At 34.8% G+C, this 72089-nt stretch overlaps 1 long non-coding RNA gene across 1 annotated transcript; it reads left to right on the forward strand.

Annotated features, from left to right (window-relative positions):
- The first annotated feature begins 233 nt into the window (after positions 1-233).
- Positions 234-54811, forward strand: LOC148947865 (uncharacterized). Its single transcript, XR_016142267.1, has 3 exons — positions 234-355; positions 49361-49434; positions 54719-54811. It is a non-coding gene; the product is annotated as an uncharacterized LOC148947865 (long non-coding RNA).
- The last annotated feature ends 17278 nt before the right edge of the window (positions 54812-72089 follow it).

Here is a 72089-nt window from a genome sequence, read left to right on the forward strand (position 1 = left end):
TACTCTCCCATATCCACCACCAGCACAGATGAATGCGTTGGGTACTCTAAGGAAATCTAATTTCTCACTGTCATTACAATACACACATACATTCCCAATAGTGTTACCACTAGACCTTGTTTCTTAGTTCAAATATTTTTAGTTGTCAGCATTCATTGCTACGACAGCTCTATTATGTTTACACACTTTCTTGAAATAATTCATTTTCACTTTATTCTAAATGTGATGCAAGTGTTTATTCTTCCAATGTAAGCGCCAATGACGCAGTAGGTTTTAGGCTTTTGCAGTGAGACGATACTCAAACTCTTGTTTGTAGTTATTTTTATTCGATTCAAACAAGATTTGCATATTCAATGTAAGTTTCACTCGTTTTAAGATTTATTTATTCATTTACATTAATATCTATTGTATGTTTGTTCGCATTGATTGTTATTTAATTTCTGTTCGTTTTAAGTTTCATTTATACTTTAATAGCAAGATATTTGTTTTCGTTTAAAGCTTGATTTTCATATTCAATCTAAGCATTATTCGTTTTAAGATCTATTTATTTATTTATATTATTACTTGTTGTAAGTTTTTTGCTATTATTGTTTATTTAATTTGTGTTCGTTTTGGTTTCATTTATTCTTTAATAGTAATTTCTGGTCGTTTTGAGTTTGAATTTTAAATGGTATTTGTATATCATGAGCTTAAGTTTAAAATGGCCTTTACTTTTCTTTGGAAAACATAATTTTTCGGAAAGTTTTTTTTAATTAATTTTTGTTCGTTTTGATTGCAAAAATTTTCAAGTTTTTATGGCATGGGGGGATGCTTACTGTCCGATTATTCTTGAATTTAAAAAAACGGATCTAGAACTTTCAATTTAAATCGAATGAGACTTTCTTCAAAGTCTATACGATTACCTCTTTGATAAAAACCTTATATATGAACAATAGACAGCTTGCATAACTTGTGAACAGCGATTGAGAACAATGAATGGATTGAAAAAATAGCTCCAATAAGGGGGTTTAGACCATTTCACTTGCTGACACAAAGGGATCACGACTTTTTGGAATTGACCTTAATAGAAATTTGTATGCCAAAGCAATTTTGCATCTATCACAGAGTATGTATTTTAACCTTATAATTGGGTAATTATGATAAATTTCCTATGTGTTCTTCCCATACAAAACCCCTTTCCAAAGTTATAAACTCCCCTTAATAAGTTATACCGCAGGGCATTACTTACAACGCCTACCCCTGGGCCCTGGCGGGCTGAGTCAACAGCAGAGTTTTTTGTTATCAGAACTTTGCACTATTTAATAAAAACGTCCGTCCCAATATTTTATCTGACGCATTGAAGGCGTAGAGGAGGGAGAGGGGAAAGTTGCCCTTCAATTTCTTTTGACTCTTAAAACGTGAACAAGAATTTTCAATTTTCAATCAAATGAGACCTCTCTAAAGTTTATACGAGCATCCATTCCATAAGAAATAATATGAAGGATTCGGAGACTCCTTAAATTGCAACTGGTGCCATGAGGGCTGTGGGGAAGTTGTAATTCTCGAAAACCAAATTCCCAGAACTTAAAACTACACTTTATAACCTGGCTGTGTTAAAATTTTGATTGGATGAGGTTTGGGGAAAAGGTGGGTGTGAGATGGCGGTTAGTTGTCCTCAAATCAATATCTACTAATGAAAAGGGCACTATCCCTCGGAATTTCCAATCGAATGAGTTTTTTTGAGGTTTCTATGACACCGCCTTCTATAAAAACCTTATGTGCCCCCAGGGCATAACTTAAACCCTTGCCCTAAGGGTTGGGGGGATTGTCCTCCTCAAAAACATATTTTCTATCTGGTAATCAACTACATTAACAAAATGGCTATCTCAAAATTTTGATTGGATATGTTTGGGGGAATGATGGGCGTGGGGGGGGGGCTAGTTGCCCTCCAATCACTTTCGACTATTAAAAATGACACTAGCCCCTTGAATTTCCAATTGAATGTGTCTGTTTTGAAGTTACTACGACAACGCCTTCTATAAGAACCTTATATGCCCCCAGGGCATATCTTAAAACCCTTGCCCTGTGGTTTGTGGGGGCGTGTCCTCCTCAAAAACATATTTTCTATCTGGAAATCAACTACACTGAGCATAATGGCTATCTCAAAAGCTTGATTGGATGTGTTTGGGGAAATTATGGACATGGGGGGGGCTAGTTGCCCTCCAATCACTTTCGACTATTAAAAAGAGCACTAGCCCTTTAATTTACAATCGAATGAGCCAGTTTGGAAGTTTCTACGACAACACCTTCTATAAAAACCTTATATGCCCCCAGGGCATAACTTAAAACCCTTGCCCTGAGGGTTGTTGGGAAGTGTCCTCCTCAAAAATATATTTTCAATCTGGAAATCAACTAAGCTGAACAAAAATTGCTATCTCAAAATTTTGATTGGATGTGTTTGGGGGAAGGATGGGCGTAGGGGGGGGGATTAGTTGCCCTCCAATCACTTTTGACTATTAAAACGGGCACTATCTCTTTGAATTTCCAATCGAATGAGCCTTTTTTGAAGTTTCTATGACAACGCCTTCAATAAAAACCTTATATACCCCCAGGGCATAACTTAAAACCCTTTCCCTGAGGGTTGTGGGGGATTGTGCTCCTCAAAAAAAATGTTTTCTATCTGAAAATGAACTACGCTGAACAAAATGGCTAACATTTTGATTGGATGTGTTTGGGGGAATGATGGGCGTGGGGGGGGCTAGTTGCCCTCCAATCACTTTCGACTATTAAAAAGGGCACTAGCCCTTTGAATTTCTAATCGAATGAGCCTTTTTTGAAGTTTATACGACAACGCATTCTATAAAAACCTTATATGCCCCCATGGCATATTTTAAAAGCCTTGCCCTGAAGGTTCTGGGGAAGTGTCCTCCTAAAAAACATATTTTCTATCTGCATATCAACTACGCTGAACGAAATGGCTATCTCAAAATTTTGATTGGATGTGTTTGGGGAATTGATGGGAGTGCGGGGGGCTAGTTGCTCTCCGATCATTTTCGACTATTAAAAAGGGTACTAGCCCTTTAATTTCCAATCGAATGAGCCTGTTTTGAAGTTTCTACGACAACGCCTTCTATAATAACCTTATATGCCCCCAGGGCATAACTTAAAACCCTTGCCCTGAGGGTTGGGGGGGGGAGTGTCCTCCTCAAAAATATATTTTATATCTGGAAATCAATTAAGCTGAACAAAATGGCTATCTGAAAATTTTGATTGGATGTGTTTGGGGAAATGATGGGCGGGGGGAGGAAGGGGGCTATATACACTCCAATCACTTTCGACTATTAAAAAGGGCACTGCGCCTTTAATTTCCAATCGAAGGAGCATGTTTTGAAGTTTCTACGACAACGCGTTCTATAAAAACCTTATATACCCCCAGGGCATAACTTAAAACAATTGCCATGAGGGTTGTGGTGGAGTATCCTCGTCAAAAATGTATTTTCTATCTGGAAATCAATTACGCTGAACAAAATGGCTATCTCAAAATTTTGATTGGATGTGTTTGGGGGAATGATGGGCGTGGGGGGGGGGGTTAGCCGCCCTCCAATCATTTTTGACTTAAAACCCTTGCCCTGAATGTTGTGGGGGAGTGTCCTCCTCAAAAATATATTTTCTATCTGGAAATTAACTACGGTGAACAAAATGGCAATCTCAAAATTTTGATTGGATGTGTTTGGAGAAATGATGGGCGTGGGGGGGGGGGGGGCTAGTTGCCCTCCAAACAATTTCGACTATAAAAAAGGGCACTAGCCCTTTAATTTCCAATCGAATGAGCCTGTTTTGAAGTTTCTACGACAACGTCTTCTATAAAACCTTATATGCTCCCAGGGCATAACTTAAAACCCTTGCCCTGAGGGTTGTGGGGGAGTTTCCTCCTCAAAAATATATTTTCTATCTGGAAATCAACTGCGCTGAACAAAATGGCTACCTGAAAATTTTGATTGGATTTGTTTGGGGAAATGATGAGCGTGGGGGGGGGGAGGGGGAAAGTTACACTCCAATCACTTTTGACTATTAAAAAGGGCATTGCCACTTTAATTTCCAATCGAATGAGCATGTTTTGAAGCTTCTACGACAACGCCTTCTATAAAAACCGTATATGCCCCCAGGGCATAACTTAAAACCCTTGCCCTGAGGGTTGTGGGGGAGTGTCCTCCTTAAAAATATATTGTATATCTGGAAATCAATTACGCTGAACAAAATGGCTATGTCAAATTTTTGATTGGATGTATTTGGGGGAATAATGGGCGTGGGGGGGGGGGGGCTAGGTGCCCTCCAATCACTTTTGACTATTAAAAAGAGCACTAGCTCTTTGAATTTCAAACCGAATGATGCTTTTTTGAAGTTTTTACGACAGCGCCTTCTATAAAAACCTTATGTGTCCCCAGGGCATAACTTAAAACCCTTGCCTTGAGGGTTGTGCGGGAGTATCCTCCTCAAAAACATATTTTCTATCTGGAAATCATCTACACTGAACAAAATGGCTATCTCAAAATTTGTATTGGATGTGTTTGAGGAAATGATGGGCGTGGGGGGAGGGGGGCTAGTTACACTCCAATCACTTTTGACAATTAAAAAGGGCACTGGCCCTTTAATTTCCAATCGATTGAGCCTGTTTTGAAGTTTCTACGACAACGCCATCTATAAAAACCTTATATGCCCCCAGGGCATAACTTAAAACCCTTGCCCTGAGGGTTGTGGGGGAGTATCCTCCTCAAAAATATATTTTATATCCGAAAATCTACTACGCTGAACAAAATGGCTATCTCAAAATTTTGATTGGATGTGTGTGGGGGAATGATGGGCGTGGGGGGCTAGCTGCCCTCCAATCAATTTCGACTATTAAAAAGGGCACTAGCCCTTTAATTTCCAATCGAATGAGCCTGTTTTGAAATTTCTACGACAACGCCTTCTATAAAAACCTTATATGCCCCCAGGGCATAACTTAAAACCCTTGCCCTGATGGTTGTGGGGGAGTTTCCTCCTCAAAAATATATTTTCTATCTGGAAATGAACTACGCTGAACAAAATGGTTATCTGAAAATTTTGATAGGATGTGTTTGGGGAAAAGATGGGCGTGGGGGGAGAGGGGCTAGTTACACTCCAATCACTTTCGAATATTGAAAAGGGCACTAGCTCTTTAATTTACAATCGAATGAGCCTGTTTTGAAGTTTCTACGACAATGCCTTCTATAAAAATCTCGTATGCCCCCAGGGTATAACTTAACATCCTTGCCCTGAGGGTTGTGGGGGAGTGTCCTCCTCAGAAATATAATTTCAATCTGGAAATCAACTACAATGAACAAAATGGCTGTCTCACAATTTCGATGGGATTTGTTTAGAGGAATGATGGGGGTGGGGGGGGGGTGCCTATTTGCCCTCCAATCACTGTCGACTATTAAAAAGGGCACTAGCCCTTTAATTTCCAATCGAATGAGCCTTTTTTGAAGTTTCTACGACAATGCCTTCTATAAAAGTATTATATGCCCCCAGGGCATAACTTAAAACCCTTGCCCTGAAGGTTGTGGGGGAGTTTCCTCCTCAAAAATATACTTTCTATCTGGAAATCAACTACGCTGAACAAAATGGCTATCTGAAAATTTGGATTGGATGTGTTTGGGGAAATGATGAGCGTGGGGGGGGGAGGGGGCTAGTTACACTCCAATCACTTTCGACAATTAAAAAGAGCACTGCCCCTTCAATTTCCAATCTAATGAGCATGTTTTGAAGTTTCTACGACAACGCCTTCTATAAAAACTTTATATGCCCCCAGGGCAAAACTTAAAACCCTTGCCCTGAGGGCGGTGAGGGAGTGTTCTCCTACAAAACATATTTTCTGTCTGGAAATCCACTATGATGAACAAATTAGCTATATCACAATGTCTTTGGTAGGGTTCTGGGGTAATGATGGGCGTGGGGCTAGTTGTCCTCAAATAACTTTCTACTATTAAACACGGTAATAGCCCTTTAATTTCAAATCGAATAAGCCTGTTTTGAAGTTTTTATGACAACACCTTCTATAAAAAGCTGATATGTCCCCAGGCCATAACTTAAAAATCTTGCCTTGAAGGTTGTGGGGGAGTGTCCTCGTCAAAAAAATATTTTCTATCAGGAAATCATCTACGCTGAACAAAATGGCTATCTGAAAATTTTGATTGGATGTGTTTGGGGAAATGATGGGCGTGGTGGGAGGTGGGCTAGTTACACTCCAATCACTTTCGACTATTAAAAAGGAAACTAGCTCTTAAATTTACAATCGAATGAGCCTGTTTTGAAGTTTCTACGACAATGCCTTCTATAAAAACCTTATATGCCCCCAGGGTATAACTTAAAACCCTTGCCCTGAGGGTTGGGGGGAGTATCCTCCTCAAAAATATATTTTCTACCTGGAAATCAACTACGCTGAACAAAATGGCTATCTCAAAATTTTGATTGGATGTGTTGGGGGAGAGGATGGGCGTGGGGGGGGGGCTAGTTGCACACCAATCACTTTCAACTATTAAAAAGAGCACTAGCCTTTTAATTTCCAACCAAATGAGCATGTTTTGAAGTTTCTACCACAACGCCTTCTATAAAAACCTTATTTGCCCCCAGGGCATAACTTACAACCCTTGACCTGAGGGTTGTGGGGAGTTTCCTCCTCATAAATATATTTTCTATCTGGAAATCAACTACACTGAACAAAATGGCTATCTCAAAATTTTGATTGGATATGTTTGGGGGAATAATGGGCGTGGGGGGGGGGGGCTAGTTGCCCTCCAATCACTTTCGACTATTTAAAAGGGCACTAGTTGTTTGAATTTCCAATCGCATGAGCCTTTTTCGAAGTTTCTAAGACAACGCCTTCTATAAAGACCTTATATGCCCCCAGGATATAACTTAAAACCCTGGCCCTGAGGGTTGTGGGGGAGTGTCCTCCTCAAAAATATATTTTATATCTGGAAATCAACTACACTGAACAAAATAGCTATCTCAAAATTTTTAATTGGATGTTTTTGGGGAAATGATGGGCGTGGGGTGGGGCGGGGGCTAGTTACACTCCAATCACTTTCGACTATTAAAAAGGGCACTGGCCCTTTAATTTCCAATCGATTGAGCGTGTTTTGAAGTTTCTACGATAACGCCTTCCATAAAAACCTTATATGCCCCCAGGGCATAACTTAAAATCCTTGCCCTGAGGGTTTTGGGGGAGTATCCTCCTCAAAAATATGTTTTCTATCTGGAAGTCAACTACGCTGAACAAAATGACTATCTCAAAATTTTGATTGGATGTGTTTGGGGGAATGATGAGCGTGTGGGGGGGCTATTTGCCCTCCAATCATTTTCGAATATTAAAAAGGGCACTAGATCTCTCGATTTCCAATCGAATGAACCCCCTTTGAAGTTTCTACGATGACCCCTTCCGTATGAAGTGCCTCTGGGGAAAAAAAATAATAATAAAACATTGGTGCCGTATGGCCTTTACTATAGGCAACGCTACAGCGTTGCCTCTGATAGTTACTCTCTCCTCTTAGTTCTTCACCAGTAGAATAATCATTATTATATTTTGAGTCATGCACTATTTTCACTGAGGTGTCATCTATAGGTTCAATATGCATTCCATCATTGGTATTATTTGGCTCATTAACTATAGGATCAATAGTACTAATAAAGTTCACAGGCGCTTTATTCTCCTTCGATTCATTTTTATATTCATTAGTAATAATATCTACCAATGACATTTTTATTTTGCTTTCGATTTCATTGTCTATTACCGCATTATTTTTACATAGCTGATAATTTTGTCATATAGATAAGATATGATTTATGATATTGGTGCAGCAGTATTCCTTTCTTTTCTCCTTGCTTTCATTTGAATGCTGACACCAGAACGGTGGTGATAGGGTCTATCAACAGGTAACATGTTACCCGCACTATGAGCAAGAAGTTGCTCCTCTTCATCAACTGTTAATATCAAGCTTGCATTCTCTTTGAACACTATCATCTCCGGGAATGATACTCTCGCATATCCACCGCGAGTGATGTTGAATGGTTTCGGAACTCCAAACAAATCTAATCTCTCACTGTCATTACAATACACACATACATTCCAATAAGTGTTACCATGAGAGCTTGTATCGTAGTTCAAATATAGATCTTTGTCAGAATTCATTGCTACGACTACTCTATTATGTTTACACACTTTCTTGGAATAATTAATTTTCACTTTTTTTTTAAATATGATTCAAGTGTTTATCCTTTCAATGTAAGGAAATTACTGATTTAATATGCATAATAAACTAGGTAGTATCGATAAGTACCCATAGAGTACCACTGGGAAAGTCACGTCGTGTCTAAGAACAAGCATGGAGTACGATTGGTACAACCACAAGAATATTTCATGTCATATTGAGATTCGTAAAAAAAAGTTGAATAGTTTTCTGTCCAAAAAAATTCAGTCCAAAAAAAGTGCTTCTACAAACATTATTTTTCTAATAGTACAAGTCACGACTAAACTATCTATATCATTCTCATTTTGAATTCGGAAAATATTAAATGTTAATTTTTCATTTTTTAAGTATGTTTCATGTCATTCTAAGACATGTAAAAAAAAGTTGAAAAAAAATAATAATGTTAAAAAAACTCCAAAAAAAAACTTAAAAAAAAGTTTAAATAATAGGAGGGGATGGGCCCGAAAAGTTGGAGGGAGGCGGGGCCTTGGAGGTTGGGGATAGAGGACCCTTGGAGGTTGAGGTCCTTGGTGGTTAGGGTTATTGGTGGTTGCGCATCTTGATGGTTCAAACCCATAATCATCTCACTAGGTAATTTCTAAAGATTTCGATGGATTGTTTCGGACTTCTTTATTTAAATGCTCTTCTTGGCGTCAAAATCTTTAACAGTATTACCTTTTTAGTATGCTAAATTTCTAAAGCATATTTTATGTTGATAATACTGCTCAAATGTTACTTGTATATTTTACAGAACAAAGTCGAGAAGTAAAGCTAGGCCAAGTCATAATGTCAACTTGACACCGATGACTCTATTACTTTCAACTTTTTTGCATGCTCCATTGCTAAAGAATATTATACATTGCCCCCATCCATCGCTATGTACTTGTGTATTATTAAGAACACAGGGAAGGAGTATGGCCAGGTTAAGTCGCAAGATCTTCTTCTCATTGCTAACCGTTTCCATAGACTGATACCAATGATGCTATTCCAAATTTATATTAAATTGCGTAAGAGTTACCAACCTTTTGGACTTACCTTAACTGGTAAGCAGTTTAACCCTTTTTACTACTTTCATACAATCCAATTAAAAATATTATCGAGCTCTTTTTCACCCCTATTATTCAATCACCAATTAAGATCACTCAGAGCAGAGTTATGCCAATGGAATACCTTTTTAACAGATTGAATCCTTTTTACCACTTTCATAGAATCCAGTTAAAATAATTCTCGTAGTATTCTCATCTTGGCTACAAATATATATATTCGTCGTAATGTTACAAGTTGAAACAATTCTGACTGCATTCCTTTCCTCGCTCTGTAATTAGCCACGACGCATTCCTAAGCAAGCCTGAAAGGATGCAAGATACCTTTTAGGCTAGAGGTTATTAATCTATTTGTCAAGTTTTGACTCAGAAACATGACCGACTTGGCTGTATCATTAGTAAAAACAGTATTGCTTGCTATATCATCATAGCTATGATAATCGAGTTACCGTATATGGAGTACCCTCCGTATTCATTTTCTCTGATTGGTCCAAAACATGGGTGTTGACTCAGAAACCTGTCTGGTCGCTTTATGCCATCTCGTCCCTGAATATCTACGTCCAAAATATAACGTGTTTGGTCATTTTATAGGTCCATAATATAGAGTGTTTGCTCGCTTTATGCAATCTCGTCCTGGACCTTATGATAGGTTACTACTCCTCTCTTCATTATGGCTTTTTCAGCTTTTTTGCTAATCGAAAAACAAACGTTCCTGAAAAACATGTATTTTTTTGTGAAGTATGGATAATGAACTTAATGTTATAGACTAAAATTTATCTTAGCTGTTAAGGCTGTTTGCAGTATTTTTTAGAGCTGTCTTATCTCCTCTAAATCAGTGATAATTAGCAATTATACTAAAAATAGGTTTTCAACTGAAACTAAGAAGTGGCATTAAAACTTAAAGCGAACATGCATTATTCTGTATTAATAAAAAAGATCATGGCAGCGTTGTTTTTGCATAAAATTTTAATCAAAAATGAACAAAGATTAATTTTAAAAAAACAAAGTTTTTCCGAGGGAAGTAAAGAGCGAAATAAAAACTTAAAACGGACAAAAATTATTACTTCACACCCTATTTAATATATATAAATATTAATATAACTAGTACAAATAAAACAAACAATCATGTTTCACTATGCTTTTATGATTATAAAAAAACTAGCGCTTTACTGAAAACACAAATTAATATAGGAGTTTTGGTGCAGTTAAAGCAAACCAATTAAGGACACTTTTTATAGAATCAAAATATTATCCATCCCTTTTAGGATCAATCCCTTTTAAGACAAAGCAACAATCCATTTTAGGATTGTTTTTATTTTTTTACGATCAGTTTGATATCATTTCTGCACAATGGCTTAGTTAAATGACCGGCTCTCGTTTTAGTTCTGAAAAGGCCATGTCGCGATTAGTTTATAAACAAGTTCGAAGTAAGGCCATTTTGATAGTATTAGGACTATAGACTAGCTTTTGAATTTGTATCATAGCTTGAAATTCACTCTTGTATAGAGAGGAATAATCGGATTTCCAGAGTTCATATTATTTCTTATTTGATCTTCATTTCAAGTGATACTAAAGTATATTTCTCACAATTTAAGACTGTATATTACTCACTATTGGTATTATAGCTGGTGAGAGCAACATGCTGCTTGATAAATCAATCCAATATTTCTGTATGCTGTTCAATTGCTTCGTGGTTATTAAGAAATATTTAGTTTTACGCTTATGTTTTTAAGATAATTTTAATTGTATACTGAAAGTTACTAATGTCACAACTGGTGGAACACTATGAAAAGCTTTATAGATTCATTTAGTGTTGTCAGTTAGTGTTGTTTTAGTGTTGTCATACTCACTTTTGACTCTTCAATCAATAATCCTGTTTTTAATACTTGACTTTTGTGTTTTCACCAAAGCGCTAGTTTTGAATAATCATAAAAGCATAGGGAAACAAAATTAGTTGGTTTATTTGTACTTGTTATATTAATATATATTAAATAGGCTGTGAAGTAATAATTTTTGTCCGTTTTAAGTTTCAACCTCGCTCTTTACTTCCCTCGGAAAAACTTTATTTTTTTCAGATTAATTTTAAACTCAAGATCAGCAGATACAAATACCTGTTAAACTTCAAACTCAAAACGACCAGAAATTACTATTAAGGAATAAATGAAACCCAAAACGAACAAAAATTAAATAGACAATCAATGCAAACAAACATACAAAGATACTAATGTAAATGAATAAATAAATCTTAAAACGAGTGAAACTTAAATTGAATATGTAAACAAATAGCCGTTCTTACTTCCATTAGTGACAAACAATATGTGTCCACAAATCCCAAACCAATACACGTTTATTATGTAGGGAACTATTCTGAAATTTACTCTGAACGAAAAACTCTCTGAAATTTTCCCACAAACAAAAATGTGTGAAATCTAATGAAAAACCATGGATTTTTTCAAGATATTAAGGATCTGATAAAATTGAGGAATGAATTGCATTTAAATGGACCTGAGGAAGATTTTAATAGGTTAAGAGATACCATTGTGTACAAAATAAGATGTTCACGTAAGTAGTAGGACTTATAAATAATAAGCAAAATATATCAATCGAACCCATGGAAGTTCCATCATACAATTTTTATCATCGGTAAAACAGTGACCAAAGTTGAAGTTAGAGGTAATGATGGTAAACATCTGCAACCTAATGAGATTAGTGAATTTTTTGCATTAATTTGTATAATTCATCCGTAACTAACAATGTTACCACCTAATGACTCAGTTTCAAATATCCCTATCCTAAAGATTAGTTCAGTTGTTAAGAAATTAAAGGCTTGTGATCCTCGTAAATCTAGTTACCCAAGTGAGATACCAATTAAATTGATTATTAATTGTCTTAATATTTTATTTACTTCTTTAAACGCAATTTTTAACCAATGTTTTATTGACTGAAAATGTCTGTATACTTCCCAATAGCCAATAAATAATGCTGGCAAGCCCGGCATCCCCTTCATGGCAATTTTCCTTCCCCCATGAAAACTTCCTTCATGGAGAGACCCTCCAACATAACCCCCGACCCCCCCCCCACTACCAGAAAAAAACCCTCCTGAAAACTTCTGTATACTTCCCAATAACCAATACTATATGTTAACATTGGGTAAAGTTCATAACTTTTAGCCCTCCCCCCGGGGATTTTAGGGGATTAAGTCATCCTAAAAGACATATTTATCATATTTTCGACCATACCGGACAGAATAGCTATCTCAAAATTTTGAACGGGTGACTTTGGGAAAAAAATGAGTGTCGGAGGGGGCCTTATTGACCTCCATTTTTTGGTCACTTAAAAAGGGCACTAGAACTTTTAATTTGCGTTCCAATGAGCCCTCCCACAATGTTTTAGGATCACTGGGTCGATACGATCACCCCTGGGGAAAAAAAAAACAAATAAACACGCATCCGTGATCTTTCTTCTGGCAAAAAATGTAAAATTCCACATTTTTGTAGATAGGAGCTTGAAACCTCTACAGTAGGGTTCTCTGATACGCTGAATATGATGGTGTGATTTTCATTAAGGTTCTATAACTCTTAGGGGGTCTTTCCCCCTTTTTTTGAAAATCAGCCAAATTTTCTCAGGCATGTTACTTTTGATGGGTACCACTAAACGTGATGACAGCTATATATTTGAAATCAGCATTGAAATATGATTCTTTTGATGTATCTATTGGTATCAAAAACCCGTTTTCTAGAGTTTCGGTTACCATTGAGCCGGGTCGCTCCTTACTTACAGTTCGTTACCACGAACTGTTTGATATGATGCCGATTTCAAAAACTCCGGCTCTTTCAAAAGTGTTTGAAAGTTTTACTTTGGCGTCGCCATTACCTCATACGTTGGTACATCTATTAACGAAAGCTTCTCCGGTTTTGCAATACAAAGACGGGGTCAAGACACCACAATTCCTCCGAAAAACAAACGTTTCCACAACTATCCAGTCCCTCTCCATGGCCGACTCCGCCAGTTTCTGTTTTGTGGTACAAGGGGTTAAACGGATAGACACTATCCAAGGTAGTTTCTTGGTTTTAATTCGACATATAAAACATTTTTTATTGGTAAAAGAGAAAATGAGTTTTTACTCAAAATACTTGCGTAATAGTAGGGGAACTTCCTATTCTCCCAGCATGCATATTGCAGAATTATTCACAACATCTTTTTGGGAATAAGCGTAATGTTTGCTAATGATTATACCTTCTTCAATAGAGATATCCAGGACATAATTGCGATATTGTATATAAAAATTCAATTTTGATTTGATTTTTAGTGCCTTAAAAGACAGTTCCACGAGTATTTCTTTTGTTCATTTTTGTGCCACTAAATGGTTAAACCAATTGTTGAAAAGAAGAAAAACCGTATTATGTAAAATTTGCAACCGTTCTCGTTTTAAACTCTGTTGTTAGTCTAAACTTTGATAACAAAGACTCTTACGCGTTTTTAAAATGCATAGATGCATTTCAAAAATGTTTCTCCTGTGTTTCCTAGATAGGAAACATATACACATAATGCCTTGGACGTACAGACCGGCATTACATAAGGTAATAACACCTTGGGTGCACAGGCCACCATTACATAAGGTCAGAAAGCCTTGGGAGTACAGACCCTCATTACATAAGGTCATAATGCTTTGGAAATACAGACCGCCATTATATAAGCTCACGACGCCTTGGACGTACGTACCGTCATTGCATAGTATTGAAACGACTACAGCGCTGGCCTATAGGTCTGTTCTGGCATGAGGTAAGTTTTTCTGGTCATTAGAGTTGAATTTACTTTCAGCGTCCAATTACAAATATGCTATGCTAGCTGGATAACAGTATATAGGCTACTTATATTATTGAAGAAAATATCGTTTCAAAACGTAGTACTTCTTTCACCCTTTCGGCATCCCGGTCGCAGCGAGAGCTTACAAATGTCAAGACGCATTTTCAGCTTCACAGGCACCACGCATAAACCCAAAGTTCATTGTTACCATCAACTGGATAAGTAGAGGACATAAAGTTCATATCAGTTGACAGAAAGTCATTCTTGGCCTTAGATTCTTCCACACGAGTGAATCTGATCATGCTAACATACAGTGACCTCAAGTTAGGTACTGTCATAAAGATGTTAAAGGCAGAGAACGTCTCTCCCGACATTATATCCCAAAAACTGATAAAGTTCTTGGATTCTGTTAATAGATGTCAGCAGCATCTTTCAAATATTCTTTATAGAGCGTACTCAAAATTATTATCTCCGGAAAGTATTTCATGTTTTCCGCCGACTTTAAAAACCTAACTCACAGAATGAGGTTAGGGTTCACTTTCAAAAACAAGATCTATCAGTTTAAAGCGCCATCGTGAGCTATAGCCATCTTCAAACCATCCAATTGCATGCTTAAATGAACAAATAGATTCTGCGCAATTACCAAAAGTCATCAGTACAGAACAATGTAAAGACCATTATGATTCTCCAGCTCAGACTTGGGTTCATGCTGAGCGAGAAACCAAATGATTCTCCTGCACAGATTTGGGTTCATGCTGAGCGAGAAATCAGAATTGCAACCTATGTGACGGATCATATTTCTCGGGTTTCTGGTATACCTGGAGGTAAAGAGGGTGTACCTTACCGTGGAAAAGATTCAGACTTGATACATGAAATCAAGGCAGCTCTGGAAAAATCGCATACCTCAATAAGGCAACTGCTGAAGCTGATTGAACTCATCAGTGCGGGCTCAAGAGCAATTCCTTTCAACAGACTACATCTCAGGAAATGTCAGTTACTAATGCTCAGATTGTGGGACAAGTCTTGGAACAACATAGATTTAAACACTCTAATTACGACAGAGATGAAAGAGGCATTTTCACCGTGGCTGAACAAAGATTGGCTGAGTAAAGGCCTTCCTCTCAAGCCTCCTATTGTTTCCAAAACAATATTCACCAACAGCTCAACCTATGGCTGGGGTGGCTATCTAGAGGACCCACATCAAGACACTGCGGGGACTTGGTCTCCAGATGATAAATCTCTTCACATAAATTGCCTCGAGATGAGAGCCGTAGCCAACACAATCAAAGCCTTTGCGGAGGAGCTAAGAAATGAGGTAGTCATGTTAATGACGGACAACTCGACTGTAGTCAATTACATAATTAAATAGGGCGGAACCCGTTCTTTCTCCCTAGAGGAGGAACCCATAAAGCTCTTGGAGATTACGATGGCCCTGAACGTTCACTTGAGGGCAAGATACATCTTCGGGTCACTCAATCTAGTAGCCGACACACTGTCATAAGAAGGAAAAGGTCTGCCCACGGAATGGAGTCTCAACGAGAGCGTCTTCTGAGTCCTGTCAAAAGAGTTGGACTGCCAGAAGTCGATCTATTCGCGACTCAATTGAACCGGAAGATCGACGTATATTTCTCACCAGTTCCAGATTCTCTTGCGATCGGCGCAGATGCCCTTGCCCACGATTGGTCAAACAAACACAACTATGCCTTCCCTCCATTTGCCTGATCCCAAAGGTTCTGAAGAAGCTTCAAAAGTCTGTGATCTGCCGCATAACGCTAATTGCTCCGCGATGGCCTCGCCAAGCTTGGTACACGAATCTTCTCAACCTGCTAGTAGACTTGCCTATACCCCTCGGAGATTAGTCAGATCTCTTCCAGCAGGGTCGACTTCGCCACCCAGCACTTAGGAATCTAAATTTACACGAATGGAAGATATCGAGCGTGGACTCGAAAAGAGAGATTTTTCTAAAGAATCAGCCCGTGCAATTGCCCGGTCCAGCGACGATCTACCGTTGAATTGTTCAATGGAAAACGGCAAGTGTTCGTAGGTTGGTGTAGTGAAAGGAAGATTAATCCTCTCGCAACCAGAACTCAGACAGTTGCAGAATTCATGATATATCTAAAGACTGGTCGAAACCTCGCACCATCAACGATAGAAGGTTATAAAGCAGCAAAATGCGAAACGCTAGCTCTAGCTATAGGAACAGATTACGTTCTACCGTTGAATTGTTCAATGGAAAGCGGCGAATGTTCGCAGGCTGGTGTAGCGAAAGGAAGATTAATCCTCTGGCAACTAGAACTCAGACTGTTTCAAACTTCACGCTACATCTAAAGACTAGTCAAAACCTCGCACTATTAACGATAGAAGGTTGTAAAGCAGCAATATGCGAAACGCTAGCTCTAGCTATAGGAACAGATATCAGCAAAGATACTTGTTTGACGAAAATGATACAGAATTTTGGGTCGAGTCAACGCGGACACAACATGATATTCCTGCCTGGGATCTTGGCCTTGTTCTAAGGTATTTTAGAACTTCACGATTTCTTGACTTGTGCAATATTGATATGAAAAATCTTACTTTTAAGACGGTATTCATTACTGCCATTGCATCTGGTCCTCGAAGGAGTGAAATTCATGCCCTGTCCTTCAGTACAACACAATTTTCGGATAATTTAGTAACTCACAGGTTTCTCCCTTCGTTTAGGCCCAAAACTGTGAAACCTCATGAGATACCTTCTCCAATTCTTCTTCCCGCGCTAGATGTAGATCCAGCTTTGTGTCCAGTGAGAATACTATTGGCCTACGCACAGCGAACAGCTAATGTGGCGGTCAGAAAAGGGAGAAAAAGGTTCTTCATTCCTTTTCCTAAAACAGCACCACGAGAGGTTGCGTCTGGAACCATTTCTTCTTGGATAAAACAGGCCAAAACTATGGCATGTAGATCCAGCTTTGTGTCCAGTGAGAATACTATTGGCCTACGCACAGCGAACAGCTAATGTGGCGGTCAGAAAAGGGAGAAAAAGGTTCTTCATTCCTTTTCCTAAAACAGCACCACGAGAGGTTGCGTCTGGAACCATTTCTTCTTGGATAAAACAGGCCAAAACTATGGCATATGAGGCATCAAAAGAAGAGTGTAGAAAAGGGAAAGCACACGACACAAGATCCATGGTGGCGTCATGGGCGCTATCAAAATCAGTACCACTTGCTGACATAATGAGTACTGCTGGCTGGTCTTCGGAGTCTACTTCCAGACAACACTATCTAAATGAAATAGAAGATCGAACCCATGCTCTACATTTCGTTGCGGTTCAGACAGTTTTATAGTTTATACATTTGAATATTTGAGTTTGAAACTAATTTTTATATTAGTTGATTTATGAACCCACCACCAAATCGGTTGGAATCTAAGCTTTTGTTAATAGATGTACCAACGTATGAGGTAATGGCAACGCCAAAACCGAACTTTTGAATGAAAGCTCAGTTTGGCTAGCCGATACTTACCTCATACGTTGGTACATAGAGTCTCTCCCTCCTCCCTGCTTATAGAGAGTTAAGGAATTATAAGGGATTTAGTTCAAAACAGAAACTGGTCTGAATTGGCCATGGAGAGGGACTGGATAGTTGTGGAAACGTTAGTTTTTCGGAGGAATTGCGGTGTCTTGACCCCGTCTTTGTAGTGCAAAACCGGAGAAGCTTTCGTTAATAGATTTACCAACGTATGAGGTGTGTATCGGCTAGCCAAACTGAACTTTCATTCGGAAGTTCGGTTTTTGATTGTTTATTCAAGGACATAAAAGATAATATAGATTAACAACAATATAGATTTAGACCCGGGCATAGTGCTGTGTGATGCATTATTTGCTGATATTCTTTAAGCCTTTTGATAATCTCGACCATAAAGTAGTAGTGGAAGAAGCTAAGGTTATGGGTGCCCGTCCATTTGTTCTATGTATGCCATCTAGTTTTCTTTTTAAAAGATCTTAGTGTGTCCAACCCCCATATCATGAGCCATCTGGATTTCTATATATTTTTTTGCGGTTCTCCACAAGGGACTAAATTAGGTCCACTTTCTCTTCTAACTGTTTTTAATCATATTTTAGCAACAGTTCGAGAGTGTTTTAAATTTGATGATGATTTGACTGTTTTATCACTGCAACTAAGATTTCCGACTACAGAACTGTCAGACTTGACAAGAATATTCAATTACCTAAAAGCTGAATTAGGAAAGGTAGAACTGACGGTCAGCGAAACTACAAGCTCTTATATGACTTCTTCCTTCCTAAAGGTAGACAGCCACCTTTCTCTTATTTGTCTACTGCCGACAAAGAAAACTGTTAAAATACATAGAATACTTTTGGACAAAGATTTAAGATGGACCTCGCACGTTGACTTTCTGACTAAAAAAAAGGTGCCTTACTTTTACATTCATTTTCCAACCTGAATAGATTTGGTATGCCAACTGAGATTTTAGAGTCTGACACTGTATGCTGCAGCTACGTTAGACCCTCTCTTGAGTATGCATGTCCGGCTTGGCATCCGGGTTTGACGAAAGATTAGTTATATAGAATTGAGATGATACAAGAACGAGCTGTAAAAATCATACTTGGACATAACTGCTCGACATATGATGATGCACTAAAACAACAACTTGAGTTCACTTGATAGTCGTAGAGACATATCGATTTGGACTAAATTGTTTGATTTCGCGTTCACCGTGGTCTACTGCCTGACCTCGAGAGCCCCCCTATTGAAGCACCGGTCACTAGACTCAGACAAACAAGAAATGATTGTCTACAGTTAATGACTTACACCAAGCCTCTAGTACCGAGAGATATTGCAAATCATTTGTCCCTTATTTTACTCGGTATTTCAATAACATTATCTTGACAAATATTTAATGTTTGATGCAGTTTATTTCAGGTATTTGCCTTTGAGTGTTTTTGAACATATCAACTATTTATATATTTAATATTCGAATATATTCTGTATAACCGGTCACTATTTTAACCGAGAAAATTGATTCTTGACTCATATTAATTGTATATTAATTTTGTTGTGACTCATTTTAATTTATTGACCTTGAAGCAACACTTGCTGCCTTATTTTTTTGTGTGTTGTGTTTTATTTTGTTTTTTTCCTTGTTTTGGGTCTTTTTTTGTGTCACGGGATGCTCATGTTAGCTCTAGCTATTGCAGTGAACAAAATATATTCTATTCTATAATAACAAAAAGCAAATTGGTCATTTTTTGAAGATATACTTGCATCTGAAGATTACTCAGGGGCAGGGGCGGATCCATGATTTTTTTTAGAGGAGGGCAAAAAAGGTTGATCCGATAAACTTGCGTTAGGAGCAGGTTTAATTAACGCAAACTTGCGTTAATTAAGTAAATTATACTACTTTAGACTACGCTAGGGGGAGGGGCGTGCGCCCCCTCGCCCCCTGGATCCACCACCGCTCAGAGGTGTATAGCCTACTGTACATAAATGAATAATTATCTTCATGTTTGCATACTACGGCGGATTGTACTATTCTCACACATCATAAGAAGAAAAGTTTGAATCTTAAGAAATTTCCCAAAACATGGTAGGATGAAGACTTTGAATTGAAAAAAGCAATTTAGGAAAAGAAAATCCAGAATGTATTTCCAGAAACACCCCTCTCCTACCAAACATCTTGAGTATAAAGATCCAATAGTAAAGCCTAAAAGAATATACAGAAAGTAAAAAAAAATATACCATGGGAAAGGTTTTGCTCCTAGGTTGACTCCCAAACTAATGCAACTAAAGTTGACCAATAAATTAGCAAAGTCAATGGCCAGAATAAACCTATTAACGATGGGAAATTGATATATGTATCAATAACAGGTACATTCTTAGTGACTAAAAAAGCTTAAATGCTTCTGAACCCATGCTCATGAGACGAAAACTAGTCAAGCAACTTCGGTACTGTTCTAATATCCATAAAAAACGCGAGGCATTCACTCGAAAAAAAGCAAAGTTCTGAAGCTATCTGATGCTATATAAACAAGTATTCAGGGGTTTCTCACTCTGGGAACTATATTTAAACTTAAGTTTTTTTGGGGGTTTAGGGGGGGATGCCTACGTTACGTTGGGTTACGTATTTAATATATGCTATGCTTTACCCCCCCCCCGCCCTTCCCTAATATGCAAATATATAGCCCAATTTGGTTCATAAACCATTATATTTTTATAATATTTTGTTTTATTTCATTAGAGTTAACCAAACTTCACTTATCGCGTGTTTTACATATATTAGAACAGTACCGCAACTTCTTTAACAAAACTATTCTTTGGCTCGCTTCGCAAACGGGGTTTCCCACTCCGTGAACAATATTTCTGAATAGGTTTTTGGTCTAGAAGAACAAAAAAGATACCTAGGTTAGGTTAGGTTACGTAATTAATATACTGCACTCTGGGCGGCCCCCTTCCATAATTCTTTGTTGTAGTTTTCATAATTTGGTTACTAAAGTACTATATTTTCATTACATTTTGTTTTATTTCATTAGCATTAACCAAACTTCACTTTTTGAGTGTTTATATATAACCAACAAGAACCCTAGAAAGTTTTTTCCACCTTAATAGTTTTCCACCGTTTAGACCGGGCACCTGCTGAGGAATCTATATGTCCCAGGATGGGGGAAGGCGAATTATTTGAAAATAGTATTTTTTGTAAGGGAGAGCGGGGGGTGAGTCCAACGTTTCCTGATATGAACCTACGGCCATTAATCTAACATGCTTATTCCATGTACCATTTTATGGTTGATTGAAAACATTATGCATATTTGTTATCATCGAGGACACTGACTTCCCTGAAATCCTCTTATTGCCTAATATGTTACATCACAGTTTTAACAATATATCTCAAATAAGTAGAGTTATTACGAGAAGAACTTCCCTTATTTAAATGTAATGAAAGCGAAATAGTAGGCTAAAACTTTTATAAGGATAATGCCCTTCTACTTGGGTTACCGAATGAAATTTGACCAATTAATGTTTATTTTTTCGGGTTTCTTTAATTGCTATGCTTAACAATGTTTTGGGCTCAAATCCAAACAAATTTTTCGCTTAATCATGAGTGCATACTCAGCGATGGCTATTTAATGTCAGTGCCAAAGTTTTTCAAGGCTAAGAAAGCCTTTTAGCTTATTTCTTTAATTTCTGAAAGCCAAAATCCTTCCATGTTTAGAACTTAGATTTATCTAGAATATATAAACAATTATGTATTAATATTATAAGTATTTAAAATAATTGATTAAAATTGTTAAAATTATTTTTAGTGTATAACGAAACTTGGATTACTTATGCAGAGATGTTTCTCTGACGCTCAATCCTAATAAATATCACAAAATATGATGAGAATATAATACTTTATAAACAAATTTGGGCTATATATTTGCACATTGCGGGGGGGGACTGAGGGTTTTGGGTTTGATTTATGCTTCAATAGCAAAATATTTTTTTTTTCGTTTTAAGCTTGATTTGCATATTAAATTTAAGCATTGCTCGCTTTAAGATTTATTTATTCATTTATATTATTATTTGTTGTATATTTTTTTGCTATGATTTTTTATTTAATTTCTGTTCGTTTTGGGTTTTATTTATTCTTTAATGGTAATTTCTGGTCGTTTTGAGTTTAAATTTTAAAAGGTATTTGTATCCGCTGATCTTAAGTTTAAAATGGCCTTTACTTTTCTTTAGAAAATTCCTTTTTCGGAACGTTTTTTTCTAATTAATTTCTGTTTGTTTTTGGTTGCAAAAAGTTTCAAGTTTTAAAAAATTTCTTATTTCAAATTCAAACTTTTTTTTTCAAAATCAAATGTTCATTAAAGTATCAAAACTAGTATCAAAGTAAAGAAATGGGTTTGTGTCAATCTCGGAGTTTTTATTATCTGAAGTTTGAACTATTTTTAACAAAACGGCCATCTCAAAAGTTTTATTGGATGGGTTTGGGGAAAAAAGGGCTTGGCGGGGTGGGCTAATTGCCCTTTAATCTCTTCTGAATTTTTAAATGTGAACTAGGACTTTCCATTCTCAATCAAATAAGCCCTCTCTGAAGTTTATACGAGCTTCTTTTCTATAATAACCATGTGTGCCACCAGAGCATAACTTGTAACACCTGTCCCCGGGTCTTGGGGGTTGTGTCGACCATGGAGTTTTAATATCTGATGTTTGACATATTTTTAACAAAATGGTCACCTCAAAATTTTTATGGGATGGGTTTGGTGGCGTGGAGGGAGAGGGGCTAGTTGCCATCCGATCTCTTCTGACTTTGAGAAAGTGAACTGGAACTTTTAATTTCCAATCAAATGAGCCCTCTCTGAAGTTTATGCGAACATCCCTTTCATAAGAACAATATACGGACCCAGGACATAACTTACAGCGCCTGGCCCCGGGACCTGGGGGGTGTGTCGACCCCCGAGTTTTCGTTATATGATCTTTGAACCATTTTGAAAAAATGAGTTCTTTCAAAGTTTTTATCGGATGGGTTTGATGATAATAGGGCGTGAAAGGGGGGGGGCTAATTGCCCTCCAATCTCTTTTGACTCTTAAAAAGTGAGCAAGAACTTTCAATTTTAAATCAAATGAGCCCTCTCCAAAGTTTATATGAGCATCCCTTCCATAAGAACCATATATGCTATCAGAGTATTACTTACAACGCCTGCTCCCGGGCCCTGAGGGTTTTGTCGACACAGGAGTTTTTCTTATCTGACCTTTGAACTATTTTAAACGAAATGGCTATCTCCAAATTTTTATTTGATGGGTTTGGGGGAAAAAGGGTGCGGGGGGGCTAGTTGCCAGCTGATATCTTTTGACTCTTAAAAAGTGAACTAGAGCTTTTAATTTCCAATCAAATCCGCCCTCTCTGACGTTTATGCGAGTATCCCTTTCATAAGAACCATTTACGCCCCCAGGACAACACTTACAACGCCTACCCCCCAGGCTATGGGGGTTGTATCGACACAGGAGTTTTTTTAATCTAATTTTTAAACTATTTTAAAAAAAATGGCTATCTCACAATTTGTAGCAAAATGGTCTGGGGTTTAAAGAGGGTTAAGGGGAGGGGGTAGTTACCCACCGATCTCTTGAATCTTAAAAAGTAAACTAAAACTTTCAATTTCAAATCAAATGAGCCCTCCATGAAGTTAATACGAGCATCCCTTTCATAAGAACCATACATGCCCTCAGGACATAACTTAGAACGCCTGCCCCCGGGCCCTTGGGAGTTGTATCAACACCAGAGTTTTTCTTATCCAACTTTTGAACTATTTTTAAGAAAATGGCTATCTCAAAATTTTCATCGGATTGGTTTGGAAAAAAAGGCGTTGGGGGCTAGTTGTTCTCGGATCTCTTTTGACTCTTGAAAAGTGAACTCGAACTTTCAATTTCCAATCAAATGAGCCCTCTGAAGTTTATACGAGCATTTCTTTCGCAAGAACCATATATGCTCCCAGGGCTTAACTTACAACTCCTTTCTCCGGGCCCTGGGGAGTTGTGTCGACCCTGGAGTTTTCGTTATTTGATCTTTGAACTATTTTAAAAAAATAGATATCTAAAGTTCTTTTCTGAGGGGTAACTCTGAAAAGAAGGGTAATTACCTCCTGGGAAATTATGTTGTTGGTAGACTTCAGGATGAAAATTTGAGAGAAACTTTCCAGGAACTGTTGAATACTAAACTTGAGAGTTTAAAAGTTGATAGTGTGGAAGATGGTTGGAATAATTTTAGAAAAATAATTTGTGAAGTTGCTGAAGGTGTATTAGGGAAGAAATCTTGAAATGCAGCTCAGAATATTAGTGAAAAAGCTTTACGTTTAGTAGAAAGGAGAAAGGACTTGCACAAGAATTATCTGGGTGATAGATCGTATGAAAACAAAAGAAATGTAAAGAAAGTGGAGAAAGCATTAAAATATGAACTAAGGAGGTTTGAAGTGGCGGCCATGGGTAAAATTGCCGAGGATCTGGAAGATACAGCTAGACGGCATAATCGTAAAGTATTGTACTGGCATGTTAACAAATTGAGAGTGAGTAGTCAATGCGGACTTGGCCCAGTTAAAGATAGGAATGGGGCCGCAATCAGCGATAAAGAAAAAATTAAAGAAAAATGGGCCGGATATTTTGAGAATTTAATTAACCGAGATAGAGTTGTAGCAAAAAATATAGAGGAAAATGAATATGTTCGTGATACCTTGGATGTGAAGGAAGATTTGTTTTGTGAGGAGGAATTAGCAACAGTACTAAAAGGATTAAAGAATAATAAGGCTCCAGGTGCTGATAGGGTGGCAAATGAGTTTCTTAAATATGGTGGCATTGAGGTTAGAAATTAGTTACTGAAGATTATGAATATGATTTTTGAAAAAGGGGAAGTACCTAACTATTTTAGGAAAACCTTAATTTAGCCACTTTATAAGAAAGGTGATAAAAGTGAGTATGGTAATTATCGAGGCATTGGTCTGGTCTCTGTATGTAGTAAATTACTTAGTAATATGATACTTTTTAGACTGAGAGATGCCGTAGACAAAGTTTTAAGAGAAGAACAGTGCGGTTTTAGAAAAGGTAGAGGATGTGTCGACCAAATTTTCACTCTTAGGCTAACAATTGAGAAGTGCCTGAGTTTTCAAACACCTTTGGTTCTCAGTTTTATAGATTATGAACACGCGTTCGATTCTGTTGATAGAAGAGCTTTAATAAAGGTTTTATCCTTGTATGGTATTCCAGGCAAATACATTAAAGTGATTAGTGCTATGTACGAGAATATCACTGCTGCGGTTAAGGTAGGCAAGGAGGTTAGCAGCTGGTTTTGTCTTAAATCAGGATTTAAGCAGGCTTGTGTTCTATCCCCCTTTATATGGATTATTTTGATGGACTTTGTTTTAAGGAGCACAGGAAAGGCAATGGGAGACCACGGAATTAAATGGGGAGGAAAAAGTCTCCTGGACTTGGATTATGCTGATGATTTAAGCATCCTAGATGAAAGTGTGAGCAAAATGAATGAATATTTAGAGCTTTTGCGAGTTCAGGGTGCTAGAATTGGTTTGAAAATTAATGTTAGGAAGACTACGTCACTATGGCTAGGAATAAGTGAAGATGAAAAGGTGACGTTGGGTAATGAAAAGATTGATCAGATGAGCAGCTTCACTTACCTTGGTAGTATTATTAGTAAAGAAGGTGGGAGCAGTGAAGATGTTAAAAATAGAATAGCCAAGGCTCAGGGTGTTTTTTTCACAGTTAAAAAAAGTCTGGAAGAACAGGAAGATAAGTCTGCAAACCAAGATTAGAAAATTAGAATCTACAGTGATGACAGTGGTCAAATATGGCTTTAAAACATGGACGCTCCGAAAAGCGGATGAAGATTTGATAGATGTTTTCCAGAGAAATTGCTTAAGGATTGTTCGGGGTGCCCGGCTGACTGACCGTATTTCAAACAATAGGCTATACTGAAAATGTGGTTCAATACCGCTCTCTAGGGCTATAATGAAAGAAAGGTTAGTAGAGTCCTAGGTTCCATTTTGCTTACTGCCATAGGAATTCCAATGCTATTTGCTTACTGCCATAGGAAAAACATTTCCAGAGCATTTACTTATGGATTTGCTTGCCTTGTGTTCCTTGGTACCTTTCCAGAGCATGTACTTATGGATTTGCCTGCCTTATGTTCCTTGGTGTCTTTCCAGAGCATGTACCTATGGATTTGAGAAGATTACGTTCCATGGCACCTTTCCAGAGCATGTACTTGACGATGTAGAAAAAGGTTTAAAGTGATTAGCAATTACGAGCGGGGATTCCCCACTGGTTCCTGAATGGCCTTACGTTACTTGGTACCTCTCCAGAGAATGTACTTGACGATTGAGAAAAAGGGTTAAAGTGATTAGTAGTTACGAGCGGGGATTCCCCACTGGTTCCTGAATTGTCTTATGTTCCTTGTTACCTTTCCAGAGTATGTACTCGACGATGGAGAATGAGAGTTGAAGTGATTAACAGTTACGATTGGGGATTCCTCACTGGTTCCTGAATTGCATTATGTTACTTGATACCTTTTCAGAGCATGTACTTGACGATAAAGAAAAAGGATTATTGTGATTAGCTGTTAAGGTAACCTCAATGGCATTTGAACAGTGTTGTCAATTTAAAATAGAGTTTAACATTATAGTATACTAAAAAACTGATACTAAGAGAGATGTAGATGGCAAGAAAAGAATTTTAATAATGGATAGCTTTACTTCTTCGATGTGTTCTGTATAATACACAAGTGGCGTTTGAACAGTGTTGTCAGTTTAAAATATGGTCTAACGTTATAGTATACTAGAAATATGATACTAAGAGAGATGTAGATGGCAAGAAAAGAATTTTAATAAAGAAATTCAGAACAATCCATAGATATCCTTACAGATCAAGTAGTGAGGTATACATGAGTATGAACCATCATGGATCATGAGCACCAACGACCCTAACCACCAGGGACTTCAACCCTCCATAGGTCCCCTATCACCAAACCCGAAGAAGGCCCCTCCCTCCAACTTTTTGCCCCCCCCCCTTCCCCATTTTTTTTAATTTTTTTTAACATGATATATTTTTTCAACTTTTTTTTTACATGTCTTCGAATGAGATGAAACATACTTAAATTCAGTAGTGTTTTGTCGTGGTTTACCTTGTCACAATTACATTCTCTTAATTTTTCAAAATTCATTTTTGAATTTCTTTCATTGAAATGCAAGAGTTGGAATATTTCAGCAGTGTTTTGTTGTGGGTTACCTTGTCACACTTACATTCTATTGATTTTTCAAAGTTCATTTTGGATTTCTTTCCTTGAAATGCTAGAGTTGGAATATTTCAGTAGTGTTTTGTCGTGGTTTACCTTGTCACGGTTACATTCTCTTGATTTTTCAAAGTTCATTTTGGATTTATACATTCTCTTGATTTTTCAAAGTTCATTTTGAATTTCTTTCATTGAAATGCAAGAGCTGGATTATTTCAGTTGTGTTTTGTCGTGGTTTACCTTGTCACAGTTACATTCTCTTAATTTTTCAAAGTTCATTTTGAATTTTTTTTCGTTGAAATGCAAGAGTTGGAATATTTCAGTAGTGTTTTGTTGTGCCTTACCTTGTCACAGTTACATGCTATTGATTTTTCAAAGTTCATTTTGAATTTCTTTCGTGAAATTCAAGAGTTGGAATATTTCAGTAGTGTTTTGTAGTGTTTTACCATGTCACAGTTACATTCTCTTGATATTTCAAAGTTCATTTTGAATTTATTTCATGAAATGCAAGAGTTGGAATATTTCAGTAGTGTTTTATCGTGGTTTACCTTGTCACAGTTACATTCTCTTGATTTTTCAAAGTTCAGTTTGGATTTGTTTCCTTGAAATGCAAGAGTTGGAATATTTCAGTAGTGTTTTATCGTGGTTTACCTTGTCACAGTTACATACTCTTGATTTTTCAAAGTTCAGTTTGGATTTCTGTCCTTGAAATGCAAGAATTGGAATATTCCATTTGTGTTTTCTAGTGTTTTACCTTGTCAAAGTTACATTCTCTTGATTTTTCAATAGTTCATTTTTGGATTTCTTTCGTTGAAATGCAAGAGTTGGAATATTTCAGTAGTGTTTTGTTATGGTTTACCTTGTCACAGTTACATTCTCTTGATTTTTCAAAGTTCATTGTGGATTTTTTTTTCCTTGAAATGCAAGAGTTGGAATATTTCAGTAATGTTTTGTCATGGTTTACCTTGTCACAGTTAAATTCTCTTGATTTTTCAAAGTTCATTTTAGATTTTTACATTCTCTTGATTTTTCAAAGTTCATTTTGAATTTCTTTCGTGAAGTGCAAGAGTTGGAATATTTCAGTAGTGTTTTTTCGTGGTTTACCATGTCACAGGTTAAATTCCCTTGATTTTTCAAAGTTCATTTTGAATTTCTTTCGTGAAATGCAAGAGTTTGAGTATTTCAATAGTGTTTTATCGTGGTTTACCTTGTCACAGTTACATTCTCTTGATTTTTCACAGCTCATTTTGGATTTCTTTCCTGGAAATGCAAGAGTTGGAATATTTCAGTAGTGTTTTGTCGTGGTTTACCTTGTCACAGTTACATTTTCTTGATTTTTTCAAAGTTCATTTTTGGATTTCTTTCATTGAAATGCAAGAGTTGGAATATTTCAGTAGTGTTTTGTTATGCTTTACCTTATCACAGTTACATTCTCTTGATTTTTCGAAGTTCATTTTGGATTTCTTTCCTTAAAATGCAAGAGTTGAAATATTTCAGTAGTGTTTTGTCGTGGTTTACCTTGTCACAGTTAAATTCTCTTGATTTTTCAAAGTTCATTTTTGATTTTTACATTTTCTTGATTTTTCAAAGTTAATTTTGAATTTCTTTCGTGAAATGCAAGAATTGGAATATTTCAGTTGTGTTTTGTCGTGATTTACCATGTCACAGTTACATTCTCTTGATTTTTCAAAGTTCATTTTGAATTTCTGTCGAGAAATGCAAGAGTTGGAATATTTCAATAGTGTTTTATCGTGGTTTACCTTGTCACAGTTACATTCTCTTGATTTTTTAAAGTTCATTTTGGATTTCTTTCCTTGAAATGTAAGAGATGGAATATTTCAGTAGTGTTTTGTCATGGTTTACCTTGTCACAGTTACATTCTCTTGATTTTTCAAAGTTCATTTTTGGATTTCTATCGTTGAAATGCAAGAGTTGGAATATTTCAGTAGTGTTTTGTCGTGGTTTACCTTGTCATAATTACATTCTCTTGATTTTTCAAAATTCATTTTGGATTTCTTTCCTTGAAATGCAACAGTTGGAATATTTCAGTAGTGTTATGTCGTGGTTTACCTTGTCACAGTTACATCCTCTTGATTTTTCAAAATTCATTTTGAATTTTTACATTCTCTTGATTTTTCAAAGTTCATATTGAATTTATTTCTTGAAATGCAAGAGATGGAATATTTAAGTAGTGTTTTGTCATGGTTTATCTTGTCACAGTTATATACTCTTGATTTTTCAAATTTAATTTTGTATTTGTGTCATTGAAATACAAGAGTTGGATCATATCCGTAGTGTCTCGTCATGGTTTACAATATCAAAGTTACATTCTGTTGATTTTCAAAGTTCTTTTTGGATTTCATTAGTTGAAATGCAAGAGTTGTAATAATTAAGTAGTGTTTCGTCGTGATTTACCTTGTCACAGGTACATTCTATTAATTTTTCAAAGTTAATTTTTAATTTCCTTCTTTAAAATGCAAGAGTTGGAATATTTCAGTAGTGTTTTGTCAGGGTTTACCTTGTCACAGTTACATTCTCTTGATTTTTCACAGTTCATTTTGAATTTCTTTCATTGAAATGCAAGAGTTGGATTATTTCAGTAATGTTTCGTCATGGTTTACCATGTCACGGTTACATTCTCTTGATTTTTCAAAGTTCATTTTGGATTTCTTTCATTGAAATGAAAGAGTTGGAATATTTCAGTAGTGTTTTGTGTGGTTTACCATGTCACAGTTACCTTCTCTTGATTTTTTAAAGTTCATTTTGAATTTCTTTCGTTGAAATGCAAGAGTTGGAATATTTCAGTAGTGTTTTGTCATGTTTTACAATGTCACAGTTACATTCTCTTGATTTTTCAAAGTTCATTTTGAATTTCTTTCATTGAAATGCAAGAGTTGGATTATTTCAGTAGTGTTTTGTCGTGGTTTACCTTGTCACAGTTGCATTCTCTTGATTTTTCAAAGTTCATTTTCAATTTCTTTCATTGAAATGCAAGAGTTGGAATATTTCAGTAGTGTTTTGTCATGGTTTACCTTGTTACAGTAAAATTCTCTTAATTTTTCAAAGTTCATTTTGAATTTCTTTCATTGAAATGCAAGAGTTGGAATATTTCAGTAGTTTTTTGTTGTGCTTTATCTTGTCAAAGTTACATTCTTTTAATTTTTCAAAGTTCATTTTGAATTTCTTTCGTTGAAATGCAAGAGTTTGAATATTTCAGTAGTGTTTTGTTGTGCATTACCTTGTCACAGTTACATTCTCTTGATTTTTCAAAAGTTCATTTTGGATTTCTTTCGTTGAAATGCAAGAGTTGGAATATTTCAGTAGTGTTTTTTGTCGTGGTTTACCTTGTCAAAGTTACATTCTCTTTATTTTTCAAAGTTCATCTTGAATTTCTTTCGTTGAAATGCAAGAGTTGGAATATTTCAGTAGTGTTTTGTCGTGGTTTACCTTGTCACAGTTACATTCTCTTGATATTTCAAAGTTCATTTTGAATTTATTTCATGAAATGCAAGAGTTGGAATATTTCAGTAGTGTTTTATCGTGGTTTACCTTGTCACAGTTACATTTCCTTGATTTTTCAAAGTTCAGTTTGGATTTGTTTCCTTGAAATGCAAGAGTTGGAATATTTCAGTAGTGTTTTGTCGTGATTTACCTTGTCACAGTTACATTTTCTTGATTTTTCAAAAGTTCATTTTTGGATTCCTTTCGTTGAAATGCAAGAGTTGGAATATTTCAGTAGTGTTTTGTTATGGTTTACCTTGTCACAATTACATTCTCTTGATTTTTCAAAGTTCATTGTGGATTTTTTTTTTCCTTGAAATGCAAGAGTTGGAATATTTCAGTAGTGTTTTGTCATGGTTTACCTTGTCATAGTTACATTCTCTTGATTTTTCAAAGTTCATTTTGGATTTTTACATTCTCTTGATTTTTCAAAGTTCATTTTGAATTTCTTTCGTGAAATGCAAGAGTTGGAATATTTCAGTAGTGTTTTGTCGTGGTTTACCATGTCACAGTTACATTCTCTTGATTTTTCGAAGTTCCTTTTGAATTTCTTTCGTGAAATGCAAGAGTTGGAATATTTCAATAGTGTTTTATCGTGGTTTACCTTGTCACAGTTACATTCTCTTGATTTTTCAAAGCTTATTTTGGATATCTTTCCTTGAAATGCAAGAGTTTGAATGTTTCAATAGTGTTTTATCGTGGTTTACCTTGTTACAGTTACATTCTCTTGATTTTTCAAAGTTTATTTTTGGATTTCTTTCGTTGAAATGCAAGATTTGTAATATTTCAGTACTTTTTTGTTATGATTTACATCGTCACAGTTAAATTCTCTTGAATTTTCAAAGTTCATTTTGAATTTCTTTCCTTAAAATGCAAGAATTAGATTATTTCAGTTGTGTTTTGTCTTGGTTTACCTTTTCGCAGTTAAATACTCTTGATTTTTCAAAGTTTGTTTTGGATTTTGACATTATCTTGATTTTTCAAAGTTCATTTTGAGTTTCCTTCGTGAAATTCAAGAGTTGTAACATTTCAGTAGTGTTTTGTCGTGGTTTACCATCTCAAAGTTACATTCTCTTAATTTTTCAAAGTTAATTTTTAATTTCTTTCGTGAAATGCAAGAGTTGGAATATTTCAATAGTGTTTTATCGTGGTATAGCCTACCTTGTCACAGTTACATTCTCTTGATTTTTCAAAGTTCATTTTGGATTTCTTTCCTTGAAATATTTCAGTAGTGTTTTGTCATGGTTTACCTTGTCACAGTTACATTCTCTTGATTTTTCAAAGTTCATTTTTGGATTTCTTTTGTTGAAATGCAAGAGTTGGATTATTTCAGTATTTGTGTTTTGTCGTGGTTTACCTTGTCACAGTTACATTCTCTTGATTTTTTAAAGTTCATTTTGAATTTCTTTCATTTAAATGCAAGAGTTGGAATATTTCAGTAGTGTTTTGTCTTGCATTAACTTGTCACAGTTACATTCTCTTGATTTTTCAAATTTCATTTTGGATTTTTACATTCTCTTGATTTTTCAAAGTTCATTTTGAATTTCTTTCGTGAAATACAAGAGTTGGAATATTTCAGTAGTTTTTTGTCGTGGTTTACCATGTCAAAGTTGCATTCTCTTTATTTTTCAAAGTTCATTTTGAATTTCTTTCGTGAAATGCAAGAGTTGGAATATTTCCATAGTGTTTTATCGTGGTATATCTTGTCACGGTTACATTCTCTTGATGTTTCAAAGTTCATTTTGGATTATTTCTTTCATTGAATTGTAAGAGTTAGAATATTTCAGTATTGTTTTGTCATGGTTTACCTTGTCACAGTTACATTCTCTTGATTTTTCAAAGTTCATTTTGGATTTCTTTCCTTGAAATGTAAGAGTTGGAATATTTCAGTATTGTTTTGTCGTGGTTTACCTTGTCACAGTTACATTCTCTTGATTTTTCAAAGTTCATTTTGGATTTTTACATTCTCTTGATTTTTCAAAGTTCATTTTGAATTTTTTTCGTTGAAATGCAAGAGTTGGAATATTTCAGTAGTGTTTTGTTGTGCTTTACCTTGTCACTCTTACATTCTCTTGATTTTTCAAAGTTCATTTTGGATTTCCTTCGTTGAAATGCAAGACTTGGAATACTTCAGTAGTGTTTTGTTGTGCTTTACCTTGTCACAATTACATTCTCCTGATTTTTCAAAGTTCATTTTGGATTTTCTTTCGTGAAATGCAAGAGTTGGAATATTTCAGTAGTGTTTTGTCGTGGTTTACCATATCACTGTTACATGCTTTTGATTTTTCAAAGTTCATTTTGAATTTCTTTCTTGAAATGCAAGAGTTGGATTATTTCAGTAGTGTTTTATCATGGTTTACCTTTTCACAGTTACATTCTCTTGATTTTTCAAAGTTCTTTTTGGATTTCTATCGTTGAAATGCAAGAGTTGGAATATTTCAGTAGTGTTTTGTTGTGGTTTACCTTGTCATAGTTACATTCTCTTGATTTTTTCAAAGTTCATTTTGTATTTCTTGCGTTGAAATGCAAGATTTGGAATATTTCAGTAGTGTTTTGTCGTGGTTTACCTTGACACAGTTACATTCTTTTGATTTTTCAAAGTTCATTTTGAATTTCTTTCATTGAAATGGAAGAGTTGTAATATTTCAGTAGTGTTTTGTCGTGGTTTACCTTGTAACAGTTACATTCTCATGATTTTCAAAGTTCATTTTGAATTTCTGTCATTGAAATGCAAGAGTTGGATTATTTCAGTAATGTTTTGTCATGGTTTACCATGTCACGGTTACATTCTCCTGATTTTTCAAAGTTCATTTTGGATTTCTTTCGTTGAAATGAAAGAGTTAGAATATTTCAGTAGTGTTTTGTGTGGTTTACCATGTCACAGTTACCTTCTCTTGATTTTTTAAAGTTAATTTTGAATTTCTTTCATTGAAATGCAAGAGTTGGAATATTTCAGTAGTGTTTTATTGTGCTTTATCTTGTCAAAGTTACATTCTTTTAATTTTTCAAAGTTCATTTTGAATTTCTTTCGTTGAAATGCAAGAGTTTGAATATTTCAGTAGTGTTTTGTTGTGCATTACCTTGTCACAGTTACATTCTCTTGATTTTTCAAAGTCCATTTTGAATTTCTTTCATTGAAACGCAAGAGTTGGAATATTGCAGTAGTGTTTTGTTGTGGTTTACCTTGTCACAGTTACATTCTCTTGATTTTTCAAAAGTTCATTTTGGATTTCTTTCGTTGAAATGCAAGAGTTGGAATATTTCAGTAGTGTTTTTGTCGTGGTTTACCTTGTCACAGTTACATTCTCTTGATTTTTCAAAGTTCATCTTGAATTTCTTTCGTTGAAATACAAGAATTGGAATATTTCATTAGTGTTTTGTCGTGGTTTACCGTGTCAAAGTTACATTCTCTTGATTTTTCAAAGTTCATTTTGGATTTCTTTCCTTGAAATGCAAGAGTTAGAATATTTCAGTAGTGTTTTGTCGTGATTTACCTTGTCACAGTTACATTCTCTTGATTTTTCAAAAGTTCATTTTTGGATTTCTTTCGTTGAAATGCAAGAGTTGGAATATTTCAGTAGTGTTTCGTTATGGTCTACCTTGTCACAGTTACATTCTCTTGATTTTTCAAAGTTCATTGTGGATTTTTTTTTCCCTTGAAATGCAAGAGTTGGAATATTTCAGTAGTGTTTTGTCATGGTTTACCTTGTCATAGTTAAATTCTCTTGATTTTTCAAAGTTCATTTAGGATTTTTACATTCTCTTGATTTTTCAAAATTCATTTTGAATTTCTTTCGTGAAATGCAAGAGTTGAAATATTTCAGTAGTGTTTTGTCGTGGTTTACCATGTCACAGTTAAATTCTCTTGATTTTCCGAAGTTCCTTTTGAATTTCTTTCGTGAAATGCAAGAGTTGGAATATTTCAATAGTGTTTTATCGTGGTTTACCTAGTCACAGTTACATTCTCTTGATTTTTCAAAGCTCATTTTGGATTTCTTTCCTTGAAATGCAACAGTTGGAATATTTCAGTAGTGTTTTATCGTGGTTTACCTTGTCACAGTTACATTCTCTTGATTTTTCAAAGTTAATTTTTGGATTTCTTTCGTTAAAATGCATTATTTGGAATATTGCACTAGTGTTTTGTTATGGTTTACATTCTCACAGTTACATTCTCTTGATTTTTCAAAGTTCATTTTGAATTTCTTTCCTTGAAATGCAATAATTGGAATATTTCAGTTTTGTTTTGTCTTTTTTTACCTTTTCACAGTTAAATCCTCTGAATTTTTCAAAGTTTATTTTGGATTTTGACATTCTCTTGATTTTTCAAAGTTCATTTTGAATTTCTTTCGTGAATTGCAAGAGTTGTAATATTTCAGTAGTGTTTTGTCGTGGTTTACCTTATCAAAGTTACATTCCCTTAATTTTTCAAAGTTAATTTTGAATTTCTTTCGTGATATGCAAGAGTTGGAATATTTCCATAGTGTTTTATCGTGCTATAGCCTACCTTGTCACAGTTACATTCTCTTGATTTTTCAAAGTTCATTATGGATTTCTTTACTTGAAATGCAAGAGTTGGAATATTTCAGTAGTGTTTTGTCATGGTATACCTTGTCACAGTTACATTCTCTTGATTTTTCAAAGTTCATTTTTGGATTTCTTTCGTTGAAATGCAAGAGTTGGAATATTTCAGTAGTGTTTTGTTGTGGTTTACCTTGTCACAGTTACATTCTCTTGATTTTTCAAAGTTCATTTTAGAATTTATTTCATTGAAATGCAAGAGTTGGAATATTTCAGTAGTGTTTTGTCATGGTTTAACTTGTCACAGTTACATACTCTTGATTTTTCAAAGTTTATTTTGAATTTTTCCATTATCTTGATTTTTAAAAGTTCATTTTGAGTTTCTTTAGTGAAATGCAAAAGTTGGAATATTTCAGTAGTGTTTTGTCGTGGTTTACCATGTCACAATTACATTCTATTGATTTTTCAAAGTTCATTTTGAATTTCTGTCGTGAAATGCAAGAGTTGGAATATTTCAATAGTGTTATGTAGTGGTTTACCTTGTCACTGTTACCATTTCTTGATGTTTCAAAGTTTATCTTGGATCTCTTTACTTGAATTGCAAGAGTTGGAATATTTCAGTAGTGTTTTGTCATGGTATACATTGTCAAAGTTACATTCTATTGATTTTTCAAATTTTATTTTGGATTTGATTAGTTGAAATTTAAGAGTTGGAATATTTAAATAGTGTTTTGTCTTGGTTTACCTTGTCACAGTTACATTCTCTTGATTTTTCATATTTCATTTTGGATTTTTACATTCTCATGATTTTTCAAAGTTCATTTTGAATTTTTTTCGTTGAAATGCAAGAGTTGGAATATTTCAGTAGTGTCTTGTTTTGCTTTACCTTGTCACTCTTACATTCTCTTGATTTTTCAAAGTTCATTTTGGATTTCTCCCCTTGAAATGCAAGAGTTGGAATTTTTCAGTAGTGTTTTGTTGTGTTTTACATTGTCACAATTACATTCTCTTGATTTTTCAAAGTTCATTTTGATTTTCTTTCGTGAAATGCAAGAGTTGGAATATTTCAGTAGTGTTTTGTCGTGGTTTACCATATCACTGTTACATGCTTTTGATTTTTCAAAGTTCATTTTGAATTTCTTTCTTGAAATGGAAGAGTTGGATTATTTCAGTAGTGTTTTATCATGGTTTACCTTTTCACAGTTACATTCTCTTGATTTTTCAAAGTTCATTTTGGATTTCTTTCATTGAAATGCAAGAGTTGGAATATATCAATAGTGTTTTGTCATGGTTTACCTTGTCACAGTTACATTCTCTTAATTTTCAAAGTTTATTTGGAATTTCTTTCGATGAAATGCAAGAGTTGGAATATTTCAGTAGTGTTTTGTCATGGGTTACCTTGACATAGTTACATTCTCTTGATTTTTCAAAGTTCATTTTGAATTTCTTTCATTGAAATGCAAGCGTTGGAATATTTCAGTAGTGTTTTGTCGTGGTTTACCTTGTAACAGTTACATTCTCATGATTTTCAAAGTTCATTTTGAATTTCTGTCATTGAAATGCAAGAGTTGGATTATTTCAGTAATGTTTTGTCATGGTTTACCATGTCACGGTTACATTCTCCTGATTTTTCAAAGTTCATTTTGGATTTCTTTCGTTGAAATGAAAGAGTTAGAATATTTCAGTAGTGTTTTGTGTGGTTTACCATGTCACAGTTACCTTCTCTTGATTTTTTAAAGTTCATTTTGAATTTCTTTCATTGAAATGCAAGAGTTGGAATATTTCAGTAGTGTTTTATTGTGCTTTATCTTGTCAAAGTTACATTCTTTTAATTTTTCAAAGTTCATTTTGAATTTCTTTCGTTGAAATGCAAGAGTTTGAATATTTCAGTAGTGTTTTGTTGTGCATTACCTTGTCACAGTTACATTCTCTTGATTTTTCAAAGTCCATTTTGAATTTCTTTCATTGAAACGCAAGAGTTGGAATATTGCAGTAGTGTTTTGTTGTGGTTTACCTTGTCACAGTTACATTCTCTTGATTTTTCAAAAGTTCATTTTGGATTTCTTTCGTTGAAATGCAAGAGTTGGAATATTTCAGTAGTGTTTTTTGTCGTGGTTTACCTTGTCAAAGTTACATTCTCTTGATTTTTCAAAGTTCATCTTGAATTTCTTTCGTTGAAATGCAAGAGTTGGAATATTTCAGTAGTGTTTTGTCGTGGTTTACCTTGTCACAGTTACATTCTCTTGATTTTTCAAAGTTCATTTTGGATTTCTTTTCTTGAAATACAAGAGTTAGAATATTTCAGTAGTGTTTTGTCGTGATTTATCTTGTCACAGTTACATTCTCTTGATTTTTAAAAAGTTCATTTTTGGATTCCTTTCGTTGAAATGCAAGAGTTGGAATATTTCAGTAGTGTTTCGTTATGGTTTACCTTGTCACAATTACATTCTCTTGATTTTTCAAAGTTCATTGTGGATTTTTTTTTTCCTTTAAATGCAAGAGTTGGAATATTTCAGTAGTGTTTTGTCATGATTTACCTTGTCATAGTTAAATTCTCTTGATTTTTCAAAGTTCATTTTGGATTTTTACATTCTCTTGATTTTTCAAAGTTCATTTTGAATTTCTTTCGTGAAATGCAAGAATTGGAATATTTCATTAGTGCTTTGTCGGGGTTTACCATGTCACAGTTAAATTCTCTTGATTTTTCAAAGTTCATTTTGAATTTCTTTCGTGAAAAGCATGAGTTGGAATATTTCAATAGTGTTTTATCGTGGTTTACCTTGTCACAGTTACATTCTCATGATTTTTCAAAGCTCATTTTGGATTTCTTTCCTTGAAATGTAAGAGTTGTAATATTTCAGTAGTGTTTTGTCGTGGTTTACATTGTCACAGTTATATTTTCTTAATTTTTAAAAAGTTCATTTTTGGATTTCTTTCGTTGAAATGCAAGAGTTGGAATATTTCAGTAGTGTTTTGTTATGGTTTACCTTGTCACAGTTACATTCTCTTGATTTTTCAAATTTCATTTTGAATTTCTTTAATTGAAATTAAATATATTGAATATTTAAGTAGTGTTTTGTCTTGGTTTACCTTGTCACAGTTACATCCTCTTGATTTTTCAAAGTTCATTTTGGATTATTACAATCTCCTTATTTTTCAAAGTCCATTTCGAATTTCTTTCATGAAATGCAAGAGTTGGAATATTTCAATAGTGTTTTATCGTGGTTTACCTTTTCAAAGTTATATCCTCTTGATTTTTCAAAGCTCAATTTGGATTTTTTTCTTTGAAATGCAAGGTCGTGGTTTACCTTGTCAGAGTTACATTCTCTTGATTTTTCAAAGTTCATTTTGGATTTCTTTCCTTGAAATGCAAGAGTTGGAATATTTCAGTAGTGTTTTGTCATGGTTTACCTTGTCACAGTTACATTCTCTTGATTTTTCAAAGTTCATGTTTGGATTTATTTCGTTGAAATTCAAGAGATGGAATATTTCAGTAGTGTTTTGTCATGGTCTACCTTGGCACAGTTACATTCTCTTGATTTTCAAAGTTCATTTTGGATTTCTTTCCTTGAAATTTAAGAGCTGGAATATTTCAGTAGTTTTTTGTAATGGTTTAACTTGTCGCAGTTACATTCTCTTTTTTTTTTAAAGTTTATTTTTGATTTCTACATTCTATTGATTTTTCAAAGTTCATTTTGGATTTCTTTCGTTGAAATGCAAGAGTTGGAATATTTCAGTAGTGTTTTGTGATGGTTTACCTTCTCACAGTTACATTCTCTTGATTTTTCAAAGTTAATTTTGGATTTCTTTCATGAAATGCAAGAGTTGGAATATTTCAGTAGTGTTTTATCGTGGTTTACGTTTTCACAGTTACATTGTGTTGATCTTTCAAAGTTCTTTTTGGATTTCTTTCCTTGAAATGCAAGAGTTGGAATATTTCAGTACTGTTTTGTCGTGGTTTTTCGTTTTGTTGTCGTGATTTTGTTTTGTCGTGATTACATTCTCTTGATTTTTCAAAGTTTTTTTTGGATTTCTTTCCTTGAAATGCAAGAGTTGGAATATTTCAGTAGTGTTTTGTCGTGGTTTACCTTGCCACAGTTACATTCTCTTGATTTTTCAAAGTTCCTTTTTCGATTTCTATCGTTGAAATGCAAGAGTTGGAATATTTCAGTAGTGTTTTGTTTTGGTTTACCTTGTCACAGTTACATTCTCTTGATTTTTCAAAGTTTATTTTTGGATTTCTATCGTTGAAATGCAAGAGTTGGAATATTTCAGTAGTGGTTTGTCGTGGTTTACCTTGTCACAGTTACATTTTCGTGAATTGTCAAAGCTCATGTTTGGATTTCTTTCGTTAAAATGCAAGAGTTGGAATATTTCAGTAATGTTTTGTTATGGTTTACCTTGTCAAAGTTACATTGTCTTGAATTTTCAAAGTTCATTTTGGATTTCTTTCCTTGAAATGCAAGAGCTGGAATATTTCAGTTGTGTTTTGTCGTGGTTTACCTTGACATAGTTACATTCTCTTGATTTTTCAAAGTTCATTTTGGATTTTTACATTCTCTTGATTTTTCAAAGTTCATTTTTTATTTCTTTCGTTGAAATGCAAAAGTTGGAATATTTCAGTAGTGTCTTGTTGTGCTTTACCTTGTCACTGTTACATTCTCTTGATTTTTCAAAGTTCATTTTGAATTTCTTTTGTTGAAATGCAAGAGTTAGAATATTTCAGTAGTGTTTTTGTTGTGGTTTACCTTGTCAAAGTTAAATTCTCTTGATTTTTCAAAGTTTATTTTGAATTTCTTTCGTTGAAATGCAAGAGTTGGAATATTTCAGTAGTGTTTTATCATGGTTTACCTTTTCACAGTTACATTCTCTTGATCTTTCAAAGTTATTTTTGGATTTCTTTCCTTGAAATGCAAGAGTTGGAATATTTCAGTAGTCTTTTGTCGTTGTTTACATTGCCACAGTTACATTCTCTTGATTTTTCAAAGTTCATGTTTGGATTTTTATCGTTGAAATGCAAGAGTTGGAATATTTCAGTAGTGTTTTGTTATGGTTTACCTTGGCACAGTTACATTCTCTTGATTTTCAAAGTTCATTTTGGATTTCTTTCGTTGAAATGCAAGAGTTGGAATATTTCAGTAGTGTTTTGTCATGGGTTACCTTGTCACAGTTACATTCTCTTGATTTTTCAAAGTTCATTTTGAATTTCTTTCATTGAAATGCAAGCGTTGGAATATTTCAGTAGTGTTTAGTCGTGGTTTACCTTCTCACAATTAAATTCTATTGATTTTTCCAAGTTCATTTTGGATTTATTTCATTGAAATGCAAGAGTTGGATTATTTCAGTAGTGTTTTGTCGTGGTTTACCTTATCACAGTTACATTCTCATGATTTTTCAAAGTTCATTTTGAATTTCTTTCATTGAAATGCAAGAGTTGGATTATTTCAGTAATCTTTTGTCATGGTTTACCATGTCACAGTTACATTCTCTTGATTTTTCAAAGTTCATTTTGAATTTCTTTCATTGAAATGCAAGAGTTGGATTATTTCAGTAGTGTTTTGTCGTGGTTTACCTTGTCACAGTTACATTCTCTTGATTTTTCAAAGTTCATTTTGAATTTCTTTCATTGAAATGCAAGAGTTGGAATATTTCAGTAGTGTTATGTCATGGTTTACCTTGTCACAGTTAAATTCTCTTAATTTTTCAAAGTTCATTTTGAATTTCTTTCATTGAAATGCAAGAGTTGGAATATTTCAGTAGTGTTTTGTTGTGGTTTACCTTGTCAAAGTTACATTCTATTAATTTTTCAAATTTAATTTTGAATTTCTTTCGTTGAAATGCAAGAGTTTGAATATTTCAGTAGTGTTTTGTTGTGCTTTACCTTGTCTCAGTTACATTCTCTTGATTTTTCAAAGTTCATTTTGAATTTCTTTCATTGAAACGCAAGAGTTCGAATATTTCAGTAGTGTTTTGTTGTGGTTTACCTTGTCACAGTTACATTCTCTTGATTTTTCAAAAGTTCATTTTGGATTTCTTTCGTTGAAATGCAAGAGTTGGAATATTTCAGTAGTATTTTTTGTCGTGGTTTATCTTGTCATAGTTACATTCTCTTGATTTTTCAAAGTTCATTTTGAATTTCTTTCGCGAAATGCAAGAGTTGGAATATTTCAGTAGTGTTTTGTTGTGGTTTACCTTGTCACAGTGACATTCTCTTGATTTTTCAAAGTTCATCTTGAATTTCTTTCGTTGAAATGCAAAAGTTGGAATATTTCAGTAGTGTTTTGTCGTGGTTTACCGTGTCACAGTTAAATTCTCTTGATTTTTCAAAGTTCATTGTGGATTTCTTTTGTTGAAATGCAAGAGTTGGAATATTTCAGTAGTGTTTTGTTGTGCTTTACATTGTCACAGTTACATTCTCTTGATTTTTCAAAGTTTATTTTGGATTTCTTTCGTTAAAATGCAAGAGTTGGAAAATTTCAGTAGTGTTTTGTCGTGGTTTACTGTCACACAGTTACATTCTCTTGATTTTTCAAAGTTCATTTTGAATTTCTTTCCTACGTACGCGCGCGTACTTTGAAAAATCAAGAGAATGTAACTGTGACAAGGTAAACCATAACAAAACACTACTGAAACATTCCAAATCTTGCATTTTACGAAAGAAATCCAAAATGAACTTTTGAAAAATCAAGAGAATGTAACTGTGACAATTTAAAGCACAACAAAACACTACTGAAATATTCCAACTCTTGCATATCAACGAAACAAATTCAAAATGAACTTTGAAAAATTCAAGAGAATGTAATTTTGACAAGGTAAAGCACAACAAAACACTACTGAAATATTCCAACTCTTGTATTTCAATGAAAGAAATTCAAAATGAACTTTGAAAAATTAAGAGAATGTAACTGTGACAAGGTAAACCACGACAAAACGCTACTGAAATAATCCATCTCTTGCATTTCAATGAAACAAATTCAAAATGAACTTTGAAAAATCAAGAGAATGTAACTGTGACATGGTAAACCATGACAAAACACTACTGAAATATTCCAACTCTTGCATTTCAACGAAAGAAATCCAAAATGAACTTTTAAAAATCAATAGAATTTAACTGTGACAAGGTAAACCACGACAAAACACTACTGAAATATTCCAACTCTTGCATTTCAACGAAAGAAATCCAAAATGAACTTTGAGTAATCAAGAGAATGTAACTGTGATATGGTAAACCATGACAAAACATTACTGAAATAATCCAACTCTTGCATTTCAATGAAAGAAATTCAAAATGAACTTTGAAAAATCAAGAGAATGTAACTGTGACAAGGTAAACCCCGACAAAACACTACTGAAATAATCCAACTCTTGCATTTCAATGAAAGAAATTCAAAATGAACTTTGAAAAATCAAGAGAATGTAACTGTGACATGGTAAACCACAACAAAACACTACTGAAATGTTCCAACTCTTGCATTTCAATGAAAGAAATTCAAAATAAACTTTGAAAAATCAAGAGAATGTAACTTTGTCAAGAATATAACTGTGACAAGGTAAACCACGACACAACGCTTCTGAAATATTCCAGCTCTTGCGTTTCAACTAAAGAAATCCAAAATGAACTTTGAAAAATCGAGCGAATGTAACTGTGACAATGTAAACCACGACAAAACACTACTGAAATTTTCCAACTCTTGCATTTCAACGAAAGAAATCCGAAATGAAGTTTGAAAAATCAAGAAAATGTAACTGTGACAAGGTAAACCACAACAAAACACTACTGAAATATTCCAACTCTTGCATTTCAATGAATGAAAACCGAAATGAAGTTTGAAAGATCAAGAAAATGTAACTGTGTTAAGGTAAACCACGACAAAACACTACTGAAATATTCCAACTCTTGCATTTCAATGAATGAAATTCAAAATGAACTTTGAAAAATCAAGAGAATGTAACTGTGACAGGGTAAACAACAACAAAACACTACTGAAATATTCCAACTCTTGCATTTCAACGATAGAAATTCAAAATGAACTTTGAAAAATTAAGAGAATGTAACTGTGACAAGGTAAACCATGACAAAGCACTACTGAAATATTCTAACTCTTGCATTTCAACGAAGGAAATCCAAAAGGAAATTTGAAAAATCAAGGGAATGTAACTGTGCCATGGTAAACCACGACAAAACACTACTGAAATAATTCCACTCTTGCATTTCAATGAAAGAAATTCAAAAAGGACTTTGAAAAATCAAGAGAATGTAATTGTGACAAGGTAAACCATGACAAAACGCTACTGAGATATTCCAACTCTTGCTTTTCAACGAAAGAAATCCAAAATGAACTTAGAAAAATCAAAAAAATGTAACTGTGACAAGGTAAACCACAACCAAACACTACTGAAATATTCCAACTCTTGCATTTCAAGGAAAGAAACACAAAATGAACTTTGAAGAATCAAGAGAATGTAACTGTGACAATGTAAACCACGAAAAAACACTACTGAAATATTCCAACTCTTGCATTTCAATGAAAGAAATTCAAAATGAACTTTGAAAAATCAAGAGAATGTAACTGTGACAAGGTAAACCATGACAAAACACTACCGAAATATTCCAACTCTTGCATTTCAACGAAAGAAATTCAAAATGAACTTTGAAAAATCAAGGGAATGTAACTGTGACAAGGTAAACCACGACAAAACACTACTGAAATATTCCAACTCTTGAATTTCAACGATAGAAATTCAAAATGAAATTTGAAAAATTAAGAGAATGTAACTGTGACAAGTTAAACCATGACAAAACGCTACTGAGATATTCCAACTCTTGCTTTTCAACGAAATAAATCCAAAATGAACTTTGAAAAATCAAAAAAATGTAACTGTGACAAGGTAAACCACAACCAAACACTACTGAAATATTCCAACTCTTGCATTTCAATGAAAGAAACTCAAAACGAACTTTGAAAATCAAGAAAATGTAACTTTGACAAGGTAAACCACGAAAAAACACTACTGAAATATTCCAACTCTTGAATTTCAACCAAATAAATTCGAAATGAACTTTGAAAAATCAAGAAAATGTAACTGTTACATGGTAAACCATGACAAAAAACTACTGAACTATTCCAACTCTTGCATTTCAAAGAAAGATATTCAAAATGAACTTTGAAAAATCAAGAGAATGTAACTCTGACATGGTAAACCACGACAAAACACTATTGAAATAATTCAACTCTTGCATTACAACTCTTGCATTTCAACGAGATAAATCCAAAATGAACTTTGAAAAATCAAGAGAATGTAACTGTGACAAGGTAAACCACGACAAAACACTACTGAAATATTCCAACTCTTGCATTTCAATGAAAGAAATCCAAAATGAACTTTGAAAAATCAAGAAAATTTAAGTGTGACAAGGTAAACCACAACAAATCACTACTGAAATATTCCAACTCTTGCATTTCAATGAAAGAAATTCAAAATGGACTTTGAAATATCTAGAGAATGTAAGAGTGACAAGGTAAACCACGACAAAACACTACTGATATATTCCAACTCTTGCATTTCAATGAAAGAAATCCAAAATGAACTTTGAAGAATCATGACAATGTAAGTGTGACAAGGTAAACCACAACAAAACACTACTAAAATATTCCAACTCTTGCATTTCAATGAGAGAAATCCAAAATGAACTTTGAAAAATCAAAAGGGAATGTAACTGTGACATGGTAAACCACGACAAAACACTACTGAAATAATCCCACTCTTGCATTTCAATGAAAGAAATTCAAAATAAACTTTGAAAAATCAAGAGAATGTAACTGTGACAAGGTAAACCACAACAAAACACTACTGAAATATTCCAACTCTTACATTTCAACGAAAGAAATCCAAAATGAACTTTGAAAAATCATGAGAATGTAACTCTGACAAGGTAAACCACGACAAAACACTACTGAAATATTCCAACTCTTGCATTTCAATAAAGAAATTCAAAATGAACTTTGAAAAATTAAGAGAATGTAACTGTGATAAGGTAAACCACAACAAAACACTACTGAAATGTTCCAGCTCTTGCATTTCAACGATAGAAATTCAAAATGAATTTTGAAAAATCAAGAAAATGTAAGTGTGACAAGGTAAACCACAACAAAACACTACTGAAATATTCCAACTCTTGCATTTCAACCAAAGAAATCCAAAATGAACTTTGAAAAATCAAGAGAATGTAACTGTGACAAGGTAAACCACGACAAAACACTACTTAAATATTCAAACTCTTGCATTCCAATGAAAGAAATCCAAAATGAACTTTGAAAAATCATCAGAATGTAATTGTGACATGGTAAACCACACCAAAACACTACTAAAATATTCCAACTCTTGCATTCTAATGAAAGAAATCCAAAATAAACTTTGAAAAATCAAAGGGAATGTAACTGTGACATGGTAAACCACGACAAAACACTACTGAAATAATCCCACTCTTGCATTTCAATGAAAGAAATTCAAAATGAACTTTGAAAAATCAAGAGAATGTAACTGTTAAAAGTTAAACCACGACAAAACACTACTGAAATATTCCAACTCTTGCATTTCAGGGAAAGAAATCCAAAATGAACTTTGAAAAATTAAGTGAATGTAACTGTGACAAGGTAAACCTCGACAAAACACTACTGAAATATTCCAACTCTTGCATTTCAATGAAAGAAAACCGAAATGAACTTTGAAAAATCAAGAAAATGTAACTGTGACAATGTAAACCACAACAAAACACTACTAAAATAATCCTACTCTTGCATTTAAACGAAGGAAATTCAAAATGAACTTTGAAAAATCAAGAAAATGTAACTCTGACAAGGTAAACCACGACAAAACACTACTGAAATATTCCAACTCTTGCATTTCGATAAAAGAAATTCAAATGAACTTTGAAAAATCAAGAGAATGTAACTGTGATAAGGTAAACCACAACAAAACACTACTGAAATATTCCAACTCTTGAATTTCAATGATAGAAATTCAAAATAAATTTTGAAAAATTAAGAGAATCTAACTGATAAGTTAAACTATGACGAAACGCCAATTTCATAGTCCATCTCGATAAATTCAGCGAATAAAATCGAAAATGAGCCTTCAACAATCTCTTAACTGTAACTCTGAGATGTTAAACCACTATCACACAGTACTAACATTATCTACCGCTTGCATTATGATTAAGTATAATCAAATGAATTATGAATAATCAAGAAAATTCAACTGTGACAAGGTAAACCACGACAAAACGCTGCTGAAATATTCCAACTCTTGCATTTCAACGAAAGAAATCCAAAAGGAACTTTGAAAAATCAAGAAAATGTAACTGTGACAAGGTAAACCACAACCAAACACTACTGTAATATTCCAACTCTTGCATTTCAACGAAAGAAATTCAAAATGATCTTTGAAAAATCAAGAGAATGTAACTCTGACAAGGTAAACCATGGCAAAACACTACTGAAATAATCCAACTCTTGCATTTCAATGAAAGAAACTCAAAATGAACTTTAAAAATCAAGAGAATGTAACTGTGACAAGGTAAACCACAACCAAACAGTACTGAAATATTCCAACTCTTGCATTTCAATAAAAGAAATTCAAAATGAAGTTTGAAAAATCAAGAGAATTTAACTGTGACAAGGTAAACCACAACCAAACTGAGAATTTAACTGTGACATGGTAAAACACGACAAAACACTACTGAAATATTCCAACTCCTGCATTTCAACAAAACAAATTCAAAATGAACTTTGAAAAATTAAGAGAATGTAACTGTGACAAGGTAAACCACAACAAAACACTTCTGAAATAATCCAACTCTTGCATTTCAACGAAGGAAATCGAAAATGAACTTTGAAAAATCAAGGGAATGTAACTGTGACATGGTAAACCACGACAAAACACTACTGAAATAATCCCACTCTTGCATTTCAATGACAGAAATTCAAAATGAACTTTGAAAAATCAAGAGAATGTAACTGAAACAAGGTAAACCCCGACAAAACGCTACTGAAATATTCCAACTCTTGCATTTCAACGAAAGAAATTAAAAATTAACTTTGAACAGTCAAGAGAATGTAACTGTGACATGGTAAACCACGACAAAAAACTACTGAAATATTCCAACTCTTACATTTCAATGAAAGAAATTCAAATGAACTTTGAAAAATCAAGAAAATGTAACTGTGATAAGGTATACCACAACCAAACACTACTGAAATATTCCAACTCTTGCATTTCAACTAAAGAAATTCAAAATGAACTTTGCAAAATCAAGAGAATGTAAGTGTGGTAAGGTAAACCACGAGAAAGCACTACTGAAATAATCCAACTCTTGCATTTCAATGAAAGAAATTCAAAATGAACTTTGAAAAATCATGAGAATGTAACTGTGATAAGGTAAACCACAACAAAACACTACTGTAATATTCCAACTCTTGCATTTCAACGAAAGAAATTCAAAATGAACTTTGAAAAATCAAGACATTATAAATTTGACAAGGTAAATCATGACAAAACACTACTGAAATAATCCAACTCTTGCATTTCAATGAAAGAAATTCAAAATGAACTTTGAAAAATCAAGAGAATGTAACTGTGACAAGGTAAACCATGACAAAACACTACTGAAATATTCCAACTCGTGCATTTCCATGAAAGAAATTTAAAATGAACTTCGAAAAATCAAGAAAATGTAACTGTGACAAAGTAAACCACACCCAAACACTACTGAAATATTCCAACTCTTGCATTTCAACGAAAGAAATTCAAAATGAACTTTGAAAAGTTAGGCCTTTGGGGCGCCGGGGGCCCTTAGGGGGGCCCTTTGGGGAGCCCGGAGGACCCTTTGGGGGCCGGGGGTTTCCTTCGGGGTTGGGGTAGGGGGGTCGGGGCCCTTTGGGGTCGGGGTAGAGGACCTCACGACACTGTTCAAATACAACTTGTTTACTATAACGATCACAGAGTTTCACTCTCAAATTCTCTTCTAAAACCTTTTCTAAAATCATGTTTTAAAATGTCTCTAACTGTTTAGCCGAAATAATTCCCTAAAATGTCTAAAACGGTTTCGCCCAAATAATCCCTAAACGTAATTTCAGTGAGTTCCTTTTGTTTTTGATATCTCTGTGCTTTCACATTTGAAATTACTGGGAAACCTTTTCCCGCGCATCTCTAAGATCAAAACATTCGCCCGGACACAATTCTCCTGGTAGAACTCCAAAGACGATAATAGACATTTGCTCGGAAACAATTCTGTTTGGAAACAACAAATTAATTCCCCTTTCGTGAATCAATAATTCTCCTTAGAAACAACAAATTAATTCCCCTTTCGTGACAAATCAATCAATCATGACATCATCTGTCAGGTATTAATAAACATTCGCCCGGAAACAATTCTCTTTGGAAATACATCAAAGACATTAATTAACTTGACGTCATCTGTCAGACATTAACTAACTTCCCCGGAAACAATTCTGACAGGTGATATTAGACTCAATAATCCAGAAAACATCCATCAAACTGAGAAAGTTCCTGTTTTTTCAATCTCACTGACAAAAACCATAAAACAGACATAAATTGATGTTGACATCCATGAAAAACATCAAATAAATTGACCAACACACATAACCGTCCAAAAAAACATCCAAAAAAGTGAGAAAAAATCCTGTTTTTTCATTCTCACTGACAACGAACAGACATAAAAACATGCATAAATTATGAAAAAAGTTGTAGGTGGCAGCAGGGGTGAGCAATCGCGCTGGTACCCCCCTTTCTACTATTGACCTCCATGAGACGACGATTTATTCCTGGAGAAGTAGCATTGTCGACCAAAGAAACCTTGTATTGCAAGGTTATGAAAATAATGTATCTGCGTTTTCTCAGGAACAGCTTGAGGATCGAGTTGAAAGTTTCAGTGGTTGATGGCGGGTCAAGTAAACCTCAACTTTTGGCTTGGGGGAAGGCAAATGTAAATCGCAAAAAAAAACGTTAACTAGGTTATCAAAATGACTTAACTGCAACATCTTGGGAACTAATTCTTGGGATCGAGGTAAAACTCTCAGAATAGTGGGGAGGGGAGGGAGGTAGGGGAATTCTTATTTTGTGTTTTTAGGAAGACGTGTGGCGGGGGGGGGGGCAACAAATATTTCTCTGATCTGGCACTACTCGCCCGTTTGGAACTTGATCTATTCGTGGTGAAACAGTTAGGTATATCAAGAGACAGTATGTTCACCAAAGCCATCAAAACAGCTTATCTGTAGTGTCCGAAGAATGAAGTTTCAGCCCATTTGGACCGCTATTTGACTTGTTTTGTCACCTTACCTAACTTACCTGTGTAAAAATAGTTTCTGAAATAAATTTGAAATGTATGAAATGTTCTTCTTTGTCTTGGAGACTATTCTAATTCCAAAAGACATTCCAATTAATTCGCTTTTGTTTCAACAGATAACAAGCTTATGGCTGAGAATGGCCTGGAAGGCGGTGATGATGGTGACGAAGGAGAGAACATTTCAGACAGTGTAAGAGCTGTTTTTTCCTAATTTTCCATCAGAACGGCCATGATTCACTTTGGTCTCTCATAATTATGTTCTGTTTAGTATAAATGCGCTTATGTCATTTAGAACATTTTATAAGAAGAAACATATACTAGAAAGGATCCTTTAAAACTGAATATGATTAATCATGAGTTTTAAGAATGTCTTCTTATCGAAGAAGCCCCTTCAATCAGTAATTTAACGTGTATTGCCTATTTTGTCAGTGATTAATTAAACAAAGAAGTTTTATTCACAGATGAAGAGCAGTTGTTGAACTCCAATAAGAAAAATTAGCATATTTAAAGGAACCTTTTTGATTCCCCTTGAGGCCGCTATGAATTTTCGTGTGATATCTCTAATAATCACAAGCCAAGAAGTCGTATGCCAAAACTTCACGAAAGCACCATATATGAATTTTAGATAAATAATAGCTGAAAAATGTTCAGCTTTAAGTAAATGAACAATGAATGAAGAAATGAAATTACTGGGGTCATTTTATAGGAAAATATAATGGGATATAATAGAATAAGTACTAATATGGGATATAATAAGGTATTGGGATTGATAATAGAACAACGAAATACGAGTAAGTCAAGACAGATAAGATTCATCAGTGACTTGATGCTTGTTTATACTTGAATCCCTTTGTCGTTTTTTGAAACCACAATATTTGGGGTTTCATATTAGGAATGTTTAAGTAAAGAGTGAATTGTATTCTGTTAAACTTGAAAGAGCGGCAGCCTTTTTGTTGAGTTGTTTAAGCCCATTTTAATGTTTAATTTTCACTTGCACCTTAATTTAAGATTCTTAAAGAAGCTTTTTAATCAAGTTGTGTTTGATTTATGTTTATTTCATAATAAACAGGTTTTCAGGAAAATAAATATTTAACGGAAAAGTATTTAAAGAATTTTTCGGGAAACTAAGTATTTAACGTTAGTTTTGTAAAAATAACAATAATTGTAAATTTAATTATTTTTGATAATTAAAAATAATAAACCGTATTTTTTAGTGTATACACTATTATCAAAACTCCATTTTTCTAGATAAATTTCATTTGACAAGAGCTGCCCTATACTTTTTGCTCGTGTATTTGTTAATTCCAGCGCATAGTTGATACTGGCAGGTACATATGCATAAACTGATGTCAGTATAAGCTGCAAATTGGAAAGAGCTGTAAACCAAAATTTTTAACTATTTAAGGGATCTTCAAATTTCGGGGACCTCTTACACCACTGAATATCCCTTAAGAGTGTGTTTTGCTTTTTATTTTAAATACAACTTGACTATGCCACCCTAAATTTCACCTTGAAGAGAAAGTCTATAAGGGAGGAAAACAAACGTACGTACATCGTCAATAGATTCCTCCCATTCCACCCCCAAATTGTTTGTCCTCTTGATTTGTAAAAAGACATTTTTGGGGGGTATCTTCATTGAAAAATGGCTATTTCGGCATTTTCATTGAAAAAATTGAAATAGACATCATCAATAGACAGTAATACGACATCAGTGTAGCATTAACAGAGTTACGACAACTTCAAGTGTAGCTTCAAAGTACCAAGGACATCAAACTAAGGTTTTTTCCGTCCCTTGGCCTATCTTAGGTCTATCTGTACCTTAAAACCGTGATTATCCAAGTTCTTTCTTCTGGTTGTTCTAAATTGTTAAGTTTTTAGGTCAGTATCATATATCCGTCAGTTTTTTGGCGTTAAAGCTTGAAAATAAACAAGAAAAACTTGTTCTTCTGCATTGAAACGTGAAAATAAATTAGAAAGATATATTCCTGGAACTTTAAAGGAGAGCTGCACTTTCTTAGACTGACGCTACGTGTTTTTAACTTTTTTTTGCTGATTTCTCACTTCTGTTTTTTTGTTTTTTTTTGTGCCTGCTACTGTTATAAACTGTAAACGCGTATGAAGGTCTTTTTGATTAAAAATCTAGACTTTTCCCGACTTTCGAAAATCGATGTGGTTGTGTAAATATCCTTAACCGACTGAAACAATCCGATTACGTTTTCACTGTCCTTGGGACTGAAAAAAATAGTTATTGCAGTTAAGGTGGCTTTATCCTGCAGCGCTGTTGTCCATATACAACATATACGCTCCATTTATATATGTAAGTAGGAGCTTAAGTATAAGGCTTTTTTGGTGGTGTTGATGTGGGGTTGGGTTGTTGAAAAGTATAAAAGCAGGTGAAGGATATGTATACTATAACAAAATATGGGGAAGACTGGCAAAAATCTTGAAATATCGGTAAGAGATTGGCCAGTGACTTTTTTGTACTTCATCAAACTGACCTCTGAACAGTTCCTATGATTTTCCCAAAAATAATCCTTGGGAAGTAGGTAGTTTCAATGAATTTCCATTGTTTTGCTCTCAACGATTTGTGAAGCTGTTGTGCCTGACAAGCGTAACGAAGGTTTCGTATTTTCGTCATATTTTAAAAATTATGCATGCTGTTTTAAGGAACACGGGGGTACTTACCTCCTGTAAAGCCCTTTGCTTCTCTGGGAAACAGGGCCCGATTTCCTGACAGTTTATAAGTGGCCACGGAATTCCTGTGTTGTTGTAAAATCACTTTTCTGTGAATAGGCATCAAGAAAGCGAGTGGAACTGGCATTTTTGACGATAAATCACATTAGTCCAGTTTTATTCAAGAAAAAAAATCACTGTGATAATCTATTGCGCCCCCTGGCATTTTGTGCCCCTAGGCTCAGGCCTAGTGGGCCTATTGGTAAATCTGACCCCACTGGGTAATCCTAAAAACTTTGTATAAGGCAAAGATCAAGCAGCATATGGTAAATTATCGATTCTTAGCTGGCAGTTGCAGCTTTTTAAAATTCAGATTTTTCGGATGATTAATTAAAACGAAATGAAGAAAAGTTTGTCCCTGAAAAACTCATTGCCCCTCTGGAGAAACCTAAAAACCAGGTATAAATCAAAGATGTACAGTAAATTTAACTGGCCAGCTGCAGCTTTCTAAAATTCAGATTTTTCGGATGATTAATTAAAACAAAAATTAAGAACAGTTTGTTCCTGAAAAACACATTGCCCCTCTGGAAAAACCTAAAAAACAGATATAAAGCAAAGATCTCAGTGAATCACCCCCCCCCTCCTCCCTTAGCTGGTCAGCTGCAGCTTTCTAAAAATCAAATTTTTCGGATGATTAATTAAAATAAAAATGTTCTTGGAAAACTGGAAAACTCATTGCCCCTCTGGAGAAACCTATATACCAGGTATAGAACAAAGACCTACAGTAAATCATCCCCATTTAGCTCGTCAGCTGCAGCTTTCTAAAATTCAAATTTTTCGGATGATTGATTAAAACAGAAATGAAGATAATTTTGCTCCTGAAAAACTCATTGCCCCCCTGGAGAAACTTAAAAACCAGGTATAAAGCAAAGATCTACTGTAAATCACCCACATTTAGCTGCTCAGCTGCAGCTTTCTAAAATTCAAATTTTTAGGATTGTTAATTAAAACAAAAAATGAAGAAAGGTGTTTTCACCAACATTACTATTGTCTACAGAAAATATAGTTGTTTCTTTGTGATGTCTTCTCTATGAGCGGGAAAACCGTCAAAAAATAACAAGCCTGACTTAATAAAATTGCCCAAACAGTTTCTTTAGTTTTTCGTATACTTTTTGGCGTCTTTTGCAATCTGGCAATTCAGTTCGGTTCTTGAAGCAACCTCATTGAATCAGAATTATTTATTAACAAAATAATAATCTTAGTCATGGCTGAAGCCAGACTAAACGCCATTAGTTTTTACAAGTAAAATAAACAAGTACACTGGTTTAAATTGGTAAAAATTTATATTGACAATAAGGGCACAGAAGGATTCTTGTGACGGCTGTCCTGTTTTTGAGTGGTGCCAGTCAGTTGTTTTGACGGGTTTTTGTAACTGCGTTGTAAGGGTGTTGTGACAGATGTCTTTCGGAAGAAATATCGCAATAATTAAAAATAATTAATTGTTCAAGTTCTTTAATGATCAATATTTTTTTCAAAAAACAATCAGATTGAACAACACTATTATCCAGATACCAGAATAAAAAGGTGGCCCTTCAACTCTGCACATGGTAACAAAAAACAAAACGTCGATTAAATTCAAAATAGCCAAATACAAAAATTAATAAATAAAATGAGGAACCTCTATCCCAGAATTCAACTAAAATTTGTATTTACTAATTAAATGATTGTTTAAACTAATTTTATTATTAACCAAGGGTTTATTCAATTCTACAAAACTACGAAATTTATTCCAATTATATGTAATACTATGCCGTGGTGAAAAGCGGGATCTTTCGGATTTTAGTAAAGACTGATGAAGGACAGAACTACCACGGGTCAAATGGAGTCAAGGTTTTCTACTTTTATCGGTTTTCCCAGTGTTTCACAATAGTCCAACAATAGTTTTTCTCAGGGTTCGTTTGTTTGAAGTTTTTTCCAACTTTTCGCTGTCAGAACTGCTGATTCTGCTGTAAGATTGAAGATATTTTTAAGAAGACAACATTAATAGTAATTAATATTAAATTTGTTCTTATTTCTTTTAAAACTTGCAGCTACTCTCTAAAATTAAATTTGGTTTTTGACCAATTTCCGGTTGAACTTCGTCTATACAACGGATAGTTTATTAGTTCCTTTCTAGGGGTGTCGCTTAAATGAAGCATATCGTAGTATCCTTTTTTCACTAGCTTTCTTTTTGTCTGTTTTTCAACTTAATTTTAGTTATTCCAAACTATGTGCTCTGTGCCGGTGACCACCTCTTGTGTAAGAAACATTAAGTGTATAATATTGAAATAGTTGAAAATAACTTATAAAAAGCGGTAATAAATAATAAACGCTGAAATCAATAAAGTAAAATAACAAAAAAATCTACTAAAAGGTATAATTTGTTTTAAATAATAAGTTAGATAACAAATAAAAATGATCAATTAAATTTTCAGTAATTAACATGAAAACTGCAATACTTGGAAAAATGTTTTACTTTAGGTTTTATTATTTTTTTTTATAAATTTGTATTAATTTTGTATTAATTTAATTTTATTTTAGGCTTATATTTGGGTTTTATTTTAGACTATTTTAGGTTTTTAAATTTAATAACTGTTGGATTCTGTAGCAGGTTTTCTGTTGTCCATGAGCAAGGTAATAACAGACATATCAAACATCCGTTGTTAAAGCTCTAGTACGACAGCATATGACATTTGAGAGTGAGAGTTATTTTAGGATACTAAACTCTTCAATTATATCCATTTCATTTTGACTCATTCTAGGATGTCGCATCGTGTTTTTCATCAGAGAAGGATTCCGAACTTATGCTGAGGACTAATACACAACAATCTCCTCCTGGGACCAACAACCCAATCTGCTTAAACTAAATGGTGTATTTGCCAACCCGTTAAAATACTTACAATATCTCTGATGATATATCTAGTCAGTAAAGGTCATGTTCTTTAAAAAACATTTAAGTGTAGATAACAAGCATCTGAGAAAAATTGTATTTCAATACGCTAGTCCGTCGACTAAAGCTTTTCAAGGACAATAAAAAGGAAGTCAAAGTAAATTTTATATGTTAATTTCAGTCTGGAGAGATAGTGGCATTAAATGATCGGCCAGTTCCAGTCAAATTATGCAGACTGGACCGAGTAGACCTCAATGACAGAAAAAATTTGGAAAAACAAATTTGTGTGTGACAATTCATGACAAAAAGAAAAATCGAATTGGTTTTGCCAATCAGCTAGAAACTCAAAGAATATGTAAAGTGTGCTAATGAAGCTTTAATGGATTTGTGATATCGTCTTTTGTACTACAAAAATCAAAACTACTTTTATAAATAAGCAAGACATGTATTTATTTAAATGTGCTAACAGTTACTACAAAACACACATGAAAAGATTCTTTAAAATGTTTGCACAAAACTACGGCTTATAGAACTTTTTGAGTGAGCCTGCAAATTACTTCGAAAATTTTAGATACTATAAAAATTTTAGTTTTCTAAATGAAAAGCTTAAAGAAACATACAAAAACTCATAAAATTTAGCCCTTAATAAAGCTATGTCACTTGAAAGCCCAACATAAATCATTAAAAAAGAATCAAATAGCCCTTTTCAAAGTAAAGTAAAAACAAATACTTGAATAAGGCCGAAATAACGTCATCAACTAGTCTAGCTTAAAATGGAATAAAATACTATGAAAAAATTAATGAAACTGAGAAACCGAATAATATCCACGCATATCAAAATCTGCCTTTTTCATCCCTATACCTAAGCCAGATGACGATCCAGTGTGTGGGATCATATATCATATATTTTTTTCTGTGATTTGAAAGTTTATTAAAGCTTTTCAAATCATTCACTTTGTTAGCACCTGGATTCAAGTCATATTTTAGGCCACCCACAATACGGATTCCACTGGAAGTGTTCAACACTTGACTGCTTAATGACCGAAGACCAGGAATGGATCGAACTCCTAGCAAAAAGATATGATATGAGGCCATTGTCATTTGACATTGCTAACGCGTAAGATGCCAGAGGATATCTGTTAAAGGTGACTGAGAGCTTTATTTCTGATCGCTCATTGCGTTCATTGAGCCGTTCTTGAAGGGTTCACTTTCTTCGAATTTTCAATAAAGACAGGCATACCGCAGGCTAGTATATTGCAAATATATTCTAGGACAACAGAAAAGCTGGGGATAACCCTTCGCTGCAAAATCGTCCACCCCTCAGCTCGATCGTCCCACTTTACAAGTCTTACATCAGACCCATTGCCGAGTATGGTTTGCTGGTGCTCCTGAAAGTAGTTGGCACCATTGTAAGAGGTTCATAGTAAGGAAAATGTTAGGTTTAGTTGTTCTCGACGATTCTCTTCAGTCTGTTAGTGAAAGGTTTGTTGTAGTTTCGATGGCTGTTTTCCAAAAGTACGTAAATTCAACTTCTCTAGAGCTTTCTAGCACCCCCTCCCCATTGTCCAACTGACAAGACAAACACAAAGGCACATAGCTATATCCGATTATCTTGAAGTTGGCTCGTCGAAAATATAATATTTAAAAAACAGCTTCATTCGACGTTGCAGCTCGATCTGAAAGAATCTTCCTGGGCATGGACATCTCTGTTGATTTTTTAAAAAGAAATGTCTATCCGTCATTTAATACCTCGATAAAACAAAAGCGGCAAATCATTTATTTAATTAAACCTGGCACCGCAGATTTAGGGATAAAAATTAAAAATCAATGTAAAAAACACTTCAGACTTTAAAATTACAAATATGAATACGGATCAATAATGAAATGAAAAAAAATGGCATAAGAATTCGCAATTAAGATTTTCTTGAAAAGATAAGTTTATTACTTTGGAAAGTATTTATGTAAATATGGTCTAAATGTCTATCCAAACACTTAATAAAAAGAAGACACGGCTTTCACTCATCTGTATGTTACTTCGCCAGCCTCCTACAAAAAAAAATTTCAGGCAAAATTGTCATCTGGTACCGCGGATTTAGGAATAAAAATAAAAAATCAATGTAAATAAACACTTTAAACTTAAAAATTACAGATATAATTGTGGATCAGTAATGAAATGCAAAAAAAAATGGCATAAGAATTCCCTATTAAGATTTTCTTGAAAAGATGTTTATTACTTTGGAAAGTATTTATGTAAATATGGTCTAAATGTCTTCCCGAACACTAACTAAAAAGAAGACACGGCTTTCATTCATCTGTATGTTACCTCGCCAGCCTTCAACAAAAATATTTTCATGCAAAGTTGTCATTTGGAGAAAAATCAAACCAGGTGAGCAGAAAGCTGTTTTCTCTCGGCCGACTTCGCTTAAAAGAGCCGTAATAAAGATACGGCTTATCTAAAGATACTGCGTGATATGGATCAGCCAAAAATAGTGGACATACCTGCAGAGATTTCAACTGTCACACTTTTGTACTGTTTGTCACATTTCTTCTGTCATTGTCGCACTTCTGTATATACGACTATGAAAATGTCAATTTTCATTGAAAGTCTCTTTTCCAAAGACAGGGCTCCCAAAAGCAAGAAAACTTTCTATGTTCACTTAAAATACGATTTGAACATGTAAGAAAATAAAAATAGTTTGCCAACAGTCGTCTCCCTGTCTTATGCTACTTGAAGTGTAGCTAGATAGAGCCTCTTTTTAGGTGACGCTATGTGAATCGAGCAGGTTGCGAGAGGAGTCGGAAGATTTGAATAATTCTTATTAGGCTAGCAAGAAAACTCAACTGATCACTGATCACTGAAAAATTCACTGAATATTTTTGCGGAACTATAAAGAGTTGACTGGATGTTTGATCCTCACTGGGTTGTTACATGACGCCATCAATAAGATCACTCGATTGCTTTCAGTCACTGGGCCTCAAAACCCTGGTCACTGAAATTATTAAACTGGCACGTACAATTTCGATGCCTGAAGTTTCGAAAAAAGAGAAAACTATAGATAGAGCGAGTGAGAGAGAGAGAGAGAGAGGGAGAGAGGGAGAGAGATAGAGTAGCAAAATTTAAAACTATATTTATTTATTTAAAGGATGGATGCCTGTTTTCAGTATTTTATGCTTCACTATTTGATTTAGCACAACTGAGCCAGTTTCTGGTTGCTATAGAAAAGTAAACTTTTTGCTACTGAAGTCCCCCTTTATGCTGAGCCAGCGTCACAAAAAATTCACTCCTAGTCTAGTACAGCCCATAGTACATAGTAGTAGACCCAAGCGCCGCGCCGATGAGGGAAGACTGGCTGCAGCGGGGCCAAAACATCGTGCCGACGCCACGCCCCTGGGAGGATGTTGGCGGTGCGCTGCCGGTACGATCAATGTTGACCGCAAACATTAATGTTTTCATCAGTCTTTCTTAAATCACAGCTTAAATTTACAACAGATTCGAGCCTATTCATGAGTTCAAAAATTCACAAGTCGCTGGCTGGAAACTGGTCTTCTTCGTTATTCATCAAGAGAAGTAGAAATCTGGTAGAAACGAAATGGCTGTGGCGTTTCAGAACCCTTGCATAATATGAGTAGTTGAGGTATATATTAGCTATGTATTCTTAACATAAATAATTATCAAAATTAGTAGTTTTTTTTCATCGAGTATTATTGCATATAAAACTTCAAATAGCGTATCAAAAAACTCGTCAGTTATCTGGGTAAAAACTTTGAATATAACTGAACTTAGAAGCTTAATTTTTTCATAATGCCTTTTGCCTATATCTGTTTTGTCACCTTTAGAACAATTGAAATGGGCGACCTTGATATTGATTGTTTTTTTTTGTTTTTTTTTTTTTTTGCTCTTGGATTCCTAAAATGCCTTCCTTGTATTAAAAACTGTTTTTTAATAACAATTAAAAAATATACATTTTAAAGTTTTATTTGGCTTCTTTATAGAATATATGTCATTTAGGCTAAAGCTGAACTGCTGCTTTTTTATTGCTTTTGGCTGCTCTTTTGGATATTATTCATTTTTTCTTCTGAGGATTCATTCCAAATTATAAACTCATAAATACCTAATATCAGTCAAATTATAAACTGCATTTAAAAGGAGTAAATTTATCGAATTGAAAAACAAACGATGAACACTTCACATGAGAACAGTTCAATTACAATGAAACAAAAAACACTTAATGGTTTTTTCGGTATGAAGAAAAATGAAGTGCCAGCTACTTTCTTAGGTAAAAAATGAAAAGCTCATCCGTTTTAAATATAATTAAATGAAATAATATGCAGACTGAAGTAGCTCCAGGAAGATGTTGAGATTTTCTTCCTAGTTCGTCACTTTTATTCCAAGCAAAATGCTAGGACACTTAGTATCAGTTATTGAGCTTAAGCTTTGATTTCCAAATACTCGCAAAGATTACCAAATTTAAGAAAGTCGCAACAATAAGTCCCCTGTGGTCAAAATACTCAAAAAATCCTCTTTGATCCCCACCAGGCTCAAAGCTTCTGCTATGGTCATATCCATGGAAATCTCCAAATAGTTTCTTTTCAAAATAGCTTTCAAGCATAGTTAGGGGTATTTAGCCTTTTTTGCTTTTCTTCAAAGCTTTGAAAAAAGTGTTATAATATTCCAGATGTTACATTTGTTATATTTGTGCATACTTTTGGTAATCATTTGAGGGTGATCGAATTTTTCAACCACTGTAGATGCGTAAGAACGTTACAACCTCTAGTACCCTGAGGTCAATAAACTGTCGAAGACTCCTCCTTGAACCTCCCAAATTGAAAGCTTTTATTATGACCTGTCCTTTTAATGTAACTTGGGCACTGCACCAAGGGTGCCATTGTCACTTGAGTGCAACGTTAGGTGAGGATGTCGATATCACTTTCATCACAACAATTCGTTTTAGTGTGAATCTGCCTGGTACTTATAAATGAATCTTTTCAAAGTAAACCCGTTTCATCAATAAGAAAAAAAACGAATTGGACACATGCGTCCCTTTCCCTTTGGACGATAAAACTATACAAGTGCTGTATCAAGTATAACTCACGAAAACCCTGTTAATTTTTGTCAACTTTTCAATTTTTTGGCATCCCACTTTCAATGAAAAAAAAATCAAGGTACTAGCACTTAAATACAATAACACCCTATTCCCCCCCTCTGGATACCATCTTGATAGGATACCGTCTCTGCTTTAAATAAAAACATAATTAACTTATTGGCATCCCTGCTTTCAAACAAAAAAATTGAGGTATTATCATTTAAATATGATAGCTCACTAGCCCCCCCCCCCACTCTGGATACACGCTTGATAGGATGCCGTCTCTGTTTTAAATTAGAAAAAAAATTACTTTTTGGCATCCCTGCTTTCAATAAAAAAATTTCGAGATATTATCATTTAAATGTAATACATCCCTCTCCCCCCCCTCCTCTGGATACCACCTTGATAGGATACCGTCTAAGCTTGACATTAGAAAAATAATTTACGTAATAATTAACTAGGTCACTATATGGTTCAAACAAACACATAAAATAATGTTAAACAGCTTAGTGTTCATTGAAAAAAAAATTTAGGGTATGAGTAAAGGGGTACAAATACGACAAAAAATAGGTCGAAATTATTAATATATGCCTGAAACTATTTGAAAACTGAGTCATAGATTCACCGTGTCATTCAATAAGATCCAAAGAATCTAATTAAAAGGGAGCACACAAAAAAGCCAAATTAGGCCAGTAGCCTATGAGAAATCACAAAATACCCAAGACAATATATAAGTCCCAATGGGGGGCCCTGGGCCTATCAAAATATTTCAATGGTTTCCCATGATATTTAATATCATTTTTTTCTGTCTCCACCTTAAATGAAAAAAATAATTATCTTTTTTGGCATCCCTGCTTTCAATAAAAAAAATGAGGTATTATCATTTAAAAATGATAACCCCCTATCCCCCCTATAGGCAATAATTTACAATTTATTTATGAATCATATTTTTGGGGTAACTTCCATTTCAATCTTTAATTCTCCAACCTTTTACATTGCTTAGTCTATAGCTAAACTTTATCTCAACAGAAGGTTTTTTGGGGCGGGGAGGGGAAGGGGTAAACATTTTTCAGAAAGAAGATTGTATTTTCTTTAATCTATCAGGCGTTCAACAATTGAGTATTAAACATTAAGAAAATCTTATCTAAAAACAGCTAAAGAAATAACAAATTCTGCAAACTTACAATTCAGCTGTAAAAACAATCTGTCGGCTGTCAATTTCAAAATCCAACTGAAGGCTGAAGCTGTATAGTAGTGAATGCGTTCTATAATTCTATTCAACTTGAATATAAAATTCTTGACTACGAGTGATGTAAGAAATAGCGATTGGGAAACTGCATTTGAAATGATTTAAACTCATTCCATAAAGACGATACCCCTTTTTTGTCAATATATGAAGACCTGTGTATATTGCAATATTTAAAATTGCATATTGCATCTGTCTGTATTTTATGCAAAGTAACAAAAGAGACGAAAATTAACGAACAAGAGAGAAGTGAAGAATTATGGTACGCAAAGTAATATTTGGCAGGGAAAGTGAATTGTGATAAATCGCTAGGGGTGGCACCGTGATTGCATGATTTTCGGAGATTCGGGCAACCAAATTTTTTTTTTGGGGTGACGCATAGATTTTTGTGGAAATACCCGAAAATTCGGGGATAGTGCAAGCACTGCTTAATTTCTAATCAGGAGAATCGAAATACAAAACCACACGAGAAGGAAAAGCTCGGACTTTGCGGTTGAGGCAATAAAGAATTGCCGCAAAATTAATTTAAAGTTGGCCAACCGGTGGCGGCGCGCTGGTGGCGTTGTGACACTTCGGCGGCGGTGGACCGGGCCTCTCGTTGGTGGCGTTCGGTCGATCCGCCGGCGCTGCGCCGGGGTCTACATAGTAGTCAATCTCTTGAGCCGCTTTGGCGTTGATACCCCAATTTGAGGCTTGTCTCACGGCGAAGACAAGAATTCTACTTTCTCGGCCATCATTTTCGCATAACGGTAGTTTTCGTAGTCGGTAACGCTAAAAAATTCCTGAAAACACTGCACATCAATAACATTTGAGAAATTATCCATAATGGCCGGGAATAAAGCTAGAGCATCTGTTGGTCTTGACATAGATGCTGTTCCTGATTTACAAGCTGCACTACTAAATGCCGCAAATTTAGACTATGATTTTGTTGTTACTAATCTTGTCCATCCAAGGTATGTGTTACTGGTAGTCTGTCTTAAATAGGCCTATGCTAGCATTGTCTATCTTTGACAGCTTATCTGCATTCAATATGGCTTAAACCTAACAGTAGGGTCTTACTAATTCATTCAGAGGGAAATAGGGATTGCCCATGACTGTTACTGTTACATAAAACAACTACAAATCTCTTACGTCCAAGATAAAAAAAAGGACAATTTTATAGCCTAGCCTATTCTACAAATAGTTTGTCTTTGACTTGGGTTGTGCCCTGTCTGGTATTTTAGCTTGCATTTAGAACACTTAATTTATACTAGCCTACTACAAACAACCCACTACAGCATATTGATGCATAGACAAGGCAAATACTCTACTCTATGCCTTTGTTATGCTCTTTCTAAATATAATAACTGTTTGGCTTTCACATCAAACTTATATAAGCCCAAAAGGGATACCCATTTCTTTACTGTTTGAAAACTTCCATATTCTGGAGACTAGGCTACTTTGAAGCATTCTAAAATACTTATTTAGGTCTAGGGTACTAAACCAGTTTGCCAACTATCAGAACAATATTCAGTGCCTTAATCAGTACAACAAATGACTCAGCTATGATTTATACATCACCTGAAAGCTCTGTCACTGCTTGTTTCCATACACTTGAAATGTTTGCTTAAAGCAAGCATTATTAATATATAAATGTACTTTTTCAAAACTCACAACCATGAACATTCAGATAAAATGCCAAAACAGTTTTCTGACATGTACTTTTTTTTGCATAGGCCCTACTCTGACATGTTAACAAGAAGATCAACACAGGAAACAACTGGTTTTTCAGACCAGTTCCTGTACATTTAAACATTCAGATACTTTTGTTGAAAACAAATAAAAGTAACAATATTTAAAAATTCAACGCAGGAACTGCTGGAATTCAACACAGAAAAATACAAGGTCATACACTTCGGACACAAAAACCCCAAACATCAGTACCTCATGACCCAAAATTCTGGAAGTCACCACACAATTGAGCCTGTCCAGGAGGAGAGTGACCTTGGCGTCATCATTGCCTCCCAGTTGAAATTCAGCTCCCACTCACAGAAAATCTCAGCCAATGCTAGTAGAGCCCTAGGCATCATCAAACACAGCATCACCAGTAGGAGTAAACATGTAATCACCAAACTCTACAAAGGATTAGTAAGACCTAGACTGGAGGTGGGGACGATACTGGCCACCCCTCGATTCAAAAAGGACAAGGCAGTTCTTGAGCAAATCCAACAAAGGGCCACTAAGATGATTGTCGGCATGGAAAACAAGACATACAGTGAACGACTGAAGGAACTCAACCTCCCCTCCTTAGTATACAGACAGAAACGTGGAGACATGATCCAGGCGCACAAACTCCTCTGAACCAATTGAGAAAATGAGATCCTGGAGATCGACACCTCCCACAAAACACGAGGACACCTTAGACAAATCCGCAATCATCACGCTACAACTGGAGCAAGATGCAATTTCTTCTTGAATTGGATCGAGAACCTCTGGAACAACCTCAAGGAGGACACTGTTGCTGCTGAATCAACAGACGCTTTCAAACGCCTTCTGGATGCTGAGTGGAAAGATACACTGTGGAAGTTTGACTTGGAAGCACCAGAATCTTCCACCAGAACTTAACCAACTACAACAGTCATCATAAGGAGTGATTCAACAGGATCAAAAGTCCTTATATCACTCCAAGCTGTGATTTAAGGTTTAAGGTAAAAGAAAAAAAAATAAATCTTCAGATACTTGTATTGAAAATAAATAAAATTATGGTTTCAAAAAATAAAAAATGTTAAAAAGGAAAGAGCAGGACTTGGAACCAGTCTCTAAAGTCCTTTCTTTTTGGCTGAAGTCTCTTCCAAGTCCCTTTTTATGCAGAAAGTCCCTATTTGGGAGCATAGTATATTTGAAAACTGAAGCTTGATATATTTGAAAGCCCCTTCTTTGATAATATAGCTTCTGCACAAATCCATTTATACTTATCTCTTGGTTATGCTGTTCAGAAAAAAGCAACAAAACAGGGGAACTTTGTCTGTGGCCAAAGTCTCTATTAATTGTTGTAAGCATAGGAAGCTTATAACAGCACAAATTTGGGCTATATTGTGGGTGGGATAGATGGGTGATACTGTAGTACTGTTCAAGGATAGAGAGGAACATTGACCTATAGGGTGGGTAGGATAGATTGATCATATTGTGGTAACATTAAAGGATTGATAATTTCCTGTAGCTTTATTGGGAGCATGGGATGTCATCATGGCATTTGAAGTGCTGCACACTCAGTCCTTGCAATAGTATATGCTTGGACTTGACCAGTGAACAAGAACTAGAGGACACACTTAGAAGCTGTACAACAAACAAGCCAACACCAGACTACAGAACAACCTCTTCTAAAATAGAGTCATGGGGCTCTGGAACTCCCAAAGCAAAGGAGCAGTCTCAGTCCAAAGTGTAGAGGCCTTCAAGAGAACTGTGGACAAAGATTGGTCATCCAAGCCACAGCTTTGAGAATGGGATGCAGCCAACACATTGGCTCAACATCTTGACTAACCAGTACCTACAGGATTAATTTCTTATTTGCTGGACAATGTAATTTATAAAATAAGCCATACCAGTATGTATTTTTTGAATTGAATTGTAAAATTTATACAAATGGTACAAATTATATATTCTTTCACTTAGGTTAGCTAACAAACTAATAGCAGGTTGACCAAGAAGAGTACCATGAGTAGAATATTCAGAAGGCATAAACATTAATGTTTTTCCTGATGTGTTTCAACCTACTTGTCTTTCAGGTCTCCCAAGTGTATTTAGGAAAGACAATGGGCAACCGCAAATTTTGTCGCTCCTGGTTAACTAAAGAATACAGGAGTGGCAGAAAGATAAACAAATGGTGTTGGATTGGTGATGATGAGCTTTCTTTCTGCTGCACAATATATAGGATTCATTGTAGCTGCTGCAAAGGCTTTTACACCTTGAATGAGCTTGCTTCATTAGATGAGTACAAGAAACAGATTGCAATTCATCTCAATCTGTTAGAGTTACAATTGTGTGGATCTGCTAGGCAACAGTCATAGGCAGCACTCTAGTGCTGCCTAAGTAAAGAATGATATGGAAACAATGTGTTTTTATTTTTCTTCTTCATATCTGGGCACTTCGTATCAAAGGAGTTGTCATAGAAACTTTGAAAAGGGCTCTTTTGATTGGAAATTGGAGTGATTAGTTTCGTTGTTAATTGTCGAAAGTGAATGGAGGACACCTAGACCCCCCCCCCCCTACGCCCATCATTCCCCCAAACATATCCAATCAAAATTTTGAGGTAGCCATTTTGTTTGGCATAATTGATTTCCACATAGAAAATATCTTTTTGAGGAGGACACTCCCCCACAACCCTCAGGGCAAGGGTTTTAAGTTATGCCATGAGGGCATATAAGATCAATGATTGCAAGTACATTGCAATTACAATGTTCAGTTTATTATTTTTTCTTGAAAGCAGGGCACTTCATATAGAAGGGGTCATTGTAGAGACTTCAAAAGGGGTTCATTCAATTGGAAATAGAGAGTTCTAGTGCTGTTTTTAATAGTCGAAAGTGATTGGAGGGCAACTAGCCCCCCCCCCCTCACGCCAATTATTCCCTCAAACATATCCAATTAAAATTTTTAGATAGCCATTTTGTTCAGCGTAGTTGATTTCCAGATAGAAAATGTGTTTTTGAGGAGGACACTCCCCCACAATCCCCAGGGCAAGGGTTTTAAGTTATGCCCTGGGGGCATATAAGGTTTTTATAGAAGGCATTGTCGTAGAAACTTCAAAATGTGTGTTTTTGTGTCATTTTGTGTCAAAATGTGTCATTTTCCAGATAGAAAATGTATTTTTCAGGAGGACACTCCCCCACAACCCTCAGGGTAAGGGTTTTAAGTTACGCCCTGTGGGCATATAAGGTTTTTATGGAAGGCGTTGTCGTAGAAACTTCAAAAAAGGCTCATTCGATTGGAAATTAAAAGGGCTAGTGCCCTTTTTAATCATCGAAAGTGATTGGATGGCACCTAGCCCCCCCCACGCCCATCATTCCCCCAAACACATCCAATTAAAATTGTAAGATAGCTATTTTGCTCAGCATAATTGATTTCCAGATAGAAAATATGTTTTTGAGGAGGACCCTCCCCCAAAACCCTCTAGGCAAGGGTTTTAAGTTATGCCCTGGGGGCATATAAGGTTTTTATTGAGTACATTGCTGTAGAAACTTCAAAACAGGCTCATTCAATTGGAAATTCAAAGGTCTAGTGCCCTTTTTAATAGTCAAAAGTGATTGGAGGGCAACTAGCCCCACGCCCATTGTTCCCCCAAACTCATCCAATCAAAATTTTGAGATAGCCATTTTGTTCAGCATTGTTGATTTCAAGATAGAAAATGTGTTTTTGAGGCTTTTATAGAGGGCGTTGTTGTAGAAACTTCAAAACAGGCTCATTTGATTGGAAATTCAAAGGGCTAGGGCCCTGTTTAATAGTCAAAAGTGGTTGGAGGGCAACTAGCCCCCCCACGCCCATCATTCCCCCAAACACATCCAATCCAAATTTTGTGATAGGCATTTTGTCAGCATAGCTGATTTCCAGATAGAAAATATCTTTTTGAGGAGGAAACTCCCCAACAACCCTCGGGGCAAGGGTGTCATAAGGTTTTTATAGAAGAAGTTGTCGTAGAAACTTCAAAACAGGCTCATTCAATTGGAAATTCAAAGGGCTAGTGCCTTTTTTAATAGTCGAAAGTGATTGGAGGGCAACTAGCCCCCCCCCCCATGCCTATCATTAACCCAAACACATCCAATCCAAATTGTGAGATAGTCATTTTGTTCAGCGTAGTTGATTTCCAGATAGAAAATATGTTTTTGAGGAGGACACTCCCCCACAACCCTCACGGCAAGGGTTTAAGTTATGCCCTGGGGGCATATAAGGTTTTTTATGTTGTAGAAAATTCAAAAAGAGCTGATTCGATTGGAGTTTAAAAGGCATAGAGCTCTTTTCAATGATAGACAGTTTTTGGAGGGCTACTAGCCCCCCCCCCCCCCCACGCCCATCATGCCCTCAAGAACCACCACTCAAAATTGTAATATAATTATTTTGTTCAGGAAAGTTGATTTTCAAATAGAAAATATGTTTTTGAGGAGAACACTCCCCCACAGCCCTCAGGGCAAAGGTTTTAAGTTATGCCCTGGGGCCATATAAGGTTTTTATAGAAGGTGTTGTTGCAGAAACTTCAAAACAGGCTCATTTGATTTGGAATTCAAAGGGCTAGTGCCCTTTTTAATAGTTGAAAGTGATTGGAGAGCAACTAGCCCCCCATGCCCATTATTCCCCCAAACACATTCAATCGGAATTTTGAGATAGCCATTTTGTTCAGCATAGGCTAGTTGATTTCCAGATAGAAAATATGTTTTTTAGGAGGATACAACCCTCAGGGCAAGGGTTTTAAGTTATGCCCTGTGGGCATATAAGGTTTTTATAAGAAGAAGTTGTTGTAGAAACTTCAAAACAGTCTCATTCGATTGGAAATTCAAAGGGCTAGTTCCCTTCTTAATGGTTGAAAGTGATTGGAGGGGAATTAGCCCTTCCCCCACGCCCATTATTCTCCCAAACGCATCCAATCAAAGTTTTGAGATAGCCATTTCGTTCAGAGTAGTTGATTTCCAGATAGAAAATACGTTTTCGAGGAGGAACCTCCCCCACAACCCTCAAGGCAAGGGTTTTAAGTTATGCCCTGGTATATATAAGGTTTTTATAGAAGGCGTTGTCATAGAAACTTCAAAATGGGCTCATTTGATTTGAAATTCAAAGGGCTAGTGCCCTTTTTAATAGTCGAAAGTGATTGGAGGGCAACTAGCCCTCCCCCACGTCCATAATTGACCCAAATACATCCAATCAAAATTTTGGGATAACCATTTTGTTTAGCGTAGGCTAGTTAATTTCCAGATAGAAAATTTGTTTTTGGGACGGATACTCCTCCACAACTCTCAGGGCAAGGGTTTTAATTTATTACATGGGGGCATATAAGGTTTTTATAGAAATCGTTGTCGTAGAAACTTCAAAAAAGGCTAATTCGATTGGAAATTATAAGGGCTAATGCCCTTTTTAATAGTCAAAAGTGATTGTAGGGCAACTAGTCCCCCCCAAACACATCCAATCAAAATTTTGAACCGTTTTGTTCAGCATAGTGGATTTACACATAGAAAATATGTTTTTGAGGAGGATACTCTGCCACAGCCTTCAGGGCAAGGGTTTTAAGTTATGCCCTGGGGGCATATAAAGTTTTATAAAAGGCGTTGTCATAGAAACTTTAGAAAAGGGCTCATTCGATTTGAAATTCAAAGGGCTAGTGCCCTTTTTAATAGCTGAAAGTGATTAGTGATATTTTTGTTGTTGTTGTTGTTTAGACTAGGGCACTTTCTATCAAAGGAGTTGTTATGGGAACTTCGAAAGGGGCTCAATCGATTGAAAATAGGAAGGGCTGATGCCCTTTTTGATAGTCGGAAGTCGTTGGAGGGCAACTAATCCCCTTCCACTCCCACCCTCCCATTTGCCCATTATGTTTAAAAACTAAATGTTGCCTTAAGATTAAATCAAAATGCACTGTGATAATGCTATTTCCCAATAAGGCATTTCAGCAGTACCGAAAGAGCGATTAAGGGTATTATGTTCAAACTTTCATGACTACTTCTGCTATTAAAATTTAACCAAATCAAAATAGTGTAAGTGTATCCAAGCTATCAAAGAAAGTAAAGAGATTTTTTTGCGAATGGTATCAAGTTTTCCATTTCAGGTCAACTAGAGGAGGCTTGAAACTAAGTTAGACAGTACTATTTGTGTCCAGATTTCTAAAAGGGTGTATGTTGTTAAAATTTGCTGAAAATTTTTCTCCAGCATACAAATAGCAGGCCAAACTATAAAGTCTCAAAAACGAAAAGATTTAAATTGTTATTTTCTTTTTCCCTGAATAGACTATGTCAATTTAAAACGAATAGAAATTAATTAAAAATAAATTTTCCACAAAACAAGTTTTTCAAAGAAAAGTAAAGAACTCCATTAAACAAAAAATGACCAAAAATAAAATCAAATAATCTACCAACCTCAAAACTACCACAAATCAGCATCGATAAATAAATGAAACCCAAAACGAACAGAAATTACAATAAATAACTGAGTCAAACTCAAAACGACAGAAATTAACACAAGTTGGGTGCAAAACCCCTATGCCTTTCCAAGGCTAGAACAAAATTTGCACTTTACTGAAAAAATACAAATGAATGTGCATTGTCATTTTAATATATATAGGCTATAATAATATTTAGTAATCAAAATTTTAAAATTATTTGATTTATTAAAGTTATAAAAGTAAAAAGATTTATGTTTTTTTCAGTAAAGTGCAAATTTTGTTCTGGCCTTGGGATTTTTGGGAAGGCATAGGGGTTTTGCGCCCAACTTATGTTAATTTCTGCTTGTTTTGAGTTTGACTCGGTTATTTATTGTAATTTCTGTTCTTTTTGGGTTTCATTTATTTATCGATGCTGATTTATGGTAGTTTCGTTCTTGGTAGATTATTTGATTTTATTTTTGCTCATATTTTGTTTAATGGGGTTCTTTAATTTTCTTTGAAAAACTTATTTTGTCGAAAAAGTTTTTAATAATTAATCTTAATGAGAAGAGTGATCAGCTAGGAATGGAAGTAAAACTCTTGAGATGTTTTGTCACAAAGATGCTGCATACAAAGCAGAAATCATATGGGTTCTCAAGTCCTTGCAAGCTTCATTTGACAGAGTCATTGATGTTTTTGAAGCCAAATGTTTTGGTAAGCTACTGCCTGGGATGTTGGTGAGTGCAAAGAGAGTTATTTACGTGATAACTGATTCATTTCATCCACACTGTAAACAGAATATTCAGAAGAACATCAGCAAAGCTTACTTTTTCTTGAACACAGCAAAACTACAAACACTGAAGGAAAAAAGCAAGAGTGCACTTTTTGTCCTCTTTAACAGATCAAGGTGTGAGCTGCCATCTGGTGATGTGTTTCAATTGTTATGCAACTGGTTAGAAAATTGTAAAAAAGATGATCCCCTGCATTTGGAGGAAGAATTTACATGTTGAAAGATTAATAAAGATAGTTATCAATGGTCCTAATATCAATAAACACGTATGGTCACAAATGAATCCATTGAACAGGGGTTGGCTGCAGTCACTAAAATCACTTTTTGTAACTGTTATTTTAGCCTGTGCACTTTTTCTTTCAAATTGCCACTAAAGTGACTTTTTTTGCTGTTTCAAAATTTGATTTACCTAGGGCTTATTTCACTGAGCTAGAAAGGTAATGTAAAAACATATTGGATAATAGGCAAATTAGTAATAGTAATATAACAGAGAGTATGAAAAAAAGAAATAATTTGAAATTCCAAAGCAACATCTTTAAATGTTCACAGATTAATTTTGCATAACCTATGCATTTATTTTTCATCACAAGCTTTTGATTGTGCCCTTTACCCTTATCAGTTGGACTGGGGGATCCTGGGGGTGGGGGCAATCCCTCTCCCTCCTGTTAGGTCTTGCACCCTGCAAATCAATCACAACAAACCCTTATAGGTAAGTCTCAACTTATAGATTCTCAGTCATGCAGTATCATTTCTTTTTTTTTGAATTGTGCCCATTTTGCCAAATATGTCCTATTTGTTTTTCCTCCATTTAATTTAATATTATCAATGAAATAAAATTATTGTAAAAATTGTTGCCAAGTCTAGTTAATAAAACTATATGGGTACTAAAATCATATGGTAAAACTATAGGATAAAAATATATGGGTCCAAAAAGCATGTGGTAAAATTATATGGGTCCAAACTTTTTGTCTTCCCTTGCCCCAATTAAGCCACCCAGAGCTTAAGGTCCTCACTTAGAAGAAGTGTAAGGGCCCTCAACCAAATTTTGATAAAATTCTGTAAGTCTGGACCACCCAAAAAGAGAGTAAAAAGAAAAAAATGATAAGCTCAGAAAGTTTGCCTCTTCACAACATTAAATAAAAAAAACAAGTTTTCTTTTAACAGAAAGTAAGGAACGACGTTAAAACTTAAAACAAACAGAAATTATTCCTTATATGAAGGGCTGTCCCCTCTCAACGCCTCGCTCTTTACGCTAAAGTTTTTTATTGTTTAAAAAAATAGAGTTGTGAGAAAGTTAAACTTTAGCGTAAAGAGCGACACGTTGAAGAAAGAAAAGCCCCTTTCATATACGGAATAGTTTCTGTTCTTCTTAAGTTTTAACGTCGTTCCTTACTTTCTGTTAAAAAAACTTGTTTTTTTTATTTAATTTTTGAACGTTTTTGAATTAATGCAGGTTTTGATTTTGGCTCACCGGACATGAATAATTAAAACAAAATTTGCATATTAATTTTACTTTTATTTGGTTAAATTGCATTCTTGAAACTTGTCTAATTTTATTTACCAACGTTTTTATTAGTAATAAATATACGTAACTTACGAATTAACTTACGTAACGATCTTCTATATTCATATATTTTTAATACGTATATTAGGGGGCTCGCCCCCTAGTCAATACCTTGCTCTTTAAGCTACAGTTCGAATTTCGTTCCAATCCTTTAAAATGACCCCTTAATCACAAAGGCCGTTATTTAGAATAAATAGCTCTAATGAAAGTACTAAAAAATCTTTGGCGTAAAGAGCGAGTTATTGATTAGAGGGTAAAACCAATCATACACGTAATATTTTCTGTTCGTTTTAAGTTTTGTCGTTACTCCTTATTTTCAGTTGGAAAACTTGTTTTTTTTTAATATTTAATTTCTGATTTTTTTTTTAAATAATGCTGGGAAATCCGGCACCCCCTTCATAGCAATGTCCCTTCCCCCATGAAAACTTCCTTCATGGAAAGATCTTCCGAAATAACCCCCGACC

Source organism: Artemia sp. Qi Xiang Cuo, chromosome 10 (assembly GCF_049724085.1).
Source record: "Artemia sp. Qi Xiang Cuo chromosome 10, ASM4972408v1, whole genome shotgun sequence".
Taxonomy (NCBI): Eukaryota; Metazoa; Arthropoda; class Branchiopoda; order Anostraca; family Artemiidae; genus Artemia; species Artemia sp. Qi Xiang Cuo.